This window comes from Gadus chalcogrammus, chromosome 23 (assembly GCF_026213295.1).
Source record: "Gadus chalcogrammus isolate NIFS_2021 chromosome 23, NIFS_Gcha_1.0, whole genome shotgun sequence".
In the NCBI taxonomy this organism is placed as follows: Eukaryota; Metazoa; Chordata; class Actinopteri; order Gadiformes; family Gadidae; genus Gadus; species Gadus chalcogrammus.
The window spans coordinates 2,056,902-2,128,990 of NC_079434.1; the positions used below are offsets into that span (position 1 = coordinate 2,056,902).

The window sequence follows — 72,089 nt, forward strand, 5'->3', positions numbered from 1 at the left end:
AATGATGAGGTTTAGTGATCTATATGTAGGTGGAACCTTTGCTAGTTTCAATGATTTACGATCCAAATATAACCTCCAACAAAAGGACCTACTTTCAAACCCATCAATTTGCTAGGAGCCATAGCCGGCACATTTTACTTCACGGAAGTAATATTACTTTACTTCATTGCAAATCGAATATGCAACCCACTGAAGCACAACGGCTGAAAGATGTAATGCTATTTTTGAATTTGGAGAAGATTAAACTTGCAATAAGATGCTCAGACAAATTCAGTTTGGAAACCTCTTTTGTCATACTTCAGCAATCTTCAAGAACTTCCCAACACATTGAAGGACTAAATTAGAAGATTTCAGGCGTCTAGAGTCTTGCGGCTTGGGCCTAGCCTGGTCCTACCAGGCTCTCATACTTTATTTTATTTGCACAGAGAGTCTGGTCCTACTCAATTGACAAACGTTAACTCACTTGAAGGTGCACGTCTGTTGAAGTTGAAAACGATTGGATCTGCCCAGTACCACTCTGGATCTGCCATAACCAATCGCTTACGTTTGCCCGTGAATCACGTTGAGCGGAAGTACTTAGGCGGTCAGAGCCAGGCTAACTTGGGCCCACACTAAGGCAAACTTCGCCGGTCATACAGAATCATGTTGTACCTCATTGAAATCCTATTTATTTATTTGTTAAAAAATTTATTTCGGTGTATCTATTTATAGACACCTGTAACTAAGCCTTTTCTTTCTCTTTATCTTATTGTTTGGTCCAGTTTTTCAATAAAACAAGTAATTACAGTTGAGATTCTAAACTTTTTATAAAATGGAAATCAACCAGAAAATGTAATGAAATGGCATCATGTAAATCCTTTAGAGCCAGGGTTAGGCTTTTCCTACTAAAAAATAAATATACTATCAAGTATGCTATAAAGCCTATTATAATTTGTTTGTTTTGGTGTCATGTGAACAGAAAATCCTCAATCCCAGAGCACATGTTTTGACAGCACCATTTTGTAACTTAACCACCCTGTGCTATTACCTAACATTATATGTGACCAGGTCCATGCTACTGCAACGCTCCACCTAGGTGACTTTTTCTGGGTTCCTCCAGACAAAAACGCAGAGTGTTGATGTTGGAAAACAAGTTTATTGTATTAGTTAAATGAAATGATATGAGCTGCTCCACCATGTTCTCATGTTCTCATTAGACACTGAAGATCAATATGCAACAGGTTTGCAGCCTCACCCAATCCCAGAGTCAAATCAGTCTGACTCGGGCCAGGGGAGGCTGCTGAAACCAGCCATCATCCAAACACACTCCACAAGAGAGATGACATAAGAGAACTACATTGAGAATTTGTCAAAATAACATGTTGCATTGTATCTCATTTTTTGCAAATATGTAATTTCAGCCTTGTTGGCCAGCCTTATGCAATCACTGAAAGAGCAAAGTTTGACTGGAGTCCCTGCTCCCTGCCATATAGTGTACTTTTCTTTACTATACTTGCTCCATGACCCTTTTTTATTGCAGCTCGTTTTCCATTCTCCCTATAATCACTTATTATCAGAACTCATTAGTTACATCATGCTGACAGCTGGACCTCGTCAAACTACACTTACTTGCAACAGCACACAAAACCACTGCACTACCCACTCTTGTGTTGTGCGCAACACTACAGGACGAAGCGTCCCCTTCTGGGGGACGCTTCGTCAGACAGCTCCGCGGTCTGTCAGCTGCCCCCTAACTTTGGAGTGCGCACGTATTCTGGCCATTATGGCAAATGCATCGAAACGGCATCGAGCGAGCTGACATCGAGAGTTAGCGACTTTTCACATGTGGCTACATCCAGTTCTCTAAATAAGGTGTTTCCCTCAGGATATATACAACAACTGTAGCGCCTACCCACTAAAACAAAATCGAGCATCTTTAATGCTTATTAAGTGGGCGCTGCAAGCAGCGCTCAACTATTGTTGTTCTTAGGCTTTCTTCTTTCTTTCTTTCTTTATTATTCTCTACAAATTTTGGAACCCTACTCCTTCCACAATTTTTCACAGAGACTCCATTCTACTCTACTTAAAATGTTCATATTAGCTTGGTATCACGCACTAGCATTTAATATTCTTTGCTTTTTAAGATATTCTTCTAAAAACATATTTATTTATTATTGAAGTCAATAGGAGGGCGGCGGCTGTCCTGATCTTAAATATACCAGTAATTGTCAGAACTGATGGAGCAATGTGTTTTCAGCAAGGCTCAGAATGAGTCATTTCAAGGTAAAAAGTGAAGTAATTGAACCTCTTGGTTCCCATGGTCAGCGCCAGGAAGCCCGATGACATTGCCGGTGCTAAGAAATATCTCACTTTGTTCCCTCCATCAATCACTACTTGATCACAGCTCATTTTACGTAGCGCACGTTGATACGCACCTAAAGTGAAAATTCTAAATCAATTATGAATCTATACCGAAGTTCCCGGAACGCGTGATCGTGTGGTCCTTGAAGAACGTTTTCCGTTTTATTGTTGTTTCTCTTATCCTTAATGATATTCAGTTATCATTGCAGTTGAAGTTAGTTTATGAACCTTGCAGGTTTTGTTTATTATCTTTGCCTGTTTTCATTTGGGTAATAAAAACTCTTGAAAGACTTTGGACTCTCTCTCTCTCTCTCTCTCTCTCTCTCTCTCTCTCTCTCTCTCTCTCTCTCTCTCTCTCTCTCTCTCTCTCTCTCTCTCTCTCTCTCTCTCTCTCTCTCTCTCTCTCTAAGGCAGAGGAGCTGTGGATAACTAACTCTCCGATAGACAACACTTCCAAGTGCTCTTTAGAAGGCTGCTCATAGGCTTCTAACTCATAAACACAGTCCTCCATCCTGGTACCATTATGAACGAGTTTGGACTTATCCTTGAGGAAATTGGGGGGTTTGGATTCTTCCAGAAACGCTTGTTGATAACATTATTCATTTTGAACACTAATCTTGGATTGGATGTGTTTCTTTCAATTTTTACTGGGATGAACTTCCCCCACCACTGCAACACGGACTGGATAATTGCCATTGGCCCTAACTTGACATCTGAAAAGCAGCTCAACCTCACCGTCCCCACTGGAGAAGATGGGAGGTATGAAAGCTGCACGATGTTCAAACCTGTGGACATGGATTTGGAAACAATTGAAGCATACGGGATTAATAGTACCACAAAATGCCATAACGGATGGGTTTACGATAAACCTGAAAGATCCTCCAGTTATGTAACAGAGGTAGGCCAAAGCAACTGAAAACGACACAATCTATTTTCTGTTTGTTTATAACTAATATGCCTTTGGCGAAAGGTTATTATTATTGCTATTATTTTAGTTTTTATAATCAACAACTATAGGACTTCTCTAGACCAAGAAATAGAGGATACATAATTTGTTTCCTTCTGTTTGGCCCAGTTTAATCTAGTGTGCGACAACAGTCTTTTAAATGAGGCAACACAGACCATCTACATGGCAGGTCTTTTGGTCGGAGCGCTGGTGTTTGGACCAATGGCCGACAGGTAGGTCTACAGAATCTCTTCACATCACGTAAAACAAATACTTAATTAAGGGATTGAAATTAGATTATGTTACAGTTACCTCTGCTCATAATAACAAAATGTGTCAGTAAACAGGGGTGGTTGGGAGTAAGGGAGGAGGCTATGCAGAGTCCTGGTGAACTCTGATCAAGTGAGTCTTGAGTCTTTTGCAGGAGCTGTTGAGTGACTCAGTGCTCCTGACATGGGCAGGGCACTAGTTCCACCACTGTGGTGCCAGATCACTAAACAAATCAAAGTTGTTTTGTTGTTTGACCTTTGCTTGCTCGTAGCGATGGCGGTACCAGACATCCAGCTGAGGTTGTTGAGAGGATTGTTCGAGCTGGGGTGTTTGGTCTAAATAAAGCTTGGATGTAGGCAGCGGCAGTTCCATTGACCGCCTTGTAGGCCAGTACCATCTTCTTGAATCTGATGCGATCTACTACAGGGAGCCAGTGGAGGCTATGCTAAAGGAGGGTTACATTGGAGAATTTTGGTAGGTTGAACACAAGGTGAACTGCACTGTTCTGGATACACTGCAAAGGTTTGATCGCGGAGGCAGTGAGCTCAGCCATGAGTGAGTTGCAGTAGTCTAGGCGGGAGATGTCAAGCACTTGGACCCGGAGCCGAGCTGTTTCTCTCATGAGGAAGGTCTGGATCCTGCAGATGTTGTAGAGAGCAAATCTAAAGGATCAGGCCACCGCTGTGATGTTTGCGTTGCAGCATAACGATTGTCCAGTACCACAGCAAGGTTTCAGCAGTCTGTGCTGGAGATACCGTGATGTCCTCGACAGTGACCAATACGACCATGTGAGGGCAATCTTTCCCTGGCACAAGGAGAAGCTCAGTCTTGCACAAGTAAATCTCCAAGTGATTAACAACTGCTTATGTCAGACAGATATTCTGAGATGCGTGTTGCAATGAGGGGGCTTTCAGAGGAGGAGAAAGAGAGGTATATCTGAGTGGCGTCAGTGTAGCAGTGATGATATTTGTGATGTGATTAGAGTCCAGGGATCTAGTATATAGGGAGAACAGAATGGGTCCCAGCACTGAGTCTTGAGGGACACTGGTGTTAAAAGTGCAGGGCTTGGACACGGAGTAGTGTAGGAGCCAGAATGAAAAGAACATTTTCTTTCATGTGGTATTTTGTGTTTCTCTGAGTCATCTCCCTATAGTAGCTGGACAATGCGTGTGACCTTGACGTCTATATAAGGGCGACGCTACCTGGGGGGCGTGACTGGAGCAGAAAGACAGTCTTTGACCTAGTGCCAGAGATTAGAGCTGAATCCTATGATTATATAATGATTATTATTGGTCGTTTGTTATTGGATTTCTGTGCTAGTCATGGATTATCCATAACAAACACCATGTTCGAACATAAGGGTGCTCATAAGTGTACCTGGTACCAGAGTACCCTAGGCCGAAGATCGATGATCGATTTCGTGATCGTGTCATCTGATCTGAGGCCGCATGTTTTGGACACTCGGGTAAAGAGAGGGGCGGAACTGTCAACCGACCACCATCTGGTTGTGAGTTGGATCAGGGAATGGGGGAAATTTCCGGATAGACCTGGTAAGCCCAAACGAGTAGTGCGGGTGAACTGGGAACGTCTGGAGGAGGCCCCCGTCCTAGGTATCTTCAACTCACACCTCCGGCGGAGCTTTTCTGGCATTCCTGTGGAGGTTGGGGGCATTGAGCCGGAGTGGGCGGTGTTCAAAGCCTCCATTGCTGAAGCTGCGGTGGCAAGCTGTGGCCTCAGGGTCTTAGGCTCCTCAAGGGGCGGTAACCCTCGGACACCGTGGTGGACACCGGTGGTCAGGGAAGCCGTCCGACTGAAGAAGGAGGCCTTCCGGGATATGATATCCTGGAGGACTCCTGACTCGGTTGCAGGGTACCGACAGGCTCGAAGGGCTGCAGCGGCTGCCGTGTCGGAGGCTAAGCAGCGGGTGTGGGAGAAGTTCGGAGAGGCCATGGAGAAGGACTTTCGGTCGGCACCAAAGTGTTTCTGGAAGACTATCCGGCACCTCAGGAGGGGGAAACGGGGAACCATCCAAGCTGTGTACAGTAAGGATGGGACTCTGTTGACCTCAACTGAGGAGGTCGTCGGACGTTGGAAGGAACACTTTGAGGAACTCCTGAATCCGAATAACACGCCCTCTATGTTGGAGGCAGAGCTCGAGGTTGATGGTGTTTCGTCGTCAATTTCCCTGGTGGAGGTCACTGAGGTAGTCAAACATCTCCGCAGTGGCAAAGCCCCAGGGATTGATGAGATCCAGCCAGAAATGCTAAAGGCTCTGGGTGTTGAGGGGCTGTCATGGTTGACACGCCTATTCAACATCGCGTGGGAGTCGGGTACAGTGCCAAAGGAGTGGCAAACCGGGGTGGTGGTTCCCCTGTTCAAAAAGGGGGACCAGAGAGTGTGTGCCAATTACCGGGGTATCACACTTCTCAGCCTCCCTGGTAAAGTCTACTCCAAGGTGCTGGAAAGGAGGGTTCGGCCGATCGTCGAACCTCAGATTGAAGAGGAACAATGCGGTTTTCGCCCCGGACGTGGAACTACGGACCAGCTCTTTACTCTCGCAAGGATCCTGGAGGGGGCCTGGGAGTATGCCCATCCGGTCTACATGTGTTTTGTGGATCTGGAGAAGGCGTATGACCGGGTCCCCCGGGAGAAACTGTGGGAGGTGCTGCGGGAGTATGGGGTAAGGGGGTCTATCCTCAGGGCCATCCAATCTTTGTACTCCCAAAGCGAGAGCTGTGTTCGTGTTCTCGGCAGCCAGTCAGTTTCGTTCTCAGTGGGTGCTGGTCTCCGCCAGGGCTGCGCCTTGTCACCAATCCTGTTTGTGATATACATGGACAGGATATCGAGGCGTAGTCGTGGTGGGGAGGGGTTGCAGTTCGGTGGTCTGAGGATCTCGTCACTGCTTTTTGCAGATGATGTGGTCCTCATTGGATCATCGGCCTGTGACCTTCAGCACTCACTGGATCGGCTGGCGGCCGAGTGTGAGGCGGCTGGGATGAGGATCAGCACCGCTAAATCTGAGGCCATGACTCTTAGCAGGAAACCGGTGGATTGCTTACTCCGGGTAGGAAATGAGTCCTTAGCCCAAGTGAAGGAGTTCAAGTACCTCGGGGTCTTGTTCGCGAGTGAGGGTACTATGGAGCGTGAGATTGGCCGGAGAATCGGAGCAGCGGGGGCGGTATTGCGTTCGCTTTACCGCACCGTTGTAACGAAAAGAGAGCTGAGCCGCAAGGCAAAGCTCTCGATCTACCGGTCGATCTTCGTTCCTATCCTCACCTATGGTCATGAGGGCTGGGTGATGACCGAAAGGACGAGATCGCGGGTACAAGCGGCCGAGATGAGTTTTCTCAGAAGGGTGGCTGGCGTCTCCCTTAGGGATAGGGTGAGAAGCTCAGCCATCCGTGAGGAACTCGGATTAGAGCCGCTGCTCCTTTACTTAGAAAGGAGTCAGCTGAGGTGGTTCGGGCATCTGGTAAGGATGCCCACTGGGCGCCTTCCTTGGGAGGTGTTTCAGGCACGTCCAGTGGGGAGGAAACCTCGGGGAAGACCCAGGACTAGGTGGAGAGATTATATCTCAACACTGGCCTGGGAACGCCTCGGGATCCCCCCGTCAGAGCTGGTCAATGTGGCCCGGGAAAGGGAAGTCTGGGGCCCCCTGCTTGAGCTGCTCCCCCCGCGACCCGACCCCGGATAAGCGGATGACGATGAGGATGAGGAGGATTATATTTGCAATCCTTATTTTGAATTACCTGCAGAACTTTTGAGTTTTGCATTTTCATTTAGTCTTATCTAACCACAGTGGTTAATTTAGGACAGGAGTTAACTGCAACAAATAGTTCCATGTGAACTGATAGGTGTCAGTAATGCCGAGTTCAGCGGGAGTGGTGAGGAGAATCTGGTTTTCCACTGTGTCGAACGACAGGTTAAGGAGAATCAGAACCGAAGAGAGGGACGAGGCTCACCGTGAGGAGGGCAATCTAGAAGCCTGACTGATAAGGGTTAACCACATTGCTTTGTGAGAGATAGTAGGACAGTTGGTTAGAGATGGCAAGTTCCAGTGTTTTAGAAAGGATTGAAGGAAGTTGTGTCATTCCGGATGTCAGTGGCGTCAAGGGTGGGTTTCTTAATGAGCGGCTTGATTCTAGCAGTCTTAAAGGATGCTGAAATAAGGCCTGAAGTGAGGGAGGAGTTATATTAGAGTGGGGAGGAATGGCAAAATGTTGCTTGAGACGGCCTGGATAAGGTAGAAGGGAATCGAGTAAAGGTGGCAGGCTGGGTGGTTAGACGTAACTATTCTGTTGACATCTTCGGAGTAGAGAGCAGAAAGTGGATAAAAATAGAGGTTGGGATAGGGGAAAGGAGGATGCCGGCAGCAGTGAAAGAGGAGCTGATGTCTTTCACCTTCTTGGTAAAGTAGCTAACAAATTCCTCAGCTGTGAGGGAGCAAGGAGGGGTGAGGAGGGAAGAGAATGTCATGTTACTACATTAATCAGAAACTGACTTTAAGAACAGGTGGCTTTATTTAATTAACTCCGTGAGCTAGTGACTCAAGCGTGGCTTTTCATTGTCTTATTCTAATGATACAGGTTGGTTAATATACAATTAGTTACAAGGGGCGCACACCTAGTGGTTGGTGGTAAGATTTAACTTAATATTAATTGTATACTCTTATTACAGAGAATATGGAAAACGGTTTCCTGAGTTTGGAGACAGAGCAGTTTACTTTGGTGCTATAGAAGGCAGATTTGGCTGTTGACTAGGGGTGTAACGGTATGAAAATTTAACCTCATTGTGATCAAATTATCCCGGTTTTTGGTATTATCGCGGTACTTTTAAAAGTGTGTTCAATATGTTCAGAAAGCACTACGGAAACTGAAATAGAGCAACTTTTAACATCGAAGGAACAAGGGTTAAGCGTGAAAACATCTTATTTGTCAGGAAACAGTAGTGCAGGCTTAATCAAAGCTTTTCAAGAAAAATCTAAGAAACACCACTTTTAAAATGTAAAACTGTACACATGAACACTGTACAAGTAAAGTTTAAAAAAATAGTGCATTTAAAATAAATAGCCACTAACAATCTATTAATAGTAATCAAATCCAGATGTTCAAGTATTGATGGCATTAAAATAAAAACAAAAACAATATGTAAACAAATCAATGGAACGGAAACTGATTGTATACTTATTCTCTCCATCATCAACAAATAAGATGCTGGTGATCCAGCATCATGGCTGTCTATATTCACTTGAGATTGAAATGTAAAAATGTCAACATATTTACCTTGTCTGGTTTAAGGGAAACAATGTACCCACTGGCACTGAATAATCTCTCTGATGGAACACTGGTTGCTGGGATACACTAATGTTTTTTTGTAATCCTGGCATGATGAGGCAGCTCTGATTCATGGCCCCTCCACCACAACAGTGGATCATCCTTGGCTGGAATGGATGGCAGAGACATGTAGACCTTGACTTCCTCCTTCACTGAATCTCCTGGGGTGTCTGGAACTGAACCCTCTTCAGATCTCTGCTGCCTTGTTGAGTTGATTTTTTTTAGCAACCCAGCCAGGCCTTTCCCTTCTGATGCTACTGCTGGTGCTTTGTGGATCCTGCCTGACTTGTAAAGGTGTCAGCTTCAAGGCCTAATGGACACAGCTGTCAACTACATCATCCACAGGATCATATAAAAAGTTAGTTTTGTACCTGGGGTCAATGAAACAAGCCATCTTCATGACATCCTTTGCTTTCTCTGTGTACTGCTTATTTAGGTCTTCTCTCATTACCTGTTTCATCTGCTTGGTCAGGGGCCGGCCGGATCCTCAACATTTTCCTCCAGGACATCACCAGTGATGTGGTCAAGAACTGGCTTAATGGCTGATAAAGTGACTCATGTCTCTGAGCCGAGTGCATCTGTAAATTTTCTCAGTGGTTCAAGGAGCTGGCAGAATTGCTCCATAACAACTATGTCACCATCCTTGGGCATCAGATGCCAAACTCCCCTTTCTGCAGCCAGTGATGCACAGACTGCCAGTGTTGCACAGCCTGCTGCTGGCTGAGGAAACGATCAAGCATCTTGTATGTAGATCCCAATCTGGTCACGACATCATGGATGAGAGCCTTCTGTGGCAAGTTGAGGGCAGCTTGCATTTCTGTCAGTCCTCTCTTTCTCTTCCAGCTCCATGAGAAGCCCTGGACCAGGTGACGACAGGCCCTGATTGCTGTTTCAACTCTCAGAATTTTCAGAGCCTTTGAGATGGCCAGATTCAAATTGTGACCAAAGCATCCAAGCCACAGATCTGGAAACTGTTCAAAGGCCTTGATCATAATCGTTGCATTATCTGTCGTTATGGAGACCAGATCTGTCTTGTTTATCTCACACTCTATTTTCAAAAAACTCTGTAATATTTTGAATATCTTCTGGAAAAAATTGGGTTTCTAAGCAGTGTGATTCCAGTTGCCAGTCTGGGGAGAGATAATGAATTGTAAAGCTGATGTATGGTAGACCACCCCCTCTTTCACTGGTCCAGAGGTCAGTAGTTGCAGCAAAGAATTCACCGTGAGCCAAACTTTTATTAAGATCAGCTTTGACTATGTTGTACATCTTTGGTATTTCAGTCTTAGAAAAATAATTGCGTGAAGGCACTTTGTAAAGAGGCACGGCAACCTTCATCATCCTTAGAAAGCCAGGCCTCTCAACCATCTGGAAAGGCTGCAGTCAGATCTTACATTTACATTTACATTTACATTTAGGGAATTTAGCAGACGCTTTTATTCAAAGCGACTTACAATAAGTACATTTGTCATAAGAAGTGCATCAATATATCGCTGTCGGTACAGAAAGGATGTTCATAGAACCAAGTGCAAGTACCACAATCGCTAGGCTAATCAATTCCCGTGTTACAGCCATGATAGCAGCAGTTGCTACACAGTTAAGTGCTTTAATACAATACAGTGCAATACAATACAATGCAATACAATGGTGGCCAGAAGGGGGGGGGGGGTGGCTATGCAGTGTCGAGGTGGACTCTGAACAGGTGAGTCTTGAGTCACCTGTTCAGATCTTCAGATCTTGAGCATTTATGGATGCAGGCGCATAAGCAGACTTTTTTTGTAATCCTTGCTCAAGTGTCTGTGTCACGGATGAACCAGTAGCAGTACTTTGTTGCCTAACTCTCTGTCCTCTCTGTAAAAAAAAAAGAATAAGCATGTCATTATTGTTATTAATTATTATGGGGATCATCATCATTAGGCTACTATTCATGTCAATATGCCGAGTGTGAGGCGGCTGGGATGAGGATCAGCACCGCTAAATCTGAGGCCATGACTCTTAGCAGGAAACCGGTGGATTGCTTACTCCGGGTAGGAAATGAGTCCTTAGCCCAAGTGAAGGAGTTCAAGTACCTCGGGGTCTTGTTCGCGAGTGAGGGTACTATGGAGCGTGAGATTGGCCGGAGAATCGGAGCAGCGGGGGCGGTATTGCGTTCGCTTTACCGCACCGTTGTAACGAAAAGAGAGCTGAGCCGCAAGGCAAAGCTCTCGATCTACCGGTCGATCTTCGTTCCTATCCTCACCTATGGTCATGAGGGCTGGGTGATGACCGAAAGGACGAGATCGCGGGTACAAGCGGCCGAGATGAGTTTTCTCAGAAGGGTGGCTGGCGTCTCCCTTAGGGATAGGGTGAGAAGCTCAGCCATCCGTGAGGAACTCGGATTAGAGCCGCTGCTCCTTTACTTAGAAAGGAGTCAGCTGAGGTGGTTCGGGCATCTGGTAAGGATGCCCACTGGGCGCCTTCCTTGGGAGGTGTTTCAGGCACGTCCAGTGGGGAGGAAACCTCGGGGAAGACCCAGGACTAGGTGGAGAGATTATATCTCAACACTGGCCTGGGAACGCCTCGGGATCCCCCCGTCAGAGCTGGTCAATGTGGCCCGGGAAAGGGAAGTCTGGGGCCCCCTGCTTGAGCTGCTCCCCCCGCGACCCGACCCCGGATAAGCGGATGACGATGAGGATGAGGAGGATTATATTTGCAATCCTTATTTTGAATTACCTGCAGAACTTTTGAGTTTTGCATTTTCATTTAGTCTTATCTAACCACAGTGGTTAATTTAGGACAGGAGTTAACTGCAACAAATAGTTCCATGTGAACTGATAGGTGTCAGTAATGCCGAGTTCAGCGGGAGTGGTGAGGAGAATCTGGTTTTCCACTGTGTCGAACGACAGGTTAAGGAGAATCAGAACCGAAGAGAGGGACGAGGCTCACCGTGAGGAGGGCAATCTAGAAGCCTGACTGATAAGGGTTAACCACATTGCTTTGTGAGAGATAGTAGGACAGTTGGTTAGAGATGGCAAGTTCCAGTGTTTTAGAAAGGATTGAAGGAAGTTGTGTCATTCCGGATGTCAGTGGCGTCAAGGGTGGGTTTCTTAATGAGCGGCTTGATTCTAGCAGTCTTAAAGGATGCTGAAATAAGGCCTGAAGTGAGGGAGGAGTTATATTAGAGTGGGGAGGAATGGCAAAATGTTGCTTGAGACGGCCTGGATAAGGTAGAAGGGAATCGAGTAAAGGTGGCAGGCTGGGTGGTTAGACGTAACTATTCTGTTGACATCTTCGGAGTAGAGAGCAGAAAGTGGATAAAAATAGAGGTTGGGATAGGGGAAAGGAGGATGCCGGCAGCAGTGAAAGAGGAGCTGATGTCTTTCACCTTCTTGGTAAAGTAGCTAACAAATTCCTCAGCTGTGAGGGAGCAAGGAGGGGTGAGGAGGGAAGAGAATGTCATGTTACTACATTAATCAGAAACTGACTTTAAGAACAGGTGGCTTTATTTAATTAACTCCGTGAGCTAGTGACTCAAGCGTGGCTTTTCATTGTCTTATTCTAATGATACAGGTTGGTTAATATACAATTAGTTACAAGGGGCGCACACCTAGTGGTTGGTGGTAAGATTTAACTTAATATTAATTGTATACTCTTATTACAGAGAATATGGAAAACGGTTTCCTGAGTTTGGAGACAGAGCAGTTTACTTTGGTGCTATAGAAGGCAGATTTGGCTGTTGACTAGGGGTGTAACGGTATGAAAATTTAACCTCATTGTGATCAAATTATCCCGGTTTTTGGTATTATCGCGGTACTTTTAAAAGTGTGTTCAATATGTTCAGAAAGCACTACGGAAACTGAAATAGAGCAACTTTTAACATCGAAGGAACAAGGGTTAAGCGTGAAAACATCTTATTTGTCAGGAAACAGTAGTGCAGGCTTAATCAAAGCTTTTCAAGAAAAATCTAAGAAACACCACTTTTAAAATGTAAAACTGTACACATGAACACTGTACAAGTAAAGTTTAAAAAAATAGTGCATTTAAAATAAATAGCCACTAACAATCTATTAATAGTAATCAAATCCAGATGTTCAAGTATTGATGGCATTAAAATAAAAACAAAAACAATATGTAAACAAATCAATGGAACGGAAACTGATTGTATACTTATTCTCTCCATCATCAACAAATAAGATGCTGGTGATCCAGCATCATGGCTGTCTATATTCACTTGAGATTGAAATGTAAAAATGTCAACATATTTACCTTGTCTGGTTTAAGGGAAACAATGTACCCACTGGCACTGAATAATCTCTCTGATGGAACACTGGTTGCTGGGATACACTAATGTTTTTTTGTAATCCTGGCATGATGAGGCAGCTCTGATTCATGGCCCCTCCACCACAACAGTGGATCATCCTTGGCTGGAATGGATGGCAGAGACATGTAGACCTTGACTTCCTCCTTCACTGAATCTCCTGGGGTGTCTGGAACTGAACCCTCTTCAGATCTCTGCTGCCTTGTTGAGTTGATTTTTTTTAGCAACCCAGCCAGGCCTTTCCCTTCTGATGCTACTGCTGGTGCTTTGTGGATCCTGCCTGACTTGTAAAGGTGTCAGCTTCAAGGCCTAATGGACACAGCTGTCAACTACATCATCCACAGGATCATATAAAAAGTTAGTTTTGTACCTGGGGTCAATGAAACAAGCCATCTTCATGACATCCTTTGCTTTCTCTGTGTACTGCTTATTTAGGTCTTCTCTCATTACCTGTTTCATCTGCTTGGTCAGGGGCCGGCCGGATCCTCAACATTTTCCTCCAGGACATCACCAGTGATGTGGTCAAGAACTGGCTTAATGGCTGATAAAGTGACTCATGTCTCTGAGCCGAGTGCATCTGTAAATTTTCTCAGTGGTTCAAGGAGCTGGCAGAATTGCTCCATAACAACTATGTCACCATCCTTGGGCATCAGATGCCAAACTCCCCTTTCTGCAGCCAGTGATGCACAGACTGCCAGTGTTGCACAGCCTGCTGCTGGCTGAGGAAACGATCAAGCATCTTGTATGTAGATCCCAATCTGGTCACGACATCATGGATGAGAGCCTTCTGTGGCAAGTTGAGGGCAGCTTGCATTTCTGTCAGTCCTCTCTTTCTCTTCCAGCTCCATGAGAAGCCCTGGACCAGGTGACGACAGGCCCTGATTGCTGTTTCAACTCTCAGAATTTTCAGAGCCTTTGAGATGGCCAGATTCAAATTGTGACCAAAGCATCCAAGCCACAGATCTGGAAACTGTTCAAAGGCCTTGATCATAATCGTTGCATTATCTGTCGTTATGGAGACCAGATCTGTCTTGTTTATCTCACACTCTATTTTCAAAAAACTCTGTAATATTTTGAATATCTTCTGGAAAAAATTGGGTTTCTAAGCAGTGTGATTCCAGTTGCCAGTCTGGGGAGAGATAATGAATTGTAAAGCTGATGTATGGTAGACCACCCCCTCTTTCACTGGTCCAGAGGTCAGTAGTTGCAGCAAAGAATTCACCGTGAGCCAAACTTTTATTAAGATCAGCTTTGACTATGTTGTACATCTTTGGTATTTCAGTCTTAGAAAAATAATTGCGTGAAGGCACTTTGTAAAGAGGCACGGCAACCTTCATCATCCTTAGAAAGCCAGGCCTCTCAACCATCTGGAAAGGCTGCAGTCAGATCTTACATTTACATTTACATTTACATTTAGGGAATTTAGCAGACGCTTTTATTCAAAGCGACTTACAATAAGTACATTTGTCATAAGAAGTGCATCAATATATCGCTGTCGGTACAGAAAGGATGTTCATAGAACCAAGTGCAAGTACCACAATCGCTAGGCTAATCAATTCCCGTGTTACAGCCATGATAGCAGCAGTTGCTACACAGTTAAGTGCTTTAATACAATACAGTGCAATACAATACAATGCAATACAATGGTGGCCAGAAGGGGGGGGGGGGTGGCTATGCAGTGTCGAGGTGGACTCTGAACAGGTGAGTCTTGAGTCACCTGTTCAGATCTTCAGATCTTGAGCATTTATGGATGCAGGCGCATAAGCAGACTTTTTTTGTAATCCTTGCTCAAGTGTCTGTGTCACGGATGAACCAGTAGCAGTACTTTGTTGCCTAACTCTCTGTCCTCTCTGTAAAAAAAAAAGAATAAGCATGTCATTATTGTTATTAATTATTATGGGGATCATCATCATTAGGCTACTATTCATGTCAATATATATACATTTTGCCTATAGTTTTTTTTATTGCTAAATCAAAAGAAAATGATCGGCTAGAAATTCATCATCTTACAGGGCAAACATGTTCCATGTTTTCAAAGACACGTGGTTCAGAACGCCACCGTGACTTAGTATATTTAAGCTATCCAACTTCGCTAGAATTTAACCATTTACTTAACTTGGACAAATATTAATTAAATGCATGTAATAAAATACTGTAATCTACTACTGTTTAATAAACGTGGGCATCCGTCTAGCTCTTAAGCTAAGGTTAAAAAATAGTGTCCTGATTAGCGCCACACTCCACCAATGAGTTTATTTGAAATGAAAACGGTAATTGTTATCGCCAACATTTGTATCGGGGTATACCGTTACATCGCTACTGTTGACACCTTGGAGGTCAATTCTGAGAGGAGGAGAAGGTAGTGAGAGAGTTCAACACTGGACTCTGATCTCTTCTATTTCCTTTCAGCTGCCCGTAACTCTGCTCTATGATCTGGGTAACTGCAACAGTGTGAGGTTCGAATGCACATCTGGTCAAGTGTTACCGGGGAAGGATCACCTTGGCAAGATTAGGGGTTCAGTCCCTCCCCCTCGCCCTGATGGGTTGTGTGTGTAACAAAAATTTGGGGGTTGAGGGGGCAGCTGGAGTTGCAGTTTCCTCAGGGGTGATCCTAGTCTCTGTAAGGGCTAGGAAGTGGAGAGTCAAGAGGGATGTGTTGGCCGAAATGGAGTCTGCCTTTATAACAGCTGATTGGCAGTTCCAGAGTCCCCCCATCACTTCAATGTCATTGTAGGTAGAGAGCGGTGGGTAGCACAGATTGGATCGATAGCAGCGCCGAGCATAGGGTCCTAGGTGGCGTCTTCTTTGGTTAGATATACTGACGTTGATGAGGTACGGCACATAGCTACAATGGGTGGGAGGAGAAATAGTTGCTGGTTTTCCTCGAGGGATTCCCGCAGAGAGACTCCCTGTGTCTTTGTTTGACCCAGTTTGCCTTGAAGGGGCCTGACATTAGAGCTGACGCAAAAGTGCAAAACCAAGCTAAGGCAGACTTAGCTCTGCCCTACAATCAATTCTATTGTCCACACCTGGTGATCAAAATGAGCTTGAACGACCACTTACTAACAACAGATAGTTAGAATTAGCACTTATAAAAGTATTAAAATATAGTAAAAATCATCCTCCATCAGTTTGAAAATGTATTATAGGCCTCTTATCCAAACGGTTAGTCTGCAGTTAGTTGCAATTTAATGCAGCATATTACATTTGTCCCTTGTTCTATTTTGTTGAAGCGATCTCCATGATGGTCCTCCTGTATTGCAGGCTTGGCCGTCGGTTTGTGGTCCTCCTCTCCATGTGTCTCCAGCTCCTGTTTGGTGTTGGCTCTGCCTTTGCTCCACACATCTATGTGTACATGGCTTTTCGGTTTGTAGTTGCTACCGCAGCATCAGGGATTTTAATTAATGCATTTGTATTAGGTGAGTAACTTTTTACAATTAACTTGTGTTGTCTTGTTAGAAGAAGCTGGTGTAAGTGTTTTCTTTGTTCTCATGCCCTGTGTCTCCCCCTGTTGCATGTGTATTTTATAGGTATTTTCTGCCAGTTACTAAATTACTTAAAGAGGTAGTTCGGAATTTTGGACATAGGGCCTGATTCCGAAGTGAGCATTGGTATTCTATATCACTGGAGACAGTTTCAACACATTTCATTCAGTCCTTCTAGTTGCAGAGTTCGCTCGTGCTAGGCTAGCGCAAGTCAACGGGCAATGCTAGCCTGCTATTAAAAACAGTCTTACCCACTCCACAGTACACCCGAGGTAAATCAATTATAACGCCAGACTATAGATTTAAATGTCTGTGTTGATAGAATAATGTTAGAAATAAAACTAACCATGCATCGCATGAATCATCGAGGGACTATTTTCTCAGCAGAAGCGGAATTCTACTATGCGCTGGTTAGGTTTGTAACTGAATCACGACAGAAGAACGTAAACAGAGAAGCGTGGGACAGAAGCGCAATTGAACGACTAGGCAACATGATGGTTCCATATGCTTTTAGAAATTGTAGAAATAAACGGTACAGATGGGCACCACAAAGTTTCCACCAATTTCCAGTGCGAGATCCAGAAAGGACTCATCTGTGGCTTGTTGCTGCTGGCTTTGACATCAAAACACCGGCTCGTACATGTACGGTTCGTTGGATACAACAAATTCATCATAATCGTCTTCAAAAGCAGATGCATCGCTAACTCCTCCAAACGTGGCCATATCTTGTTAATTTAATACGCTTGTAGAATTCCTTCGTTCACTGTACTCTGCGTTTGTATCAATGACAGCGGCAGGTAACCTAGGTATCAGTCCGCCGCTGCCGTAGCCTACGTACAGGAATATAAACACTGCTGCTGAGACCCCGCAATTCCCTCAAAATGCAATGCAATGCAAGGTTGGTTTTATTTCTAACATTATTCTATAAACAGACATTTAGATGTATAGTCTGTCGTTATAATTGATTTACCTCGGGTGTACTGTGGAGTGGGTACGACTGTTTTTAATAGCAGGCTAGCATTGCCCGTTGACTTGCGCTAGCCTAGCACGAGCGAACTCTGCAACTAGAAGGACTGAATGAAATGTGTTGAAAACTGTCTCCAGTGATATAGAATACCAATGCTCACTTCGGAATCAGGCCCTATGTCCAAAATTCCGAACTACCCCTTTAACTTTCATAAAAATCAAGTGAAAACAATTATTGTTTTCTGATGGGTGATTTTGATCATGTTTCCACTCTAAAGGGGCAGAGTGGACCAGTACCTCTAAAAGGGCCTTCGTCACAATCTCTGCACACACTTTTTTTGCTGTCGGACAGTTGGTGATGGCAGGCGTTGCCTACTTTATCCGTGATTGGAGGATTCTGCACCTAGCGTTCTCAGTCCCTCTGGTCCTGGCACTTCCAGCCGTATACTGGTCTGTTCACTCTTCTGTACTTCAACGTAACCCTAAGCCTTGTGTGCTTTAATGATCGGTCATGTTTGACCTGTGTGACGTTCCAGGCTCCTGCCTGAATCCGCCCGATGGCTCATGACCCAGGGAAGGATGAAGGAGGCATGTAAAGAGGTCCTGGTGGCAGCCAGGGTGAATGGAAGAACAATCTCTGAAGCCATGCTCAGCCAGGTGAGTTACCTATTGAAGGGAAGCCACACTTCTCCCTCCTCCAATAGAAAACACATTCAAAATCCAAAATCACCATGACCTGCAAAACCCTTTTTATTTTTTTTAATCACTTAACTTTTGTTTTATACCTTTTGTCTTAGTTGGAGTCTGAGAACACATCAAAAACTGGAAGCATGCCGGACTTGTTTAGGGTGTCTTATTTAAGGAAACGTGTTCTCATCATGAACTCTTTGTGGTGAGTATTGCTACTGCTTAGTACTGCTCCTTAAGTTTCTTCAAAATGCCATGTACACATTTTAGAACAAATGCTGATTCCAAATGACAACAATGATTAAGATTGCTAACACTTTTACGATGTCCTGTCTTTAGGTTCGCAACAAGTGTGGTTTACTTTGGAGTCAGCCTAAATGTTGAAAATTTTGGCTTGGATATCTACCTCACTCAGTTCATATTTGGCCTTGTAGAAATCCCTGCACGCATGGGCAGTATTTTATTCCTTGAGTACTTTGGGAGGAGAAAAAGTCAAGCAGCTGCCTTGTTCGGGGCCGGCACTGCTTGCCTTGTGATCCTTGCTATTCCAAAGGGTAACTATAATAGTTAGTTATAATAGCCTTTACCTTTTGCAGGATGTCATCCAACTAGAAATACATTTCTATCCCTACTGACTGCCAGAGGCAGTGCCTTACTACTGGATGTATCCCCCACAAGTGCAGGTCGAGAGAAGATGTCCGACCGGGGAAACGGCTGGCTTCGGCATCAGAGTGTTCCCTGCTCGTAGGCCGTAAGGTAGCCCGTTTGGCACAGAGCCGAGGTATTGTTTCGTCCTATGACCGATACGGTGGGCTTGGTAGAGGGTTTCTCTACGGACCGGATAAAAAGCTGGCTTCGGTAAGAGTGTTCCCTGCTTAGATACCATAATGTAGCCGGCTCGGAACAGAGCCAAGAGATGAATGCACTCGTAGACCAATAGTACGGTTAGGGTCAGGAGATTGTTCCTTGAAATTGTATCGAGTGATGTACATGCAGTTCACCTATTAATAAATATGTAAATATAAATAATTTCTTAAATATCTAATAAAATATAATAAAATGGGTTTGAAAGGGTAAGATTTCTGATTAAGAAAGTTATCCTATCCTAAAAATCATATCATATCGTCATATTTGAATTCCTCATAACAAACTTTTAATATTGTGACCCCAATCTTACCCGCCCTACCGATGGAGGCCAAGGGCCTTCGCGTTCTTCCTTATCTTGGCGGCTTGCTTGTCTGTGCCCGGATCAGGGAGAGGGCAGTCCACGATAGAGTAAGTCACGTGGGGTAGTTGACCCCAGCAGTTGACAGGGGTCCCTGTCAACTACAGCAAGAGCTCCCTCTCACCCAACCAGGCCGTGGTGTTCATTTAGATGGGATTCGACTCCCGGCAGATGATTGCCTCCCCGTTGTTGCGCCGGGTAGATGCCGATGCCAATGCCAATCTAGGCCTCACACTGGCGGCATAGGATCCCACACCCCTGCCGGGCGATGGGGATGAAAGGGCAATACTATTCTGACCAGTGCAGGCACTCTGATGGAAAATGGAGGCAATGTCTGGCTTTCGGCAGTCTGAAAGCCTCTGACGGACTCAGGAGGGGCCAGACCTTGTCCAAGCAGGGGCTGGCCAACTGGATTTTGGAAGCCATCCCTGAGACATACAAGACCAAGGGCCTGCCCGTGCCCTTTAAGGTTAAATGCCATTCCACCATCTGTGTCTCCGGGCGGCATTGAGGGGTGTACCCTTAGAGGACATATGAGTGGCGGTGACCTGGGCTTCGCCATGCACCTGCCTGGTTCTACAGGGTCAATGTAGCTGCCCCCACGCTGTTGCGGCAGCTGTCCTGCCTAGGCCAGCAGCCTGCACTCAATGAGATGGGTGCAAGAATCCTCTTGACTTCGTTGGTATATGTCATCCAGTGCTAAAGCACTGCCTCTGACAGTCAGTAGGAATGAAATGGAACGAGAGTTACCCATGTAACTACTGTTCTATGAATTCCGGATGAATGCCAGAGTTTTCTGTCACTGTTCTCTGATAATGTTCAGGATGAATTTTATGCTATTTGGCGGATAGCGCCCTACGTCACTCAGGGTCACAACGTCACTACTTTGGTATACACACTCGAGCTGCACATGCGAAGAGGGAGACATCTATTGCTAAAGCACTGCCTCTGGAACTCAGTAGGAATTCATGGAACTTAGTTACATGCGTGACTCTCAATTTATAAAATTATTCTATGACCCATAGACCTTCCTGTGGTTGTGACGGTCATCGCTGTACTTGGGAAGTATGCTGCTACATCTTCCTTTACTATGCTCTATGTGTTCACTGCAGAGCTGTACCCCACTATCCTCAGGTAAACCGCCTAAAGTCCTCCTAAACTATGAAAAATAAGATATAACTTCCATCACTTTTTTCCACAGGCAGAGAAGAAAACATTAGAAGGATTTTTTGGTTGCATCATTTGAAGTTTAAGACATGCATCTGAGGTCAATTCAGTCCCCAAAGTTGTCTTGATGTCATGAATACCTTTTTATAACAATGTGGATATAAATGGGCATATAGGCATCCCAATTGTGTGATTGGTTGAACATTTTCTAACATAGAGTTGTTGGCGAAGACATGCAGAAAGATTCCCAATCTTTTTAAGATGATAGATGTTTACAGGCGATTTGTTTAATGGTTCTAGGCAGAGTGGGGTAGGGCTGAACTCCACGTGTGCTCGTATCGGGGGCATCCTAGCCCCTCTCATCAGGCTGCTAGATGTGTACCACTCTGCCATCCCTATGGTGTTGTATGGCACCATTCCCCTCATAGGCGGGATCCTCTGCTTTCTACTGCCAGAGACCCTCAACACAGAACTTCAGGACCACACCCAACAAAGGTCAGGACACGGATGGTAGTCTTAAAAAGTGTAGTTTCAATGGATTTATTGACAAAAATGTTTGAATGGTTTGCTTTATGCTTCTGTGTTTTTCATTTTTTTGTAATTTTTTTTACCTTCAGAACCAAAAAGGATGCTGATGCTGAATGTCATGATAACCCATCAACTGGAAGCACAAAGTTCTAAATGATTTCCCAATCTGTTAATCTGTTGTATGATTGTACTTAAATCATACTTAATAAAGGTAATAGTGGCTAATGCCAGCCACCAAGCTAATGCAGTGTTTCCCACACATATACATATACTTGCCGCCAGGGGCGGAAGGTGTATAGGGGCGATTTGGGCGACGCACTACAAACTGGGAGAAAGAGGATTTTTTTTCTAACAAATTCTATCACAGCAAAAGTAGTTTTCAGTGTTCTAGACATATTATCTGTCATTGTCCAATCAGAATCGTCAGATTCAAGTCGCGTTTCAAATGGTCCCGCCTCTCTGGGCAAATTCATGGCCATTTCTCAATTCCTAGTACGCGTACTACGTAGGCTACTCGCGGACTTGGAAGTTCGTACTTGGCAAGTCCGGACTTCAAGTAAACACTTCCGAGGACGGGAGTATGCACCTGCAATTGGAACAGCAGCGGACTGGATGACTTCACCAGCTCAGCTCGTCTGTTAACTGTGCTACGGCCTCATGTAGGCATGTAACTACTGAACAATATCAACAAATTATATAAAACAAAACACCAGCTTCTTTAGTTTTAAAATAGTAGGCTATGTTAATATTTTGAATGAATATAAATGAAAAGTTATGCATATTCACACGGCAAGCCAGCTGTACCCTACATATAAACAATCAGTGGCTTGAAAAAGATTGTATGAGATTGCCGTTTCTCAATTTTCATATATAGCCTATTATTATATTATTGGCGAGTAGGCTATTGATATAGGAATTACGAACGAGCGAGAATAGAGAAAAGTGTTTTTGCAACACAATATTTCGTACAATAGCAAAGTCCAAAGTTTTGATGACTCCAGTAGGAAACTTAAGATACCTAGAGAAATGCGTGAGTGCTCACAAAACATCAACAAGTCAGCAGTGAGGTACAGGGTGATCATTTCTGATATACAGTACAAAAGCTGAAACTATTAGCCAGGAGTGGGAAAGATGCAGACGCAGACGTGGGAAGCAATAAGTTTAATAGAAATAGTTAGGGTTAGCTGGTATGACGTTATCTGGTATGGCTATAGTCTTATGTTAGCTTAGTTCGTGGTGTTTCGTCATGTTAATCGCTAGTAATAGTAAGTCATTTGTAGAAATATAGCCTGTAGTGCAAGGGAGTTCGTGCACAGAGCCCTGAGACAAACGGCTACGCGCACATATGCACACCCATAGCGAGTGACGTAGGACGTAAAGTCCCGCCCAGGTCGAAGTGGCATCGATTTAGGCCCTTCCACACAAAGCCGATTTCATGGCGAAACCACAAAGGTCTTGTACGGTTCGGCCTTCCGTCCACACGAAGCCGGCGAATCCGCTGACCGAAACCGTAAACTTCTGAAACCACCCTCGGAAGTGGTTTCAAATCTACCCGGTTTCTTTTAGATTCGTGTGGACGCCTGAAACCGACTGAAACCGTAAACCATGACGTCATCGCCCCACCCCTCGACCCTCTAGCCAATGACTGTTAAGCCCGCAGAGTCTCAGAACTCACAACAACAAAGATGATGGCGGACTACAGGCTTGTAATCGTTCTGCAGCAGATTATGTCCCTTGTTGGGTTGCTAAGCCATTATTTATTGAGACGGTTGACTGACTGTTTGTTTGTGTTGTTCGTGGTTCGGGGGGCAGCCTTTATGCGCATGCTCGCCTCTTCTTCTGATTTAATTTTCTTCTGGATTTCTGTAGCAGAAGCAGCGGCCCTTATGGGCCTGGCATGTGTACTACAGCGTTTCTACAGATCTACCCGGTTTCGCTTGACTCCGTCTTTACGGAGATACTCCGAAACCGGATAGATCGAAAACGAAACGGTTTCGTGTGGACGGGGCCTTAGAGAGTCCCGAATCCGTTGGCTTGTATGGATGATTTGGTAAAATTGTATTTCAGAATCGGGTTGAACAATAAAGAGATCCTCGCTGTTTTAGCGCAGAGCCACAGTGTATGGACGCTGAAAAGGTTGTATGGAAAAAATCGTTTAGATTAAAGTCGATATTATGTTTCAACTTTATTCTCGACATTTCGAGTTTAAAGTCGACACATCGAGATTAAAGTCGAAATTACATTTCAACTTTATTGTCGACATTTTGAATTTAATGTCGACATGTTGATTTTAAAGTCGAAGTGTCGATTTTGATCTCGTCACGGCAAAAATATTTTTTTTCTTCACGTGTGGCCCTAATACTCTGTCGTAGGTCATATATCTTGCCTGATGGAAATGTTTCAAATAATTTTGTGCCATAGAATTGGGGTCCAAGCAAGCCCTTTGCTATATAGCGAAGGTAATGATTTATGCATGAATGGTACGTTATTATGAGTATGACAAGTAATGTATCATAGCATTTCATATTTGATTAAGGTATTTTTGTCAGTTAGCTGATTTCAATATTTCAACAATAAACTTAGTTAATTAAATTGCATGTTACTGTATGTAAAGGAGACATGCTTCATTAAGTAAGAAGATCACAATGATTATAGTAATTTAAGGTAGTATGTTCAATATTAATTTGTGGTTGGCCCTTAAAAGCCGTTTGTGGTCTTGCGATGAGTTTTGTGTTGGTGCCATCTACTGGGCATGTTTCACCAAATCACCGATTTTTTGTTGATATTGAAGAAAGAAATCCCGAGAAAATCTCACATGATCCCTGGATGGATTTGTGTGATCTTTAGCAAAGGTTATTCAATAACTGCCTACACCATACTGGGAAACACAGGCTTGAATAATTCACTAAATTATTCTGGGATCCATCGCCCAGGGAATTCACACATTAACTTTAATGAATGCATTTTCTGTAGGGCTATTATTCCTTTTTATATAATCTTCATATTCAGGGCAGAGTAGACCAGTAACTTTAAACGGGCCTATGCTTTATCCGTGATTGGAGGATTCTGCACATGGTGTTCTCAAGCCCTCTGGTCCTGGCACTTCCAGCTGTATACTGGTCTGTTCACCCTTCTGTACTTCAACGTAACCCTGAGCCTTGTGTGCTTTAATGTTCGGTCATGTTTGACCTGTGTGACGTTCCAGGCTCCTGCCTGAATCCGCCCGATGGCTCATGACCCAGGGAAGGATGAAGGAGGCACGTAAAGAGGTCCTGAGGGCAGCCAGGGTGAATGGAAGAACAATCTCTGAAGCCATGCTCAGCCAGGTGTGTTAACAATGGTAGGGAAGCCACACTTCTCCCTCCTCCAAAACACTTCCAAAGCTGCTTGGTAGATATCAAAAACAATAGTGATGTTGATGGTCAAGGTATGAGGGATTATTTAAGAAATAGGACACCTTGAACTACTACTACTCTCAGGTAAACCACCTCAAACTCCTCCCATCATTTCAACATTGAAAAATGAAGGCATGTCTTCTTATAACTAATAACTAGAAGGAAACATAATGTGTAATGTGGTCATGACATTGGGAGTTTGAGGCATTGTCGAAGATTAATCGAGATTTAAAACACTTAGACTAATTTAAGAGAGAGAGTAAAAGAAATCGAGGGGTCCGGAGCAAGAATTGAAAAATACTTTATCGTGAAGAAAAACAACAACGACAACAGCCTGAGTGAGTCTGCAGAGCCACTGGCTTGCCAACAGATTCGAGCCTCTTCTTAAACACACAAAAGCACAGTCCTCAGCAGTTTCTTGTTTTTCTAGGTGTCCATACATAATAAAACACAAATACTTCTAAACAGATGGTCACCGAGACAGTCTAGGACCCAGGAAGTGGAGTCAGCATGCATTGTCTCAGTAGACAACTGCTCCTGGGGGGGTTGCGCCCCAACCCCTGCTCTGACCCAAGACTCCCAGGCCTCGTGACCAGCCCTGGATCAAAATCCAAGACGCTTTACATGTTTTCTACCATTAGATATACATGCCTAATTTTAATCATAGTTTACCATAGAATATAATCATTAATTTCTACCACAGCATCTGATTTAAATTCAGTCCCTAAAGTTGCCTTGATGTCATGAATTCCTTTTTATAAGTAAATATGGGAAAGGGCCAATAGGAAATTAAAGGCATGACCCAAGCTAGGGATTGGTTGACCAACTTTTTATGAAAAGCTTAGTGGGCGAAGACATGCAGAAGAGTCCAAGATGATAGATGTTTCCAGGCAATTTGTTTAATGGTTCCAGGCAGAGTGGGGTGGATCTTAACTCGGCGTGTATTCGTATCGGGGGCATCCTGGCCCCTCATCTCACTTCTAGAGGTGTACATACCAATCTGCCATCCCTGTTGTTACGCAGGACGGGCCTGGTCTATTTCTTGTCTTCACGGAGGTCTGTCACCTGTTTGATGAGCGACATGTTGAACTGAATGGTGAGTAAGGCCAACAGAAGACAGGAAGTGTAATTCAGCACAGAAGTTAACTTCCCCGAGACCGTTGGTGAGAGAAGGAAAGTCTTCATTTGACCAACTTCTGTGCAGGTGCGTTTGATTGGACAATGTGTTAGTACATATGTAAGAAAGAATGTATTTATGTATTCAATATATTCATATATGTCATATATGAAATGTCCGATTTTTTTTTTATTTTTTTTTTTAATTAAATGTCAGAATACGTAATTTTTTGGCGGCACCCCTGACACAGTCACGGGGCACCCCAGGGTGCCGCGGCACCCACTTTGAGAAAGGCTGCCATAGACATCTCAAGGCTCGATTCCACCGGAGACGTACGCGCCGCGGTCACCGCTGCTGATAGCTTCCACTCTAATCAATGAGACCATTTCCACCGGGCGCGCCGCGGAACGTTTCAGAAGCGTCCCAGGTGCGGCGTGCCGCGCCGCGGCTCTATCTTTCCGTCCAATTCTATTTTTGCCGCGAGCCGCTGCTAGACCGCGTCAATTTCGACAGAGCAGGTCGAGACGGGCAGGAAGTGAAAAGTAAAAGCCATAGAGCATCCGGTCAATTTTCAAAATAAAACACAATACTCAGCTCATGTAACTTCACATCAACATTATTACGTCATGACCGGTGGCACCAGGTCAGCAGTCAATCAATCAAAGGGTCTCAGAGGGTTGGCAACATGGACGACGAGAGACACATTGTCGAAGATCAGCAACATGAAGTAATTTATGTACCAAATCATCCTTTTTATAAGGAAAATGTCAGAAAGGACAAAGCGTGGCATTTAATTGCAATAGTTTTGGGAGTGGAAGGTGAGTACCTTAGGCTTAGGATTATCGCGTGATCTCGTGTGAATACGGCTGGCTCGCAAGGCAGCGCTACGCTGCCTTTACGCGCCCGGTAGGAATGGACGCAGGGCAGAGGACGCGGCCCGGCGGCCGTTCCGCGGCGCAGCCGTTCCGCGGCGCGTACGCGTCCGGTGGAATCCCGGTGTTATAGATAGACGGAGCATTGGCTGCTGGGACGCGAGAAATACGGCGGCCATCTTGGAGTGGTCAACCGGGAGCAGCAACAGCAGCAGAAACAGGATGCCGGGCTGTTGTTCAGCGTATTCCTGCTGAAATCGGCGGACAATCCATAATAGGAATCGGGGGATTACTTTTCACAAGCAAGATTTAACATTACCGTACTATTGGTATAATTAGTATTGAATAATAAAACACGCCAAACCATGTGGCCTTTATCATAGCTACACGTATGACAAAAAACCGCATGAAAATCAGTGGTATTCAGTGAGGTATGATTAATTAAATGGGCTGACAGTTCATTGCTCTAGCCAAACGGATTACACTGAGTGGAGCGGATGACCACTCCAAGATGGCGGCCCCGCGTCTCGTCAGCGCCAGTAGGCGGTAGCTTTCGATGCTCCGTCTATCATATAAGATGTCTATGGTTCGTACCAGCCTACCATCAAAATGGATAGCAGCAATCACAGGAGGGCAGTGTCATGACGGTTGCCTCACCTGATTGGTTAATCCTTCTTTTTTCTCACCAAGGGATGCCATGTTAGCGGTTAGCTGATAGAGACTAGGGCGTCCCGCCAGAAATAGCTCAACCCTTGAGTCTGTGGGTGTCCACTAATCCATTATCTTGGCAAAAGCCAAAAAACTGATAAACAAACAAAACATTTTCCCAGTTTTAACCCCAAACACGAGAAAATGTGATATACCAGAGGAGTCTGGACACAATGGAGAGGGAGCAGAATTAAAACCTTCTAAATAGAGGTTAAAGATCTTTACGGTCAGAAGAACAAGGCATGTTCCGAATGATTTGGTTGCCTGTAGCTTTAGATGATGCTAAAGTTCCCTAGTATGTGTGTTATAAAGTGATATTATTCTAGTGTCATTAATTAATAGTAATTTTGGAAACTGTTACCTCTATTCCATATCTCCTACCTAAATAAACAACATGTATAGCTAGGGTTGCCAACTTTCAGAAATTAAAATAAGGGACGCCCACCACGGGCCGACTCCTGTGGGGCGGGGCGCCCGCATTAGTGGTATGTTTTATTTTGTGCTGGTGTTTTTAGTAAAGGGTTGATCAAGAAAGCAATTAGTCATACTTAAAGCTTGAAATGCTTTATTACCACATAACATTCTCTTATAAAGTGCAGTCAATTAAATCTTGAATGAAATCTCTTTGTGTGGCGTGTGCAGCAATGAACTTTTAAAATATAAACTAAATAAACTGAGAACTTCATGTTACTTTTTAAGTGCATAACTATAGGGACTCTCTTTGAAAAATTTTACAAAAAAAACCAGTACAAATAAACAACAAAAACACTTATAAACTTATGTAAAAAAAGAAAGTGCCAATCATTACTCCTTCCCTCAACATTACTCCTCCCCTCAAAACTGTTACTTCTTTTTCCAGGTGTACTTCTTGTTACTCCTTGCAGCACTGAGTAACTCTTTGTCTTTCAAAGCGCTGTTGTAAAACTCTGAACAGGACTGCTCAAAGTTGAGAGTGATCAGGAGCTCACTTCTCATGAGCTCTGTGGAGCACCTGTTCCTGCATTCACTCCATTTGTTGGCCATTCTGGAGAAGATCCTTTCCACACATCCAGTGGATGCTGGGATGATCTAGGAAATGTATGTATATTAAAGAATAAAGGTTTTCTTTTAACAAATGTATTTATTTATTTATTAACTGTTAATCCATTAGTATGATTTGTTCTTTAAGTGGCCATATATAATATTTATATACTTCTGTATATTAAATAAATGGTCGTTCATTCAACTTTTGAAACTCAACATCCTAAACATCAATCAAACCACAACAGTTTACTAAAATAGGCTCTGCCCATGCACTGCGATGTTCTGGCAAAAGCACAACCAGATAGGAAATCAATCACAACATAATGTCTCATACCGTATCAACCTCAGGAGATGATTGGGGTATGAAGAACTGTGACACTGACGCTTGGGTCTTCTGTGATCTTTCGTGTCTGCAGTGTTGCTCTCCTGTTGCATGCTGTCTGATGTCAGACAGACCACCGTGCGCCACTGAAAACACTCGCCGACATATTTTACAACTTGCCTTGTAAACATCTCCACTGACGCTGTCCAGCCAAGGATGTGCGTCTTCCCACTCACGTCCGTATTTCTGCAAGCGTTTACGCTTTTGAGGACGTGGTGGAGTACCGGGTGTAGTGGGCATTTTTAAAAGGCGCGGGTTTTGTGAGCAGCGCCGGTGTGTGGTGTCTGTCGCTAGGCAACCGTGACCACCACACGCATGCGCATACACACAGATGACCGGAGCCGGTCTTGCGTAGATCCCGCCGCGACAATTTTGCTGACCGTAGTACCGTATTCCCTGTGTTTTGTTTTGATCATTGTTAGATTTAGTATTTGTGTGTGTGACAGACATGTGTATTGGAGATTTATGGAAATACGGAACAAATTACGTCCCGTATTGGTTCAATACGGGACGCAACATTTAATTGCCAAATAAGGGACGATTCCGTATTTTACGGGACGGTTGGCAACCCTATGTATAGCCATCACCTAAGGTGTAAGTTTTAACGTTTAACGTGGTTTGAAATAAGTGTTAAACTACAATAAAATCGACATTCCTACATCAGTAAATGTAAAATCTATCAAATCGTACTCTGGTGTATTTTACCTTTCGGCAACGGAACCAAGCAGTATTTCAAAGACGGTGTTTATATAAGCAAACCTTGAGATATCAATATACTTTTGGACAAGATATTTAGGTGTGTCATGGATACTTTGGTGTGATATGTTATTTATTTTATTTATTTTAAATCCTTTTGTCAATCACAAACGGCGAAAGAAACTGAATTATACAAATTGGTTTGGTGTTTCTACAACGTTTAACATAACACACCTCCTTGTGTTTGGTTTACCTCAGAGAGATCTGCCAAATGGTCCCACATGAGGAACAGAGAGATTTTAGATTCCTTTGAAACTTTTATCATTTAGAATAAAGGTCAGAGGGGGTCGGACCTCCTCCAGCTCTGCGTGGAGTTATATCAATGTGTTCCAACACAGACCAGGTGAAACAGAGGCATCGCAGAGAGACAACACATGTGTGTTGAATCCAGTCCAGTTGAATCCAGATCATTTCATCTCTTGTCCACAAAGTTTGATATGAGATGTGCTCCAAGCTACATCATGGTCTAGTACAGTCTGTAGTGCACATCTCCTCTCATTCAGGCAGTAGCAGCTTTCATCAGGGATTGCTCTCCAAACAGCTGCTTGAAGTGGACCACGTGTTCCTCACAGTGTTCTCCTAGGACGGACACACACACACACACACACACACACACACACACACACACACACACACACACACACACACACACACACACACACACACACACACACACACACACACACACACACACACACACACACACACACGTTAGACCACTACACTACATTCAGGTGAGATATGAGTGTGCACTTATGCCAGCCTGTATGTGGTATTTGTGTGTATGTGTAGGTCAGTGTGTATGTGTTATTAGTGTGTGTGTGTGTGTGGGTTTGTGTGTATGAAGTTGTAGGCGTCTCACCAGGGTTGAAGGCGGGGTTTCCTCTGAGCCGCTGGTTCCTCTGCTGGAAGGACCTGAAGACGGTGTAGAACAGCATCTGGTCACTGGTCTGCTGCGCCGCGTCCAGGAACTTCCTGGCCGACACGTTGTCATGACTACCTGTGGAGGTGGTCCGTTTGGATTCAAACAAGATGCCGGGAAAACAACCACGTGAACAAAACACACACACACAAACACACACACACACACACACACACAGGATCTGAAGACGGTGTAGAACAGGGATGGGCAACTGACGGCCCGCGGGCCGCATGCGTCCTCACTCAGTCAGGCCCGCACATAATAAAAAATAATAATAATAATAATAAAAAATAATAATAATAATGAATAATAATAATTGATCGAGTTACAGAAAACTCGGTCAAGAAAGATGAGAAGAATTCATAGAATTCGAAGGCAAACCCATGCGTCTAGTTTGCTTAGAAGCGATATCAGTCATTAAAGATATCCACTTAAGTCGCCACTACAACTACTACAACTGCTTGTTGGGTTTGAGTTCATTGAGTTGTTGCACTTAATGTTGGGCCACTGTTTTTCAGTTTTTTGACTTCATTGAATGATGATGTATGTGAGCCCTTTGCACTGATAAAAATACTGACCATTCATGTGGCTGTTTGAGCGTGGAAAACATGAAATGATTGTATGTTGGTTCAATTAACATACCGTACATAGGTTATGATTCTGGATGATTTTTTAGGTAGTGGCCATCCCCAAAATGCACCAGAATACAGGAAATCATATCTACCAAATTCAAAATTGTGTAGCTTCTCTCAGCTCACGTTTAGTTGAAGTGTGCAGTCATGTGGCCCTCCGATGGTTATGATGAAAAATGTGGCCCTCTTTATTATGAAAGTTGCCCATCCCTGGCGTAGAACATCTATATCTATGTAAAGTACGTTCTTTAATAAGAATGTGGGTTCATTCCACTTATACTACAGCTGCCAACAATCATTTGATATAAATTACTTTAATCGATAACGTTGTTGGATTGTTTTCAACCTGATGGCTGATATTTCAATATTCTTATGGAAACGATATAGTTAAGGAAACTTGTAGTGCATCGTTTCGGTGTTAAAAAGGCAGAGGTGTCCCGTCATTGGTCAATAAGGCATGACACGTTATTGACCAATCCCAATGAAGTATTGAACAATGCTGCAGTCCATAAGGTATATCCTGAGAGGAGCTTTAGGAAGAGACTGACCCACGCTGCGGATGAACCTCAGGGCTCCCAGCACCTGCTGCTTAGACAACAGCACCTCCACGATCTCATCGTTAGCTGTGGACAACCGCTACACACACACACACACACACACACACACACACACACACACACACACACACACACACACACACACACACACACACACACACACACACACACACACACACACACACACACACACACACACACACACGTACGTACATTAGAGGAGACTGAAATGTCTGGTAGAACAAAGTTACTACTATGGCGATGTGAGTGTACCTTCAGCATGTCCAGGGAGAGCTGGTGGGCGGGGGGGTAGGTACTCTCCAATGACAGAAGTAAACAAGCCTACGATGGAAGCAGTGGATACAAAAGGTTTTAATGTTTCACCACTCAAACCACGTCAGGCCTGGGTTCAACTCTTTTTACTGTTGGACCCAAACGTCTTCGGGTACAGATTCTAGAGCCACTATTGGAGAGTCGATTCCCACTGCTTTCCGACGAGTTTGGAACAAGAATCAGACTCCTATTTGATAGAACAGAACCAGATTTAGACCTTGAATTGGATTCTTACTGAATTAGAAATGGAGGCAGATTGCTTAATGTAAAGCTCTTTTCACACATGCAGTATTCCCTTTATCTCAGACCATCTTTACCCTTTATTATAATAAACCATTTGCATTGTCAATACAGTTCACAGTATTTCAACCAGTCCCCCTGACTGTTTGTCGAGCCCGTGCTTTTAGTGATGCTGGAGCATACGCTGATGTTCCCTTATCGCCGAGTCGGCCACAAGACAGGAACGTTCTTGAACGGAGCTCCATGTTGGAACAGTGGAAATTCCCAGGGGTCTGCAATGTTATCCCTGTCCTCCATGAAACTGGTTTTAGACCAGTAAAGAACAAGTTTCAGACTGCTTTTAGGACTGTTTAGAGGAAGTTTTGACAAGTTTTAGATACAATTTCAGATCTGACCCCCACTTGAGGGACTCACCAGTGGTTTGGAGTCGCTGAGGACGTGGTACTGGAGGAACTGATGCAGCATGTAGAAGCGGTTGTGTTGAACCAACGTCTTGATCACCAGCTCATACAGGTAGTGCTACAGGAAACACCTCATCTTAATAAACACATAGAGGGGCCGCAGGACACAATGAAGTATGACATGATGAGGTACCTGCACGGTGATCTGGGACTGGTTCAGGGACCGGATGTACTCCATCAGCACCGCAATGATGAACTTATGGCAAACGCCCTGCAACCAACACGCAGAGAGAGGGACCTTTTTAAGGGATTAATGCGTGCGTAATCTCTCTGTGAAAGCCGGAAGGGCACGTACGTGTACGTGTGCGTGTACCCCGTGTACATACCTGTCTCTCTGTGAACGAAGACAGGACGTGTGTGTACATGTCTGACTGATCGATGACCGCCTGGGTTCTGACAGGTCTCTTCTGGGCGGCGCTGTTCCGACTCGGCCCAGACTCCATGGCCTGGGACACACATCAGTGTAGCTCATTGTAAACCAGTGGAGAAGGGCTCTTCACAGACAGCGTATCCTTCCTAGTCTTGATGGAGGCCTCACTCACCAGCGTGTACATCTGCTCCGCCTCCAGGTACTCCTTGTACACCTGGTTGAGCTTGTCAAAGACCGTGGCCACGACGGGGAGACTGCCTCTTTCTCCTCCTTCCAGGACTGACACACACACACACACACACACACACACACACACACACACACACACACACACACACACACACACACACACACACACACACACACACACACACACACACACACACACACACACACACACCTTTATTAGTCCCTGAGGAGCAAATTCGGTTTTACAGGCAACCCATCCATTTTATCCAAGGATAAAAAAAGTGCATTAGTATACAATTTTAAAAATAAGTAAGCATCAGTCATACAACACCCTGTATACAGATGTCTATCTATCTCATAACATACACACACACACACACTGTGGCATCCCGCCCCGTAAACCTCGGCCCGGACCAGCCCGTGGGTTGGTCCTGGATGGCCAATACCACCGTCACCCACCAGCCGGTGACGGAGAGCACCGACCGAACCCCAATCAGCTTGATTGGGGGACACCTGGCCGAAAGCCGAGGAGCCATTATAAAAGGAGCACGAGGACTGACATTTGGGGAGACCAGGTACTGGTACCGCGTTTACTTTGTTTGTTTAAGTTGTATGCAATAAATCCCGTGATCGGCTTTAACCCTCACTGCCAAGCGTGATTCGTACGTGGAACCCGGCGAAAACAAGGACCGGGTTACCACACACACACACACACACACACACACACACACACACACACACACACACACACACACACACACACACACACACACACACACACACACACACACACACACACACACACACACACACACACACACACACACACACACAATAAGCGCACTGAGGTGAGGTCAGGATTTATAATGTAAGAAGCAGGGGGACACAACACGAGAGAAGAAATGTGCTCTGCAGCATCAACCCGACCATTGTGGGAGCCTTGAAGACGTGGTACGGAGCAGTACTCCCTGATAGTAGAAGATAGCGTAAACACAAGCAGACCGTGACAAAGGAAGACTAAGAGGACGACAGACGGGCGAACAGAGGGGGACGTACTCTGGGAGCAGACGGAGAGGATGACCATTTTGCAGTCTCGCCGGCGCAACAGGAAGTCCATGAGCTTGCCTTTGTCCTGCTGCAGGTTGACTGTGGGGGGCAGCTTCACCTGCAGGTACCACAGGTAGCCTGCACACACACACATTGAGAGGGAGCCTGGGGGCACCGTCTCCGAGACTGATGGGGAACTGGGAATAGTGGTGTGTCTGTGTTGAGTATGTGCCTCTGTGTTATAGTTTGTGCTCCTTTTTATAGTGTGTGTCTGTTTGGAGTGTGTGACTCTGTGTTATAGAGGTTGTGTCTCCTTATAGTGAGTGTCTCTATATTATAAAGTGTCTCTGTGTTATAGTGTGTGTGTTGTGTGTCTCCATGTTACAGAGTTGGTGTGTTGAGTGTGTGCTCATCACACTCACCTTCACTTGCACTGATGATGATATCTGGTTGAAACACACTCCAGGAGGAAGAGTCTGGGACAGCCGGTGAAGGTTGTCATGACGGCACTGGTTGGCAATATGACAACATATTGTAGTGTATAATGTGCAGTACTTCAAAACATACTATTTCTAGTACAGTGGAAAACCATCCAGCCATATCCAGACGCTGCATTTTGTGGACAACCATGGATTAGTGCACACGGTGTAAGGGCTGGTGAAGGATACAGAGTTGGCAAGGGACCGGAGGCTGAGAGGGAACTACCACTGGACCTGGAGACGGAGAAAGAGAAAGACAGACAGACATAGCGAGAGAGAGATACACAGACAGAAAGACAAGGATAGATAGATCGATGATCACTATTTCACTTGGTTTCAAACTTTTTAACTAATTTGCCAATGTAAATGTTTATTTTCCATGCCAATACATCTTGTTTGACGTCAAAAATGAAAGAAAGACAAGAAGCTCAGTTTGAATATATTTTCAAATGTCCCCCAAGAGAAAGAATCGAATGAGAGAAGAAGATGTTGTCTGTCTGTATACCTGTCAGTGGTATCCGGTAGGGGTGTATGGACCGGGCAGGAAGGACAGGTTGGTGTGTGTTGAGGGCACAGTCTGGCTCTCTGAGGTGGATATCGTAGATTAAAGAGGTCTGGAACACACGCACACTAATTAAATACAGAAAGGCTCACATCCATCTCCACCCACACCCACACCCAACTGACCTGTGTGCTCTGGTGGTGCACAACCACCAAGTTGTCCACGATATTCAGAGCAAACTTCCCGGTGGTGTTGAGCTTCAACACATGGCTCTTCTTACACAGCCCTTCTCTAGAAACACACCTCAGTATTACCATGGCCCATCTCTAAAAACACACCTCAGTATTAACATGGCTCTTCTCTAGAAACACACCTCAGTATTAACATGGCCCATCTCTAAAAACACACCTCAGTATTAACATGGCTCTTCTCTAGAAACACACCTCAGTATTAACATGGCCCATCTCTAAAAACACACCTCAGTATTACCATGGCTCTTCTCTAGAAACACCTCAGTATTAACATGGCTCTTCTCTAGAAACATCTCAGTATTAACATGGTGGGTACAGTGCGTGTGTGTGTGTGCGTGTGTGCATGTGTGTGCGTGCGTGTGTGTTACCGTGGTAGATGGTATAGCACCACCTCAGCGCTGGGACTGTTGGCGGTCCTGGAGTGGTGCTTGAGGTACATCACGTAGAGCTGCCCATAACTATGAGAGGGGCAGAGAGGGATTTGGAAAGCCAGTTATGTTAGGTCATGTCTTTTTGAAGAATTTACAATGATAAACATTTTTTACAGCTACTTCCAAAAGCAGGGAAGACGGTGGAGAAAGTATCTATCCCCACAACCCTGCCCCAATGACAATCTCAGACTCACATGGTTGCCATAGCGATGTCTCTCTCCGACAGACTGAGTTTTGCGGGCTTTGGGACGACCGGCAGCTCGATCTCAAACTTGGTCATTTTGGACAATGTCCCATTCTGGGAACAAGGGAAGAACATCTTGCTTAACGATATCGGTTTACTTCTATTATTTGACCAGTCAACAGAAAGTAAACAACATAACATAAAAAAACTAAACACCACCATAAGAAAAAAACATTTGCAAACTGTTATTACAACCCAACTGAGATCATTATCAAGATTTCAGCTTAAAGCCAACTACACCTAAACCCCACCCACTACACACAGACCCAACCCACTATACCTATACCCCATCCACTACACACAGACCCAACCCACTACACCTAGACCCCACCCACTACACACAGACCCAACCCACTATACCTATACCCCATCCACTACACACAAACCCAACCCACTAGACCCCACCAACTACACCTAGACCCCACCCACTACACACAGACCCAACCCACTATACCTATACCCCATCCACTACACACAGACCCAACCCACTAGACCCCACCAACTACACCTAGACCCCACCCACTACACACAGACCCAACCCACTATACCTATACCCCATCCACTACACACAGACCCAACCCACTATACCTAGACCCCACCAACTACACCTAGACCCCACCCACTACACACAGACCCCACCCACCCTGAAGACGAAGGGCTGCAGCACGTTGCCCTGCCCGGAGGTGGAAAGCAGCAGCACGGCCGTCTCGGGGCAGTACTGGTACCAGTTCACACTGAGGCTCTGGCTCTTTATTAGCTTCACGCTGCGCTTGTCTGGGAACACCTGCAGGGGGCCGGGGGAGGGAGGGAGAGAGGTAGGGACAAGGGACGATAACAAGGATGTTACTGATATTTATAATGCTTGTATGTGACGCATAAGCCCTAGAGACCAGCGACAGAGACTTGGCGGTACGGTATGTTGTTTACCGTATGCAACCTATAGTGAAGTGTAGTGTATGGCTTTTGAATAATGTGAATTGATACAAATCCACCAGTGGCCGCATTGTACTTTGAAAGCTGGTGGGCAGCATGTCTTCGACTACAAGGGCAGAAGGAAAGGATGCCAAGCCAATTAGTCAAATCAGGCCTACTCTTAATTTGTAAAACTAAATAAAATAATCTGGGCCTATCATTTAGCCTATTTTTTCCCTCAATGACTGAAGCTATTGGTAAATTGGCCATGTTTATTTTCAGCTACAAAAAAAAAAAAAAAAGACCAAAAGTGATGCCATTTAAAATGCATCATGCTCTGAATCATTCACTAACATCCTTTCCACAATATCAAACTATTTACATGGGCTGTAAGCCTAACATTGTTTGAGGCAAATGTGGATGTTAATGGATGTTTCAGAATGTTGGTCCAGACGCTGGACCAACATTAAGGTCCAGCGTTAAGCCAATTAACATTGAGGGACATTTTTAGAACATGTCAATCCTCCTCGCGGGCTCCGCAGCTCGGCCGCGGGCAGCCCGGCCGCAGGTTCCGCAGCCCGGCAGCGGGCTACGGAGACGTCATTCTAAGCGAACAGAGCTGCAACGAAGGCAAACAACTGAGCGGGTTCGTTGGTTCTCGTAGGATAGACTTGACGGGATAACCCCTCCCTCCGGGCTGCTCCACAGCCAGGACTCCTGCTTATTGGTTCATAGCGCAACCAGGGCTCCAGCCAATTCGTGAATAGACGTAGGCGGGATCCAGATCCCTTAGCTGGTCACACTCACTCAGAGGAGGACTTTCCTACTCTCTCCCATTGAACTCCATGTTATTCACCGGCCGCCAACACTTTCGGAGTAATAAATGGAGCCAATGGATGCTAAGGGAGGCGTATCCTCCCTGAAATAATTGGCAATAGGCGATAGGTGGTGCCAATGTCCCTTTACCCAGGGAAACGAACATAACACATACTAAGGCATTAAAGTAGTCATATTTAAGGGCATTAATTCATTACAGTAGTCTGGACAACCTACATTTTTTGAGAGTTCTAATGCATGTACTATGTGTTTTTGGTGGTTCTGAGAGGCTCTTCATGTGGTGTTACCTGGTACAGCTCAATGCCCTGGTCTTAAGGCTCTTCATGTGGTGTTACCTGGTACGGCTCAATGCCCTGCTCTAGAGGCTCTTCATGTGGTGTTACCTGGTACAGCTCAATGCCCTGCTCTAGAGGCTCTTCATGTGGTGTTACCTGGTACAGCTCAATGCCCTGGTCTTAAGGCTCTTCATGTGGTGTTAACTGGTACGGCTCAATGCCCTGCTCTAGAGGCTCTTCATGTGGTGTTACCTGGTACAGCTCAATGCCCTGCTCTAGAGGCTCTTCGTGTGGTGTTACCTGGTACAGCTCAATGCCCTGCTCTAGAGGCTCTTAGTGTGGTGTTACCTGGTACAGCTCAATGCCCTGCTCTAGAGGCTCTTCATGTGGTGTTACCTGGTACAGCTCAATGCCCTGCTCTAGAGGCTCTTCATGTGATGTTACCTGGTACAGCTCAATGCCCTGCTCTAGAGGCTCTCCGTGTGGTGTTACCTGGTACAGCTCAATGCCCTGGTCTGTGATGAAGACGATCTCGTTCCAGTTGGTCCAACAGAAGCCCAGAACACTGGCGTTCTTCATCTACCGGTACGACAACGACATATGAAAGATGAAAGATAAATCCAAATGTGCTTTGAAAAACAAGTATGTGAGATAATTATAAATACTAGGCCACGACAGTTCATCCACTCTTAATCCAAAGTGTCAAATGGAAGTGAACAATATCTAAAATCTTTGAAAGTATCATCAGATTTATCTTTTATATATTTAAACAAAAGGCCCAATTTCAGAAACTGAGACTTTACAAAACTCTATATATTATAACAGCCTAAAACAAAAGGAAAAGGTAAAAAAAAATAGGGAAAGGTTTGATCACACACAATAACAAGGAGGTTCCTTCAGTACCTTGCATTCCTGAGAGAATTCAGTGTGTGGATAATCTGGGATGAAGTTGATGAAGTCCTACACGGGGAAATCAGCGATCAATGACTTTAAACTAAGCAGCTATCAGGGAGTTGGGCAACTTCATAGTAACATCTTGAAATATTTCATACAATAATGTTTAATTTCTTGCACTTTTTTCTCTTCATGAATGTGTAGCCTGGCTTCATTTGTAGGGTTTTAAAATACATATACTTCACAAAATACTCTATATAATATTCTCTAGTCGAATGAAAGCAGAGCTTCAGTAACAATGAGAAGGGATCACACATCAACAAAATAAACACATTTAACATGCTGTCTGAGCAACGCTCCCGAGTCCTTTCTGGGAGCTGGACAAGAAGGTATGAATCTTAACTCTACGTTGTTAGCGCCTTACGCCATAGCAACATAACTCACTTACCACAGATTTGGAGGTTCTTTGAACAGCCAGTATTTTATTTCCAATGGAGAACTTAATGCACTTGACCTCCCCTTTGTCATCCATTCTGTGGATGAGACCAGCAAATATTGTGAGTGACGGCATTTTGGCAAGAGAAAGTTAGCAACCAGCCTACTAACCAGGCACACTGATACAGGGTTAGAGAGATGTAATCCATGCCCACGATCCAATCATGGTTGGAACACAGAAAGGTACCTGAAGGCGATGGAGTTCTTGTCATCTGGGCCTTTAACCACAACCCCGGTTGCACCCCCAGAACGCACTGCAAACACCTGGAGACACATTAACACAGGACCCACCGAGATGAGCGTTAAGCTAGGGTAGACATCTAGAGAAATCAGCCAGAGGCGGCTAGATTTTGAAAGCATCTAACCGGAATATCCCAACCCTTCCTCCAGGCCTCACCAGTCACTTAAAACACACAACTAGCTGGGTAGCTTTGGCAAAAGGTCAGCCTAGCCTTCTGGAGGACAGTAGTCCTGCTCTGAGGGCACCAGGGAGCCTAGCCTTCTGGAGGACAGTAGTCCTGCTCTGAGGGCACCAGGGAGCCTTCTGGAGGACAGTAGTCCTGCTCTGAGGGCACCAGGGAGCCTTCCGGAGGACAGTAGTCCTGCTCTGAGGGCACCAGGGCGCCTAGCCTTCTAGAGAACAGTAGTCCTGCTCTGAGGGCACCAGGGTGCCTAGCCTTCTGGAGGACAGTAGTCCTGCTCTGAGGGCACCAGGGAGCCTTCTGGAGGACAGTAGTCCTGCTCTGAGGGCACCAGGGAGCCTTCTGGAGGACAGTAGTCCTGCTCTGAGGGCACCAGGGAGCCTTCTGGAGGACAGTAGTCCTGCTCTGAGGGCACCAGGGAGCCTAGCCTTCTGGAGGACAGTAGTCCTGCTCTGAGGGCACCAGGGAGCCTAGCCTTCTGGAGGACAGTAGTCCTGCTCTGAGGGCACCAGGGAGCCTTCTGGGGGACAGTAGTCCTGCTCTGAGGGCACCAGGGAGCCGTGGAGGTGGAGACAGAGAGGGAGGACATACAATGGGATGATCGGACGGGCTTGTTACAGCCTGTGACAGCCACAGACACAGTGGCGGCTCACCTATAGAGGGCGCTGGGGCGCCGCCCTCCCTCCGACCTGCCTAGATAAATATTTTTTCATTTATATATTTTTTAATAATCATTCTAATTTTGAGAAATAATCTATGTTAATTGCATTCGAATAATGCATTTACTTTAGAATATCTTTAGAATCCTCCATAATTATATCTTAATTCCCTTTCATGTTCAACTTATCATTTTGGTGAAATAGGTGTCTTCCCTGGGGCTACAGTTCGCACAGCACAACAAGCCTGAATTTTTAGCCAGTGGTTCCCTGGTTGCTAAGCAGAAAAGTACATAATTTCACCAATCAGCAACGTCGAATTGAATGGCTTGTGGGCTATAAAAATATAGCCCACAAAACAGTGCACCATCCACTGCACGTGACTGCACATTTGCCATTACCTCAGATGAGCAACATGAAGACTTTGAGTACTGCTACCAGTGTTTCCCTGTGAGTTCAGCTAGCCCCAAATTCAGTTAAGTCTTTGCGTATGAATCCCTTCGAAAGAAGAACATTTGCAGAAAAATTGCAAGTAAAAGAACTCTATGGGGTCAGAACAGTCTCATTAATAATGAATGCACAGACAAGGATTCACAAATTTATTTTGTGATTTATATATGAATTACTCTTCTCACAAATACAGTTCAATGCACACACAAATGGATATCGGTATGTATAAATGTAAAATGTATCCATAAAAAAACATAAGTTTCACAAGCACATTTCTGATCCACACACAAATGTACCTTGTTTTAAATAAATGTAATATAAATCCATAAATATAGAATTTTCATCAAAATGTATTTGAATGTTGTTGCATTTTTATACAAACTGTTAAACTGGAATTTACAAGACGCTTTTCATTTGTGAACTTGTTTGCATTTGTGTGTGAATTGGTCTGTATTTATATGTAGATTTTGGAGACTCCTGACGTGGATGGATTCACAAATGCATTTATTTCAACAAGGAACTCTCTGTAGCCAATCAGATGCCTTCCTCGTTTTCAGCCAATCACATGACTGCAGTGACTGGGTTTTTACATTGTCTGTGCCGTTTACTACTTTAACGGCACCGATAATAAAATGTGTAGTGTAAAACGTGACGCAGCTTTTTCTTCTTCGCCACCTAGAGATTGTTATGTACGATCATTCAAAAAACCCATGTTATTCCCATATAGACATTTGACCGAGGGAACCGGGAGGCTCGGAGGCTGGACTCAAGGGTCGGAACTGCAGTCATGTGATTGGCTGAAAACGAGGATTGGCTACAGAGAGTTCCTTGTTGAAAAAAATGCATTTGTGAATCCAGCCAGTCAGGAGAGTCTCAAAAATCCACATAAATACAGACCAGTTCACACACAAATGCAAACAAGTCCACCTTGAAAAGCATCTTGTAAATTCAAGTTTAACAGTTTGTATATAAATGTATCATCCAAATATTTTGATGAAAATTGCAAATATTTTTTTAATTCATATATTTATAGATTTATATTACATTTATTTAAAACAAGGCACATTTGTGTGTGGATCAGAAATGTGTTTGTGAAACTTATTTTTGTTTGGATAAATTTTACATTTACACATTCCGATATCCATGTGTGTGTATTGAAATGTATTTGTGAGAAGAGTAATTTATATATAAATCACATAATACATTTGTGAATCCTTCTCCGTGCATTCATTATTTATGAGACTGTTCTGACCCCATAGAACTCGGACCAGACAAGCCAGAAGTGAACATAACCCAACAAGCGGTTGGTTTGATCGAAAGGCTTGGCTAACTAGCTAGTCCAATGCAATTTTTTGCTTTCCTTGTATACTTTTTAAACAAGTGTGTGTGATAGTTCGTGGACACAGACAGGGGTGACAGACCTGAAGAAAAAACCTGAGCGAGCAAGAGTGCATATGAAAAACTGTGAGAAGCTCACCATGCTAGAGGTAAGAGGTATGTATTTGTGTTTGTTTGCACATTTTTGTACCCTCACAACCCCCCCACCACCCTCCTTCCCGTGAGGTGGAAACTGGTTGCAGACCCTCACAACCTCCCCCCACCCCTTTCAAGTGTACTACATACTGTATATAGTCCTCTGCAAACCTATGGTGGGATCAGGCCTTCAGTGTGCATATTGTATATAGTCCTCTGCAAACCTATTCAGTGTACATACTGTATATAGTTCTCTGCAAACCTATGGTGGCATCAGGCTTTCAGTGTGCATATTGTATATAGTCCTCTGCAAACCTATTCAGTGTACATACTGTATATAGTTCTCTGCAAACCTATGGTGGCATCAGGCCTTCAAGTTCAGTGTGCATATTGCACTGTATGTAGTCCTCTGCAAACCTATATTGGTATCATGCCTTAAGTGTGTCATGAACAACCACACACAAAAGTTTGCACATTTACATGAATTTAGTGGAATTCATATTTCATTGTATTTGTATAAATGCATACTAACGCAGACTGTAGATATATTTGAGTTACCAACACAATGGCTTGGCCGTAACAGACTCACCCATTCCCTCTATCTCTCTCACTCACACAGAGAGAGAGAGAGAGAGAGAGAGAGAGAGAATGTTACCTTGTGTGTAATTCACAGTTTCTGTTGATGTATCTGCACTCTTAATGTTGCTGAATTCTACAAGGCAAATAAATTAACTTAAAACTTAGTTCCCTGGCCCCATTCGACTTTGTAAGTAAATGTTCAATTTTGCCTTTATTATTTTGTCAGAATGCACCAGAATGCTCCGTTTGTTTGTGAAAATCACAAAAAAGTATTCTGGGGGAGGATTTTTATTGAACGAGACTTCAACACGGAACAGCTGCGCGAAACGATGGTCACGTCACTCTCGGTGACGGTTGTCGACAATAATGAACACACGGACAATGTTAATAGAACAACACACAACCACATAACATCCCGAACCCATAACCCCACTTAATCCTAACAACAAAACAAGTTAACAAAAGCCCCATTTGTCAACTGAGAAACCCCAATTCCCAGAATCCCCCGCGGCTCCGGAACACGGCGTAGCTTATATTAATCTTTATTATCTGAATGGGAAATGCAATATTTTAGGACAGATACACCATTAAACGCGTTTCTAATGACATTTCTAGCGAGAAATGTACATTTTCCTTACATAATCTTCAGTCAGTGAATGTGTATGATCTTTATTAATCTTTATTATCTGAATGGGAAATGCAATATTTTAGGACCGATTCACCGTTAAACGTGTTTCTAATAACATTTCTAGCGAGAAATATACTTTTTAATTGCATAATCTTCAGTCAGTGATTGTGTCTGATCTTTAGTTTTATAGTTATTAGGAGTTGATCGGCTCGCTCGCATGTTTCAACGACGTCAGGTTGCTTTCGCTAAACTAGCAGCTCACGTGCTTCCTGCGTTTGTGTTATTAAACTGTTACTTTATGTAACTTTTAATGATATCATCTTGTTAGAAACACGTATATCTGAGAGCCAACCCAGTCGCCAAAACATACCTACGTTGACAGTGTACGTTTCGTGAACACTGGATTACGTCACATTTCAACATAAAATAGCGTGTTATACACACACACACACGCACGCACATGCACAGACACACACACACAAGCACACACAAGCACACACACACAGACACAGACACAGACACAGACACAGACACAGACACAGACACAGACACAGACACAGACACAGACACAGACACAGACACACACACACACACACACGCACACGGTGCATTTCACTGCTAAAACAACAACAAAAAAATATTCCCTCAAATATTATTACTTTCAAAACGTTGGCCAAAATGGCCAATAATATCTTTTTTTTGGGATGCTTCTAGGACATTTTGGGTGGATTTTGAACGGTATGTGGGGGCACGTTTTTTGCAGGACCTGGCAACCCTGCGCTGTTGCCCGAGATCTGGCTCCACCCCGGCGTGGTGCTGTCTCCTGTTGACCTTTTGACCCCAGACTCTGGGGGAATAGCTGAATCAATTCATTAGTCAATCAGAAGCATGTAAATATCTTTCCGGTGGGGTAAGAGGACGAACAAGGTGTCCTTCAACATCTACGCTTCCAGGCGATTGCAACGGTGCCAACACATGAGCATATTCGAACATGTTTAATGGTAGTAATTAGCTGTCGAAATTGGAGGCCTAATCAATACTGAGCAGCTATTGATTTGCTTCCCGATAAAGATTTGTCACAAATGACATGTATTTAGCATCTACACGTTGAGCTGAGTCCAACTGACACCAAGAACGGACACTCTAGCTAATGGTAACATGTATTTTACATGGTACACCTAGGTCTAGGACATGATCTCGGTGTAGCAAGAGGCCGAGCTTGATCTCATTGGACTCAGCTTAACGTGTAGATGCTAATTAACATGTAATTTGTCAAAATTCTCCATCGGGAAGCAATCTATAGCTGGTCATTATTGATAAAGGCCTCCAAAATCGACAGCTAATTACTACCCCGAAACATATTCAAATATGATCATGTGTGGCACTGTTGCAATCGTCTCGAACGTAGATGTCAAAGGACACCTTGTTTGCTCTGTTGCACCACCCGGGAACATATTTCATACTTCTAATGGATTGATTCATATTTTAGGTTTTCGGAGTGAGACTTTAAGTGGCTGCAGCAGAAGTGTGAGACGAAAGATGATACAAGAGATTTATAGACTATTCCCATTTCACATTATGATTCTTCGTCGTAACATCCGACCCAACATCCTTTACATTCACAGAGCGAAGATTATGAAAGTCCAGGCTCAGCAAGTGCTCCATCTCGTTGCCACCTGCACCCAGGGCTCGCTTGCAAGATTTGGCCTGAAGTTCTTCCCAGACCTCTACCCTAACCAGTCCAATATGCATATCTGAGTAATCAGGCCCTCTCTTCAATAATGACAAATGTAATGAGAGAAATACAGATTCACTTTTTGTTATCTCATAAGCGGCGCTGGTGCCGGCTCCTTTTGACCTTTTGACCCCAGACTTTCAAAGACGTGGCCACAGGCCAGCGTTGTCTACACACATTAAGCCACCAATGTACACTCCATCCGCCAAAAATGGGGCCTAGAAACTAACCTCTGTCTTATATACATTGACTGTACTGTTGGAGGGTCACGCCCCTTTTCCAGCCTTTTCGAGATAGCTAGGGATGCTAAAATGTTGACACACATTTCCCGGGGCCCCGAGAACGACATATGCAAGATTTGTAGTTCTAGCCCATAGAGAAAAAAGGTTTTCCCAAATGGACTGTCATTTGGACCACAGCACCTTCAGAAGGTTGACTGCGCAGACCTAATGGTTCAGAATGTGGTGGAAAAAAAGTTTTTGAGATAGGAAGGTCCCTACCGCCCTGAAATTTGAATACCATATTCTAGGGCCTAACTGGGACCCCCGCACCGAAACTTGGCCCGGTCGGACCCCCGAGGGCAGGAAGGGGGTGGCCTGCCCTCGGGGTCTGACGGGCAAGTCTCGGGCAGAAGGGCCCCCCTTCCTCCCCTCGGGGTCCGACCGGGCCAAGTTTCGGTGCGGAGGTCCCAGTTAGGCCCTAGAATAAGGTATTAAAATTTCAGGGCGGTAGGACCTTCCTATCTCAAAAACTGTTTTTCCACCACATTCTGAACCATTAGGTCTTGCAGGCTACACTTCTGAGGGGCTTTGTCCAAATGACACTCCATTTGGGAAAACTTTTTTTCTCTAAGGGCTAGAACTCCAAATCTCGGATATGTCGTACACAGGGCCCCGGGAAATGTGTGTAAACATTTAGCATCCCTAGCTATCTCGAAAGGTCGGCAAAGGGGCGTGACCTCCAACAGTACAGTAATGTACATAAGACAGAGGTTAGTTTCTAGTCCCCATTTTTTGTGGGATGGAGGTGTACATTGTGGCTAAAGGTGTGTAGACACAGCTGGCCTGTGGCCACGTTTTTGAAGTCGGGGGTCAAAAGGTCAAAAGGAGCCGGCACCACGCCGCTTATGAGATAACAAAAGTTAATGTGTGTTTCTCTCATAACTTTATGTCATTATTAAAGAGAGGCCTGATTCTCAGATATGCATGTTGGATGGCTAGGGTGTTGGTCTGGGAAGAACTTCAGGCCAAAATCTTGCAAGCGAGCCGCTGGGTGCAGGTGCAACGAGATGGAGCACTTGCTGAGCCTGGACTTTCATAATCTTCGCTCTGTGAATGTGAAGGATGTTTGGTCGGATGTTACGACGAAGAATCATAATGTGAATGGGAATATTCTATAAATCTCTTGATATCATCTTTCGTCTCAACACTTCTGCTGCAGCCACTTACAGTCTCACTCCGAGAACCTTAAAATATGAATCAATCCATTAGAAGTATGAAAATATGTTCCCGGTGGTGCAACAGAGCAAACAAGGGTCCTTTGACATCTACGTTTCGAGACGATTGCAACAGTGCCACACATGATCATATTTGAATATGTTTCGGGGTAGTAATTAGCTGTCGATTTTGGAGGCCTTATCAATAATGACCAGCTATAGATTTGCTTCCCGATGGAGATTTTTGACAAATTACATGTTAATTAGCATCTACACGTTTAAGCTGAGTCCAATGAGATCAAGCTCGGCCTCTTGCTACACCGAGAATTATGTCCTAGACCTAGGTGTACCATGTAAAATACATGTTACCATTAGCTAGAGTGTCGTTCTTGGTGTCATTGGACTCAGCTCAACGTGTAGATGCTAAATAACATGTCCTTTGTGACAATCTTTATCGGAAGCAAATCAATAGCTGCTCAGTATTGATTAAGGCCTCCAATTTCGACAGCTAATTACTACCATTAAACATGTTCGAATATGCTCAGTGTGGCACCGTTGCAATCGCCTGGAAGCGTAGATGTTGAAGGACACCTTGTTTCGTCCTCTTACCCCACCGGAAAGATATTTACATGCTTCTGATTGACTAATGAATTGATTCAGCTATTCCCCCAGAAGTCTGGGGTCAAAAGGTCAACAGGAGACAGCACCACGCCGGGGTGGAGCCAGATCTCGGGCAACAGCGCAGGGTTGCCAGGTCCTGCAAAAACGTGCCCCCACATACCGTTCAAAATCCACCCAAAATGTCCTAGATAGCATCCCAAAAAAAAAAGATATTATTGGCCATTTTGGCCCAACGTTTTGAAAGTATAATATTTGACGGGAATATTTTTTTTGTTGTTGTTTTAGCAGCGAATGCACCGTGTGCGTGTGTGTGTGTGTGGGTGTCTGTGTCTGTGTGCCTGTGCGTGCGTGTGTGTGCTTGTGTGTGCTTGTGTGTGGTGTCTGTGCATGTGCGTGCGTGTGTGTGTGTGTATAACACGCTATTTTATGTTTGAAATGTGACGTAATCCAGTGTTCACGAAACGTACACTGTCAACGTAGGTATGTTTTTGGCGACTGGGTTGGCTCTAGATATACGTGTTTCTAACAAGATGATATCATTAAAAGTACATAAAGTAACAGTTTAATAACACAAACGCAGGAAGCACGTGAGCTGCTAGTTTAGCGAAAGCAACCTGACGTCGTTTGAAACATGCGAGCGAGCCGATCAACTCCTAATAACTATAAAACTAAGATCAGACACAATCACTGACTGAAGATTATGCAATTAAAAAGTATATTTCTCGCTAGAAATGTTATTAGAGAACACGTTTAACGGTGAATCGGTCCTAAAATATTGCATTTCCCATTCAGATAATAAAGATTACTAACGATCATACACATTCACTGACTGAGATTACTGTAAGGAAAATGTACATTTCTCGCTAGAAATGTCATTAGAAACGCTGTTTAATGGTGTATCTGGTCCTAAAATATGGCATTTCCCATTCAGATAATAAAGATTAATATAAGCTACGCGTGTTCCGGAGCCGCGGGGGATTCTGGGAATTGGGGTTCTCAGTTGACAAATGGGGCTTTTGTCATGTTTTTGTTGTTCGATTAAGTGGGGTTAAGGGGTTCGGGATGTTATGTGGTTGGTGTGTTCTATTCACATTGTCCGTTGTTCATTATTGTCGACACCGTCACCGAGGAGTGACGTGACCATCGTTTCGCGCAGCTGTTCCGTGTTGAAGTCTCGTTCAATAAAAACCAACTCTCGTTGTCGAGCGTTAAATAAAAACCAACTCTCGTTGTCGAGCGTGCCCCCCCCCTACAAACGTGTCTCCCCCCCCCTCAACAAACGTGTCCCCCCCCCCCCCCCTTCAACTACCGTGTCGTCGTCGTCGTCGTCCCCCCCCTCAACAAACGTGTCTCCCCCCCCCCCCCTCCCCGGTCAACAACAGTCTCCCCCCCCCCCCCCTAAACAATCGTGTCCACAATTTGCCGCGAAAGCCGTGAAACCCAAACCCCGAAACCCGCCTCCACAGCGGCACACGTGGATACTGTAGGTATAACACGCTATTTTTTACGTTGAAATGCTGCGTATCCAGTGTTCATGGAAACGTACACCACTGACGTTTTTTCTTGGCGACTGGGTTGTTTGGAATACAAACGTTCAGCCCCACCTCAAATAAATTCAACAAGCCGCCACTGGACAGTTACCTGTTTTTTCTTTTTTGTCTTAACAATTGATTTATTGATTGCTATAGTAGGGATGCAAAGCAAAAATGCTTCCGAAATGAATTGCCTAGCTTTTAAACCAAACAGGGCAATCACAAGTCACTGTCAGCTGTCCAGCAGGCACAGAGAGACATCAACTCTGCTCGCTTTGGTCCGTAAACCAGCAATGCGTCGATATATTCAATCATGTCCTCAGCCTAGGATCTGATCGATATATTCACGGCCACAGTATCTGACCGACCATTACTAGCTCAGCGTTAGCCAACCTGCTTGTTTGCTTCGTCGAAGAAGACGTTGTTGACGCTGGACGCATGCTCGAACTGGACTGGGCTCTCGCACAGCTCTAGGTAATGCTCCTCACTCATCGTCCTCTTCAATGTGTTCGTCGTGCTGCTTCAGGACCGTTATAACATCTGTACTGACAGGTAGTGGCTCACTGACACTGTGCTCTAGTGTCAGCCTGTCTTCCGGGTGTACGTCGGGTGTCATGTGATGCAAATCACATGATCAATGGCCAGATTGAGTACTGGCGTCCAGCGACAGCGCCAGCACCCGGCCCCGGCTTCCGTACGTTGCCAATGAATTATGTTGCGCATCGCGCTTATCGTTAAGACATAGCCCTAGTGTATTAAATGTACCAGTGGCAAGCCAGCATAAATAACCAATTATACTGAAATGGACTAAGTACTTAAAAATGTCCCCATAATCTCAACAGGAAGGTAGGCCTATATATGAGCTTATAAAATGACACTATATGATATTGTGGCGAGCAGCGAGAAGGGAGGACTAGAAGGGTTAGGCAACTCTCGCGCCCCCGCACGACTATGAGAGTTGCCTTTAAACACACACACGTCACACCAAAAACACACTCAACATAAATAATTAACATAAACGTCTTGGTGACTGTGTCGGGAACAATAACTCTGTAACAGAGAGACTACAGATGTCTGTCTTAGAGTTTTGATCTTCTGATAATTTCTTCACCTGTAACTCTTGCAAACTGGTGATTTCGTTCTGCGAATGCAGTAGATTAACAATTTGAATAAAACACATTTAAACAAAACAAAGGAAGCCTTGTTTTTCATTCCTGTTCACGCTCCTCTCACAACATCTCAGAGGTAGTCTCATGTCTTTATGATTCAGATGCCTGGTCGCTTTCGAAGCACGGATGATTTTTTGTTTATGATAGAATTTCTTGTCACAGGATTGAAAAAGTGGCTCACTGTGCTCTAGTGTCAGCCCGTCTTCCGGGTGTACGTCGGGTGTCATGTGATGCAAATCACATGATCAATGGCCAGATTGAGTACTGGCGTCCAGCGACAGCGCCAGGCTGATCATATATATGTAACCGGCCTCATTCAAGCAGCCTCCATTAGGTGACGACGGAGAAGTAGGACACAGGGTTGATCTCCACACGAACACTTTTATTTTCTCTGTGTCACACAGAAACAGTAGGGGGCGCAACCGCCGTCAGATTAGCTTGTGGAAACCAATTATTCGGTTGACGTCAGACCACCGCAAGCATTTATAATATAAACGTTTACAAAATCTCAATAAAAAACACAGAAATAAAACATACAAAGGAACCCCTAATGGGAAATGTACATACAGTGACCCACCTGTGTCACACAGAAACAGTAGGGGGCGCAACCGCCGTCAGATTAGCTTGTGGAAACCTGAACACAACGTGGTCGGATGAAATATATCAACGGGCATCCCACATCAGCTGACACTACCCCCCACCCTCGCAATGTACATTGTCATCCATCGTATAAAACACATTTCAATGACAGTATGGCGGCAATATGTACAATTAAACAGAATAATATCAACATATGAAACAGGAGCCACGAGGAGCGCGACTTACCAATTATTCGGTTGACGTCAGACAACCGGACGTTGCGTCAACCGGCGTTACAGACACAGCGCGAAGTTCGAAGACTTTTCAAAATAAAAACACAAACACCACAACGGGTGATACAATAAAACTAAACCAATAAATGAATTGGGGCGGAATCTATAACACAACATACAACACTTGTTACATTCACCCCTCCTAGATTTCGCCAAAATCACATCACACCACAGCAGACTCACGGACACCCGCACCCACCCGGCAAGGACATAAGGCGGAAGCATTGGTCCCACCCTCAAGCCCGAGGCCGCCTACACCAGTAGACCAGGGGAAGACCATAGCCAGTCACTACCCCACCTGTGAAATAATGTGCTGCCTGTTACACACAAAATGTCCCACCCTGCCTAGGTGCTGTATCCCATGTCAAGCCCACTGCCTGTGAGTGGATCACACCAACATCAAAAAGGAGATGTTGCTCTGCCTGTTGCGACTCTGACACTTCATCACTACTCATGTCCGACGTGTGCAAGCGACCACCAACCACCCCCACCAGCGCCTCAGACATGATAGATGACTCTGAGTCAGTTTCCACAGAGGAGTCCTCAACCTGACTCTCTTGGCTCACTGTCAAATCCACATCATTTACACTAGAGGAATAACTGTGTCCCTGATCTAATGGTCCGGACTCTGATTCGTCCCCACCCAGATCGACACTTGTGTCGCCTTGCTCCTGTTACGTATTTTAAGAATCTAAGCTACCCACACATAGACCTAATGAAGACCAAACATATTAGCCGTAAATACCATACATAGCCACAAGGGGAGCCATACTGAAGGCTGCAATAGATACTTTATCCACAGAGGGCAGCACCACAGACCAAGCGAGGAAAACCGAGGATTACGTCCCACCGGTTTTCTGCAAGTCTTCCGGTCCTCCGAGTCGATAAGAAAGCCTCCACATCGTGGAGACAGGTAGAACTCTCCAGGCAGCGCTAGGATACCGGTGGGTTAGTGTCTTGGACCAGCTAGGAGAACACTCTCGCACGTGGCTAATGCACATCTTCAATCTCTCTTAACTTCAGAGCATCAGTTTTCCATACCGAAATACTTTTACAAATCAGTATCTTTAAAGGCTATTCCTTTGGATTCGACCCCTCTTTCCTTGAAGAACATAATAATTGGTTGACCCCGACGTTCGTGGAAAGTCCGGACCGATACTGGCGACCGCGAGCCGTTCGGAAAAGCAGTACAAGCTACTACAGGCGCCACACAAAGGTAAACAGAACCTGTTGTCAATGACTAAACTCTGTATATTTAGATTAGTAACATTAGGTGAATAGCTTGTAACTGCTACTTCAGGCTGCGGGGACGTGTATATCTCGGACTGGTTTAAATTCTACAGCCGGTTACAAACGGCCTAGAATAAACTAACAGATTGAAATTAATAACGAGCTCACGAAGTATAAGGGCTAGGAGTGTGTTTTATATGGGTTTGTAGTAGACAAATGCAATCCTGATTAGATCTAATGTTCGTACCAACGTGGGAGACGTATTATTCCTGTGGTTAAGTGTTATTATTTGGTGAAGCGCCGAAGTTAAACCGGGCCACCATAAGGTATATTTATTACCGACCATAAACTTCTGAACTCTTACGGCGGGGTGAGGAAGGTCAGGTTTTTAACGTTAACCTAGCTTAGTTGCATATTAAACCGGAAGCTTGGCCGTAGTTAGCCAAGGAATTCAAATCGAATTGAGTCCTCACAGCCCGGTTCATGTAACATCTAAATGTGCAATTTTGGTTAGTATAGAACGCAGCCGTAGAGGTGGACTTACGCAGGAATAACCCATCTGCTATCAAGCGCCTCGCTAACCCGCCGTGGGGACAAACTTGCAGGAATCTCTTAACTTCTTATAGAGATCCAATACATGCTTTTGACTAGAGCTACCTGGGTCACAACTAGTTTGTCTCTACAGCCCTTTGGATGTACCACGTGGTGTACGATTTAAGGGAACCACGCGTCTTTGAAAACGTGTACGGTTCCTTGTGTCATACCATCAGTCGTTATAGTCGAACTCCTTTTTTGAAATAGACGCCATTTCTCTAAAGCAACGGGGGCTCAACTTAAGTGTTACATCCTATCTCTCTCTCCCCCTCTCCCCCCCCCCTCCCCCTCCCCCCTCTCTCTCTCTCCCCCCCCCCCTCCCTCTCCCTCTCTCTCTCTCTCTCTCTCTCTCTCTCTCTCTCTCTCTCTCCTCTCATCTCTCTCTCCTCTCTCTCTCTCTCTCTCTCTCTTGCAAGTCGTAGGGGATGAATGGTCAGTCTTTGTTAAGACTGCATAAACCTCTGACCTAGGCAAAAGCACATCTCTCTCTCGGTGCCGGTGCTATCTTGTGGCCTGGTTGCGCAGTCCGGTAGGACTGGAACAACTCGATAGTTGTTGTACTTTTTCTCCCATACCCTAGAAAACCCCTTTGATAACCCCAAACCCTTCTGTCCCTGTCTCTAAAGATCCGGTCGTCAGACCACCCTCCCCTCCCCATCCTTTTATCCCAATATCCCATATCCTATCGTAACTCACCCCCCCTCGCCCCATCCCTTTGTCTTAATATCCCATATCCTATCGTAAACTCACCCCCCCCTCCCCACCCTTCTGTCCTTGTCCCCACATCCTATTGTAAACCCCCTTCACACCCCCTTCATCTCTCTCCGCAGGTCCTGGAGTAAAAGCCCCCACCCCCCTTTATTTTTTCACTTCTCCACCTTATCTCCACCCTCCTCCGCAGGTCCTGTTGCAGATCCCTGTCCCCATCCCATTGAATACTGTTTATTGACGGGTACACTCACAGGCACGACGTGCGAATAGTGTGTGCTTGGTCATTTAAGTGTTGGATATAGTAATAGATTATCACAGCCTTGGTCGTTCAGATAGAAATCAAGAAAAGTTTCTTATATCGATAATAAGTTGTGAATTCCAAAAAAACCCAAACACTCTTAGTACTTCGCAGCCCCTGTGCCGCGACCCCCACCCCCACCTAACCTCCCCCTCTCTCTCTCCTCTCACTCACTGTCTCTCTCGCTCTCTCTCCCCCGCTCCCTCTTCCTCTTCCCCTCTCTCTCTCACTCACTCACTCACTCACTCACTCACTCACTCACTTTGATACTCACTCACTCACTCACTCTCTCTCCACTTGTTTTGTACAGACATATTGCTTTTGGGCAACCAGGAGGGTTGTTCCACAGATTCAATACGGAATATTGAAGAGTAATTAACGTTGTACAATCTTGTAACTCCCAATTCCTCGCTCTTTCTCTCTGTCTGGCCTGCCTGTCTAAGGTAGGCCCTCCCTCACCCTTAAATTCCTTCCCCATCCTTTAGTCCCTATCTCCCACCCCCCCTCATAAAGACCCCCCCCCCCCCCCACAGAATAGCTTTGTCTTTAATGCCCCACTGGCGTCGTTTTGAGTACTTGTAGTTAACGATTGTTCATGGTTATGGGTGCGAGGTAAGGTCCTCCACTATCGGTCTCTGTGAAGATCGAGCCACAAAAGAACATTAACGAGAGTTCCAATCTCCTCCTCCACTGTCTTATGAACCCCATCCCCCACCACCAATCTTCCTCCCTCTAAACCCTCATCATAAAGACCACCCCCCCAGCCTCTCCCACGACACATCTCTCTCTGTGTCGCTATTTTTAACAACGATAACTTTTATATATACATGTACACACAGCGCGGAGAAAGTGTACTGAGAGCGCAAAATGCGGTTAAGTGGTAGCCTTATGCCATAAGGTACCACAGTGTTCAGCCGGACAGATAGAACTCAGAAGTTTCTGTAGTCGGCTGATACGTATGTAGTATGCACCGCAGCCATATTTGTAGTTCTTGGTAGTGCCGCCTACTCGTTAACACGAGATTATTCCCAATTACATCTCAACAACTCCAAATGTACCACAAGTATATAACTATTATTAGTCCCAACTAGACGTCCCCCCAACTTTCCAAGTAGCCGATCTCTTGCATTTGTAATAAATTTGTTCTCTTTTCTCGTCAGGCCTTGGCAACCCGAGCAGTAATGGATGCCCGACATTCATCATTTTAATCGTTAACATTACTACAAATATTCTCTTTTCTAATCAGGAGTGGCAACACAACGATCAGTTGCCCATCATCATCATTTTACTTCTGTGCATAAAATATTAATTCTCTTTTCTCTTTAGGAGGTGGCAACACAAGCATTATAGTTGCCAAACACTCATCTTTTTACTTCTCTGCATTGATCTTAATTCTTTCTCTCTCCAGGAAATGGCAGTATAAGAACGAATGCCAAACACTGACAGTAATTATTTTTTCAGGTTGCTGAGCCCTTCTGTCTATTCAACATGTGTTTTGTGTAGCAAGACAGGTAGAGAACCAGGCTGGTTCAAATAGACACGGGGTTCAACTGCTAGAATAATATGTTGAAGTAATAAATGGTGCACATGGTTTTAAACGGTGCCCAAGGAGGGAGTTAGCCCAACTGCGGTAGACACAATTACAATACGTTTTTTGCGAATATTAAATCTACATGGCTTAAATTCTGCTATAATCAGCTACTACATACGAATAAACACTGCGTGAAATGTTCAAAGGTCAACTATTGCCTCCGTTGGAGCAATTGCAATAGATATAATATCGTACCACAATATGAATGCATTATCTTGTATTCGACAATTAGGAAAGCCGGATTCCAGAAACTAGAAGCCTACAAAAGGGCACCAACCCAGAGGTCTTGCATCAACCAGATCCCTGTACGGCAGTTACACAGTGATCTTAAAATAGCTAGACTCCACATCATGAACGGTTAGCCTTTAAAGTTGTCCATAGCGTGCATACCGCTCGTCCACAGAAATCCGGGGTTATCCAGGCCTGGGGATTCTTATTAGAAGAGTTCTGGGATAACCTCCAATAGAGGAGTCCCCCCCAATAGAGGATCCTGAGGACAAGCGGTAGAAATGCATAGTTCAACAGACCTGACGAGGTCCAAAATACCAAAATAAGAAATGGTTAGGATTGGTTAATTTGAATGCGCATGGCTGAAGCAATGCGCAAGGAGGGATGTAGTGACAATATTAATTCAAGGATTGAAAGTTGTGTAGCAAGACAGACCAGAAGCCGTCCGATCCAGAGGATCCTACACCAACGTCGGTGACACCTGGCGAGTGGATCTGGGTAAAAAAAAAAAAAAAAAAAAAAACACACCATCGAAAGACCTAGAAGACCGGTGGAAGGGGCCATACAAGGTACTCTTGGCCACACCCTTTTCTGTTTCTGTAGAGGACCGACGCGGAGCCCAGTGGCACCACCTGAGCCGGTGCCGCAAAGCAGATACTCCTGGCAGATCGTGGACTGAGACCCTGACCGACCTAGCTGCACTCCAAGCCAAGGACAAACACACCTCATCCCAAGACGATGGGCCACAGCGTGCCCTTGGTAAAGTACCTGGTAGGATTCCTTCTGGTAGTCCTGTTCCAAGAAGGAGCGGGAGACAACATCGCCAGGTACCCACCGTCAAAACCAGATATAGAATAAAATGCCACCATTTGTAGCACCTGTGTCTAAGATAATCAATATCCTGGATTTACTTGAATAATTAATTATTGAACCACCAAGACGAGTTGTGCTTGTTATTATATAGTATTGTTTGGTTGTGAGTACAACTCGTTATTTCTGAATCGCTGCATTAATAATGGTACAGTTGATCTTCCTTGAGGCGATTGTTTTACAGGCCACCTGTTACTGACACGACGACGACGGAGAACCTGTTTGAAGGCTCCCATGATGTAGGAGTAACCTCTCTGAGTTGAGCCCTTGACAAGGAGGGACGAGTCTTGGGTTCATGAATTACAGGCCAGACGGCGACAGAAAAAACAATGACTGCAATAATAACAAGCCCAAAACCACCCACATGAACCGGCGCACCAATACACGAAGATCACCTGAACCCCCCAAATCTATGCCCAAACCACCCACATGAACCGGCGCACCAATACACGAAGATCACCTGAACCCCCCAAATCCATGATAGCTTATCAATTATTTTGAAATTTTAAAATTGTATTATGTCTACCAATTTTTACTTTACTTTTGCACATGATGAAAATTGTATGGCCTTGTAGCACATAACCAAAAGTATTAGCTCAGGATTTCTATGAATAGTTTTGTTTGTGTGATATTTGGCCATGTGATTGTATGATAACAAGATTTATGTTCATTGTTGTATTGTTAAATAATGACCTGTATTCCCAATGAGACCCACAAGGTGGATGCCATTTCAGTATTATGAGCCCGTTGTGGTTTTTCCCTCTATTCAAGAGTTTTCCACAACGGTAGATGGTGTTGATCCTAATTTGACTATGTTTTCGGTGTGGTAAATGGTTTTTATGGTTTAAAATATTATTGTATGGTCATCTGAGATGACCAAGGAGGGACTGTTACGTATTTTAAGAATCTAAGCTACCCACACATAGACCTAATGAAGACCAAACATATTAGCCGTAAATACCATACATAGCCACAAGGGGAGCCTTACTGAAGGCTGCAATAGATACTTTATCCACAGAGGGCAGCACCACAGACCAAGCGAGGAAAACCGAGGATTACGTCCCACCGGTTTTCTGCAAGTCTTCCGGTCCTCCGAGTCGATAAGAAAGCCTCCACATCGTGGAGACAGGTAGAACTCTCCAGGCAGCGCTAGGATACCGGTGGGTTAGTGTCTTGGACCAGCTAGGAGAACACTCTCGCACGTGCTAAGGCACATCTTCAATCTCTCTTAACTTCAGAGCATCAGTTTACCATACCGAAAATACTTTATACAAATAAAGTATCTTTAAAGCTATTCCTTTGGATTCGACCCCTCTTTCCTTGAAGAACATAATACTCCACATCTTCCCCCACAGGGAGAAAACTGATGTCCAAAATCAAATTGCGATGCACTACTCTGACAACGCCTTCGTCATTTTCCACCCGGTACGTGTGAGTATGCAAATTCCTGTCCCTGACCGTGTACACCCTGGGGCTCCACTTATCAGCCAATTTCCTCTTTCCCAACACTCCCTTATTGGCAATAAGCACCCTAGCGCCCACGTCAATACAAGTTCCCTTGACTTTCCTATTGTAGCCCGTGGCCTGTCTGTCCTGTTCTTTCACTGCATGTTCTTGTGCAATACCAGCCGCCTCATGAAGATGTGAAACTAGAGTACGCACATAGTTCTTGTAGTCTACAACTACTGGGTCATGCAGTACTCGTTTGAACATGACATCCACAGGGAGCCTTGGGACTCGGCCAAACATAAGCTGAAATGGGGCATACCCTGTCGTTTCGTGCACCGTGGCGTTATACGCAAACGTAAGTGTTTGTATCTGCTGTGGCCACTTGTCCTTCTCCCTCAAGGGAAGAGACCGCAACATTGAGCCCAACGTGCGGTTGAAGCGTTCTGTCCCCCCGTTACCCATGGGATGGTAAGCAGTAGTACGAGACTTTGTGACCCCTGCAAGCCTAAGTAGCTCTGCGATAAGTTCGCTTTCAAAATTAGCCCCTTGGTCAGTATGTATACGCTCAGGAAACCCATACACACAGAAGACATGGTCCCACAGTTTCTTAGCCACTTGCTTTGCTGTCTGATTCATGCATGGAAATGCGTGCGCCAACTTAGTAAAATGATCCGTGACTACCAGAACATCTACTGATCGCTGTTTGTTGTCCTCCGCACTCCAGAAATCTAAACAGACTAGCTCCATAGGGGCAGAAGTCCTGATACTTTCAAGCGGGGCGCGAGCCGAAGGCTCAGGGGTCTTAGCTAGGATACACCTTGGGCAACACTTAACGATTCTTTAACATCCTGCTCCATTTTGGGCCAAAAGAAACATTGCCTGGCCAGGTGTAACGTTCTAGCCTGTCCCTGATGCCCTGCCGTGTTGTGCAAACCATGCAACGCCTTTTCTTTCAAACTCTCAGGTAGAACAAACTGTTGCCTTCTTTGCTTGGTAAACTGGTCCTTAATGACCCGGTACAGAGCACCATCGTGCACTTTGAGCCTTTCCCACTGCTTCACTAGCGCTAGATCCCTAGCACTAAACCTGGCCCTCTCTCGCCTCGATGGGCGCCTCCTGCGGATGACAAACGGCACAATCCTAGAGATCGTATCGTCATGCTCCTGGCAACGCTGGAGCTCATCGAGTGTGAATACTGGCAGTGAGTCCTGTCCTGGCGGTACTAGTCCTTGTACCGACTGTGCCAACTCCACCGCCCTTGACCCCACAGCCACATCCCATTGATCATGACACTCTAAGACCGCCCTAACGGCGCCGCTGTCCCAACTCCCAGGTGACCCATGCCGGCTAGACACTTCACTACACTCTGGTTCCCCCACCTGCTGGCACAGGGCTTTCAACCGGAAAGTATCTTGGATGCCATCATAATCGACATTCTCTGACTCTGTCAGTAAATGGTGATACTGTTCGTTGATGAGCCTATGACTCACTGGCCTAGTGAAAGGGTCCCTGCTGAGCGTGTCCGCGACAACATTTTTCGTGCCCGCAATGTGTTTCAAGTCGAATGTGTACGGTGCTAGTTTGGACACCCACCGTTGCTCGCATGCGTCCAGTTTGGGTTTGGTCAAGATATAGGTGAGGGGGTTGTTGTCCGTCCATACTGTAAAATGGGTTCCCCTCAACCAGTGACTAAACTTGTCACACACGCTCCACTTGAGTGCCAAGAATTCGAGCCGATGGGCCGGGTAATTATTTTGCGAACTACTGAGGGTTTTACTTGCGAACGCAATGGGGCGTGCTTTCTCCTCGCCTTCTGGCACCTGTGACAACACGGCTCCTAGGCCATCTAATGACGCGTCAATCGACAAAATAAGGGGTCGGGTGAAATTTGGGTGCGACAGAACAACACAGTTTAGCAAACTGTCCTTCAAATTCTCCACTGCCCTGTCGCACTCATCAGTCCAATCAGCTGGGACCAGCCGGCGATATGACCCCACCTTCGAGTTCTTTTTCGTCCTCCCCCGCCGCTTTTGTCCACCCGTAAGTGCGAAGAGTGGTTTGGCTACAGCCGAGCAATTTGGGATGAAATGTTGGTAGTAAAATACCATGCCTAGAAATGACTTTATTCTCTTCACCGAGGGTGTGCAACCGTCATTCTCCATCAAATGTGCCTTGTTCATTTTTTGAATGGCCTCCACCTTTGCTGGGTCTACGGACACTCCATTTCCATCTACAATATGTCCTAGGAACTTGATGGAAGACCGCAGTAAATAGCACTTTTTGGGGCTCAACTTCAAATGGTACTGCCTCAGTCGTTGAAAAACCACTTCCAGTCTGTCTAATGCTTCCTTCTCTGTCGGGGCAAACACAAGCAGGTCATCGAGGTAACACAACAGACTGCTGAAGTTCAAATCCCAAAAGATGCTAAGCATCATGCGCATAAATGATGCAGGGCTGTTGCAAAGCCCCATGGGCATCCTGTTGTACTCATAGAGCCCCATTGGAGTCGTGAATGCTGTGTACTTTTTGTCACTCTCCTCAACGGGAATATTGTAAAACCCGGAGGTCAGGTCCATTGTGCTAAAGTAGGCATTGCCGCCCAGCGCAGCTAAACAGTCGGCTTGATGCGGGAGCGGATGTGCATCCTTAAGGGTGCGCGCGTTTAGCCACCTAAAATCTGTGCACAACCTCAAACTCCCATCTTTTTTCCAAACCAACACTAGCGGAGACGCATACTCACTAGTAGACTTTTGGATAATCTCCTGCTCCTCCATCTCCGAGAGTACCTGCCGCAGCTTTTGGTACTGGGCCGGTGGCACCCGACAGTACGGCAATCGGAACGGCCTGTCATCTGTCAGCCGTATTCGGTGGGTAAAATCCTTGGCCTGGCCACAATCCAAAGTGTGTTTTGAAAAGACATCATTGTATTGTTCGAGCAGTTCAACTAACTTCTCCCTGCCTTCTGGACTTGCGTCACATCCGTCTATATCAACACCAGTGAGTCCGGCCTGCTGCAGACGCTCCTTGAGTTCCCCAACCTGGCTCTCAACGACTCCACCCTCGGAACTCCCTCTTTCAACCCTGCCAATGCCCTGGACAACATCAAAATCTTCCACTGCTAAGCAGGGGGACACATCTGCTAATTTGCAGTTCCTTCTCAGCACCATGGGTTTGTCAGCTAAGTTGGTAACCTTCATAGCCACCCATCCATCCCCCCACATGGACGCGAGAACGCGGGCAACCAGAATGTTACGAGGCATAGACTTGGACGTGGTCGGCTCCACAATAACTGCGCTACCCGGCGACATCGGAACATTTTTGGGTAACCTCCCCCAAACCAAATGTTCGGTCCTAGCCAATAACGTGACTGCCTGTCCCAACTTTGCGGTCCCTATTTTCTCCGGAGCATTCCCACCCCTCCAACGACAAGAGCTAGTCAGTAGGTCGAGGAACTGCTCACACTGCTTGGGTACACCGCCTTGGGACACCACGCGCCAGTAGTCATCGGTCGACTTCAGCTGGTGGGTAAGGTACCGGATAACGTTCGATCCGATTATCAACTCGTCACGCTGGCCTGGTACTACAAGAATGGGCACTATGCATTTTACACCGTAGAGTTCCATCTCTACCTCATACATGCGCTTCGCCGTAGTCTTTACTCCCCCACAGCCTACCAGTACTACCTCCTCTTTCATTGCATATTAGACATTCTCTGATAATATCAACATATGAAACAGGAGCCACGAGGAGCGCGACTTACCAATTATTCGGTTGACGTCAGACAACCGGACGTTGCGTCAACCGGCGTTACAGACACAGCGCGAAGTTCGAAGACTTTTCAAAATAAAAACACAAACACCACAACGGGTGATACAATAAAACTAAACCAATAAATAAATTGGGGCGGAATCTATAACACAACATACAACACTTGTTACATATATATATATATATATATATATATATATATATATATATATATGATCAGCCCGCAGTTAACGCATGGGCGAAACTATGGGAAGAATTCACGTCAAACACATGAATTCTATTCGACGTTTTCGTTCAATCATTGATTAGGCCTACATATGAAACTACCCGAGTGGCCTGCAAGAATTTTGATTTCAAATGTCTCTCTCAAAGGGTTAGAAAGCGGTTTGGAAACATGTAAATGTTCAGCCTATACATGTAGGCCAACATTTGTTCAGAACACAATGCAGTAATCAAAGTACTGCTGGTTGGTGCAACTCTGCTGCCATCTAATGGAGCAAAATCACGGCCCATTCTGTCGAGTCACATTCAATATAATTAATTTAAATAACATATATTAAAACGGTTGTACCAATATATAAAGCCTTCGATTCATTTATCGTTAGATCTCACGGTCTGTATGTCTGTCTGTTTGTCCTTTCCGCCCACGATTGTGAGTCACGTTATCAGCTGACGCGGATGCGCGGATGCACACACACACACACACACACACACACACACACACACACACACACACACACACACACACACACACACACACACACACACACACACACACACACACACACACACACACACACACACACAGAGAGAGATCACGCAGCGAATTTCGTTTTTTCATTAAAGCATAATCCAGAATGATTCGAGACATTTAATAAGGAACGAACAATAAAGAATCAGCCGGTTGTGAACTCTTGCCATACTCCTCGTGCACGGCGATGCATCTCATATACAAGAACACACCGATCACTAACGCAACTCATCACACAAATGTTGCCATAATTTTTTTATCATTAGGTCATTAGGAAATACATTAATTGATGAAGTGATTATGAAAGTCACTGAATACATGAAAACTATGATCGGGCATCGTCTGTGAAACTTTCCTTATCAAGAGCACAATGTTCTCCTTATCTTTTACAAAACAATGTTTGGAGATTCTCATTTTACCAATGCATTGTATTGTAATTGTATCAGTACAAAACAGGTCGAGCCATCCACAGAGGGAGAAGTGAACAAGACTCAAACTGTTCCTTGTCATACAAACCCAGGTTGGGTGTGTCCATTCATTCACCAAATACAAAACACATATTTTCACTTTTGAAATTCTACTTTGAGGAATAATGTTGCAACACTCAGCGATTAAACCGCTCCTCCACCCCGTGGTTGCCTTTCTGGCCAGAGACTAAGCCTGGCTCAGTGGGCTGGCAATCTTTGCAGTTCAACTGCTTTGTAATGAGAAGACGATTGCAGCAGAAGTCAGAACAAGTAGCCGATCTTTAAAAGATTCAGTAGCAAAAGCATTACACTAGTATAATCTGCTGCGACAATAAAGTATAGGCCATCTCATATTTTAACAGAAGGGCAAACACATTTTGGTGGTTATTCAGTAATGGTGAGTCTATAGGCTACGACTAGTGACGAGATACTAATGAATGGTGATTTAATACGTCTAAGCAAAGATCGATCCTACAAGTGAGGTGATACAAGGCACCGAATCAGCAGAACCGGTTTCCATACCATGCATCATAACCATTGCCCAGCCAGGCTGGTTGCAGCACGCTGTAGCCAAGGTTGCCAGATTGGGCGTGAAATCTGGCCCAATCTGGCAAAACTGCCAACACCATTTAAGCCCTACCGATTCTGGGCCCTATTCGGAAAGTAACATTTCATTAACCTTTGTGGAAAACGTCGTCGGGTCAAGGAGAGATGAAAAGGTGCTTCCTTTCAAACATAGGAAAAGACACATGCATCGAGGCAAAACAGGCCTAAAACAGAATCCGTATACAGGCCCCTGTTTGTTGCATGGACCTATTAAAGGCCCACTATGCAACTTTTTTAGCCAAAATTACAGGTTGAGAGGTTGAGAGTTATGCTGATGGTTCTGCATCCATTTCTGGGTCGATTGGTGGGTGTGTAATTTACCCATCTCGCCTCTCCAGTGAAAAAGCGCATATGCAACTTGCTCTGTTTGGACCGACACAATCCGGATGTGACGCAACGGAAGTATCCTCGAAAATGTAGTCAGATTGTAGTTTCGAAAATGCTTTACGGCACAGACACACACCCAAACATGGCACCGGCTAGATATAAACAGCCAGTTGCGAGGCAATTGTTGCATTCATCATGGATCAATCGGCTAATGGTACGGCCACACCAACCGCGTTACTCGCGTTGGATAACGCGAGTAACGCGCCTAACCTGACGCTTGATCATTGTGTGTCACAAAAATGGTTCAACGCGCCCAACGCGCCTGTGGCTGCGCTAGAGTCCGAGGTAGGAAACCCAAACGCCGCCGTGTTTGGGTGCATGATAGAGTTTAGATCGGGTTAGATTAAATAATCTCGGATATAAATAACGATCTCATCTCATCGTCATCCGTTTATCCGGGGTCGGGTCGCGGGGGGAGCAGCTCAAGCAGGGGGCTCCAGACTTCCCTTTCCCGGGCCACATTGACCAGTTCTGACGGGGGGATCCCGAGGCATTCCCAGGCCAGTGTTGAGATATAATCTATCCACCTAGTCCAGGGTCTTCCCCGAGGTCTCCACCTAGTCCAGGGTCTTCCCCGAGGTCTCCTCCCCACTGGACGTCCCTGAAACACCTCCCAATAGAGGCGCCCAGTGGGCATCCTTGCCAGATGCCCGAACCACCTCAGCTGACTCCTTTCTAAGTAAAGGAGCAGCGGCTCTAATCCGAGTTCCTCACGGATGACTGAGCTTCTCACCCTATCCCGAGACGCCAGCCACCCTTCTGAGAAAACTCATCTCGGCCGCTTGTACCCGCGATCTCGTCCTTTCGGCCATCACCCAACCCTCATGACCATAGGTGAGGATAGGAACGAAGATCGACCGGTAGATCGAGAGCTTTGCCTTGCGGCTCAGCTCTCTTTTCATAACAACGGTGCGGTAAAGCGAACGCAATACCGCCCCCGCTGCTCCGATTCTCCGGCCAATCTCACGCTCCATAGTACCCTCACTCGAGAACAAGACCCCGAGGTACTTGAACTCCTTCACTTGGGCTAAGGACTCATAAATAACGATAATCGGGTTAAATAACTTCACATGGTGTGTCTGATGTGTTTCCAGCATTCGTAGTGTTGATCAGCAGAGAAATAGTCCACCAAGACGTTGAGGTTGCTTAGCAACCAGAGACTCTGTCCATGCAAGTGAACGGAGCGTTCACTCTTCGTCATAACTATCAAACCAAACATCCTTCACATTCACCGAGCGAACATTATGAAAGTAAAATGCACATTTCTCGCTAAAAATGTTTCCATAAACGCATTTAATGGCGTAACTATGTTACTATTTCCACCCCCAGAATAAAGAAAGATGTCGGCCGTATGCTTCTGTGCAAGGGTCACTACTCTCTGTCGGTGACGTCGGGTCAAGCTCCACGCTGATTGGCTATCGTGGCTAAGCGTCACGCGTTGGAGCGTTGAAAGTTCTGAACTCCGGGCGTTGGTGCTTTACGGCACAGATCCCCAAACGCGGAACCGGCTCGATATAAACACAAGTAACTAAGGGATTGTTATATTTATCATAGATCAGCCGACTAAAAAGAGACAGAGAAACCCAATGTCGGAGGAACAGAAGAGAAAAGGGAGACTGACCGACAGAGAGGCCAGACACGAGTAAACGTTGAGCAAGCTTTTCAGGAACAGCGTGAACTGAAAGAAAAAGAAGACTGCAAATCAGACGCCGACTCGGCCGTGTTGCTTTTGAAATTGAAAGTACCTTTGGGTGAACTTTGTCTTCGTGGTATTCTTGATGTTGATAGTCTCTGTACAAATGTGTTTGCTCAACCATTTTGTTGTGAGCCCTGTAAAAATTGTTTTCTCGACCGTTTTGTTGTGAGCCCTGTATGTTTCTAGCTTGCTTGGTTGCAACCATATAAACACCTTTGTTTCCATGGGTGTTTTGCTGTTCGTCCGTCTCGTCCCCCAGATACAGACTGAATCCCCGAATCCAGGTTCTTGTTTATTTAGATTATTATGTTGGCCAAACCTCTTACACTGATTGTTCTGTTCAACCTAAGATATAACAATTATAATCTAGGATATACATTCTCCCCGTCAACTATAAAAAATGATGGATTTATGTTTATTGCAATACAAATACACCTTTTTAAAAATGTATAACCTTGCCTACACTTTATGAACATCTACTTCGGACATGGCTCCACGCATTCGCCGGCTTCTTTGAAAACAAATGCACATGGCTCGCGTAGAAGTGCATGGGGAAGGGTCGTCAACGAGTTGTTACGACAGTGTTGTGAAATATCTACTACGAAGCTGTAGGGGGCGCTGTGTAGAGAAATGTGCGTGCCAAAACCAAGAAAACAGCCAAGAAATGCCCGAAGTTGCATAGTGGACCGAATAGAATGGAAATATTTATTTCCTTACGAGACCCGGAAATACTTAGCATAGGTTACTCCTGACCAACCTTTACGAATGGAAAGGAGATGTTTCTAACCCATAAACGCCGCTTTACGGCGGCAAATTCTTATTTGCCGCCGTAACTTTATCTCCTTAATATTAATTTAATATTCATATGGGGCAGATTTTCGAAACGGCTTGTAAGGCTTATCACACTCACACCTGGTGTTATAATATGTCTCCTTAAAACAACAGGCCACCGACGAAGTTTACCGACTCTATGCGAAGACGCATGAGAACTGCGGTAAAGCAGAAGAAGAGAAAAGAAGAAAGGAACATTTATAATAATGATTCAAGTGGCCTAAGTATTCCCGTTGACAAAGTCCGACCTAAGTGACTCCGACTGTCACTGTTTGCGTAAACCTGGACAGGACAAGAAAAGCATGGATCGAAGGAACGCTTGTTGTAGTCCATCTTCAGAAAATTGTAGTTTCACAACGCAAGATATCAGCAATGCTCTCCGTCGCGCAATGACGTCGGTTAGGAAAAGTGGAGTCGAATTCATTTAAACAGCCTTTTGCTATGTTAGAATGGAATCACATTTTAATATCTCCTTGACCCGATGACGTTTTCCACAAAGGTTAAGGAAAGGAGGCATAAAGGTTAGGAGATTTGACTTTCCGAATTGGTGGATTGGAATCCCTCTGCGAAGCACCATGGACCTATGACATGACATGGCTGAATGGACAGCGGATTCCAAAATGGCGCCCATTCATTCCTATGAAAACTGCTCAATGTCGCAGGGCAACATCAGGCCCCGAGGAACCGTGCATACTTCCGCAATCCACCAGTGCTCAGCGGCCAAGCCTGGTATTGCAGCTGTTTAGCGGGCTGTGGACGGGTCCCTCAATTCATGGAGGTCCGGAAGTAGATATCGCCGTTCACTCCAATAGAGTGGCGAAGTCACGCCCCTTCCGGTAGAGCTCATGGGACCTATGAGATCGAAAAATATGAATGGGTGTCAATGGAGAGAAAATAATTATTTTCTGGTCCCGGTCTTTATATGCCCTGGATTACACATATGTTGTTTGTGGATTTAAATGATAATTTTTCATGGGCAGCCGAAAGGAGTCGTAGTGAAACAAATGCTGTTTCTTTAATAGGTCCATGTTTCGGCCCGGCATCCAAGAGGGCTCAGTGCCATGGACCTATTAAAGATTAAGGTGTGTTAACACCAAAAGACACATTTATCGCCCGTTCGGGTTGTCGCACAAATATTGTCACGTGACAAATCATCAAGTTTTTTCAGGCGAATTTGCTGCGGTTCACCCCGGCCTGCACTGCAGGGAACGGTTGACCGGTTGAACGCTGATTGGCTGTTACGTTACACATGTCACTCAGTGGCCACGCTGTTGAACGCTGATTGGCTGTCATCACGCGAATGTCGCGGCAAAGTTGAAATATTTCAACTCAAGCGAATTTGTCGCGCTACCAATCCTCGTAAACGCGCTAACCTGTGCAGGGCGAAAGTGTGGCGTGACAAATCAAAACTTGTCGCCGGTTTTCTCTAGCGAATAATTCGCCCGATTCGCGTCTCTACGTTCACTTTGTATGGGATCTTGTCGCCCCTTCGCGTTTGGTGTGAACGATGTTTTTTAGGCACTGCGGTGACTTTTTTCGCCGAGGGATTTGTAGACTGGTTCAGCTGTTGGTTCACCATTTATTGATCCATTCATTCAAAAGGTCTAAAGACAAAGACTGGCATAAACTATATAATTCTTAGTATTTTAGTCTGTTGTGACTGTTAACCTAAGATGTTATCATTCTCTCTCTCTCTCTCTCTCTCTCTCTCTCTCTCTCTCTCTCTCTCTCTCTCTCTCTCTCTCTCCCCCCTCCAGCAAAAAATAATTAGAGAAAACGGCAAATAATAACACTTGAGGTGGCGTTTTGAAAAAAGAAATGTGCTCGTGTGCTCGTGGACTCGTGAAACGTCATCAGTCGTTGCCCGAGCACTGTTCCAATTCGAAGCACGCATCAAGCGAGTACTGTCAGAGAATGTCTAATATGAGGAGAACTGGCACTCGCGGGTTAGTTCCGGTTTTCTGGACTGGTTGCAGTAATAATCTTTGACCACGCGGGGCGCTCGTAGGCGAGTCCAGAATGAATGGGAGCCAACGGGGTTTTATCCTCAGAATCCACTTTTCTCACGATGTAATTTTTTGTCAAGTAATTTGAAAGTTTCTATCAAAGGGTGGGGCTAAGATAATAAACTCAGCTGAATATTGCATTTTTTAAGGTCACGTATCTGTTCTAAAAAGGCGTTAAAAACATGCGATGACGTCACACACTGTAATACTGTCAGAGGTACTGCTTTACGGTAGTTTCTAAAGCACTTCCCTTTTCCCGCAACGATTATGAGCCATTTCTTTCTCCTAAAATATAAACCTGGATTAGAATCATAATTTTAAGACTGCATCAATTTAGTTTACATCAGTAAACAATCTGTTAGAGAGCAGTGTTCTGTTGTTCTCCTCATGCCTCTTCCTTTCTTGATCTCTACAGTCGGACCTTGATGCTGTGACAACGGACAAGTCTTCTTCCTCTGTCCTTTCCCCCTGCCTCTGTTCAGTGTTGTTAAATCATTTCTCTTTTTTTTTTATTAGTTACTGTTCTTATTGTGTTCTTGTTAGTGTGATGTTTGAATAAACTTGCCTGTTGCAATGTTGGTATGTTTGTATAATTACTGTTATACAACTGTTACTGTTTCAATGTGACCCAGACCATATTTCTCAGTTAACAAACATGTGTAGCTTATAATGTGTTGCATGGCAGAGCAATTATATTCAATGGCTTAAAACAAACCCATCTGTAAAGATCAGTGAATGCATAGAAATCAATGACAAGTGGTGTAGATGGTTTTCCCTCTGTGCAAGGTCATTAGCCTAGCGCGCAACTTGAATAAGCCACGATATTACCCGGGCTCCAGCGCCACTTTCCTTACCAGGTGAAGCCTCAGGTAGCCTAGGACCATTCATACAGGAGCAAGCAAGAACGTTACCTTTTTCTGTCCTTGGGAAACGAAAAGACGGACAATCCGTTTCCACTGTAAGTGCAGTTTATCATTGCACATTTACGAGGCATTTCTTTTTTAAACTATCTTTATTTTCGAAAAATAGACAATGACGGATTAAATGATATTGACTATTATTTAAGGTGGTCATAACCGTACCTACCATGTATATAACACATTGAACATTGAACACAAGAAATTGAAGAAATTCCATTTATGCCCATGTACTTTCACCATACCTTTTTTGACTAATGTACGGCCAACAATGTTTCTAATGTGAAGCTTCAGCTTGACGCTCCGTTTTCCCTTCTTCGCATACCTCATCCACTATCCACGATAATAATCCACCGGACCACGACGTGATGTTTTTAAAGGGTTTACTTGTCCAACGCAAAATACAAAAAACAATCCTTTTCCACAATGAGGTTCTTATTAGAGGTACGAAACGAGAGAGAAATTGAGAGAGGTTATCTAAAAAATAAAAGGGCCTGCAGGAAAATATAAATACAGTACGCAAAAATTGAGTTAACACGTTTCAGAATGCTCTTCAGCTTCAGATGCCGTCAAGAGGGTTCTCTGGTCGTAATCAGTCGCAAGTCCGTCCCTGACCAATCAGCGTTCATTAGCAGAATGCTAGCGTGTATGGCCAACAACGGCCCAAACTGTAAGAAATCGAAAGGACATAAGTACTCACTCATTTGACTTTTGAACCATAATCTATATTGAACTTGCGGAATCTGCAATAAAATTTGCGATATTTCAACGACAAGCAGGTGAAAGAGGCATAATTAGCCGTTTAGCCCCATAGACTCCCATTCAATCTGGACTCGCCCGCGATCACCCCCAGTGGATGTCTCATGGAACTACAACCAAAATCGGTACAATGGGGCGTATAGGGAGTGCCCAGGCTCTTCGTAGACGGGCTCTGGTACTGTCGTAAAACCCGGAAGTGTTCTTGATGCGTGCTCGATATCGCCGTTTCACCGAGCATGCATCGGAGGTGGCTCGTGTGTGCTTGCAATCGCTATAAATCCCAGGATGCATTTCGCACTGGCACCAGTACGATGGCGGACAATATGGAGAAGATGTACAACTGTAGCTTAAGTTACTCTTAACTTATATATATATTTATATAATATACTAATAATAATATAAGATAATATATAAATATATATATATATAAAGTCGTGTGTGTATAGCTTATACACATGAAAGGACACGCATATCTTTTCAATTTTTATTCATTCAGAATATTTACATACTAGGCTATTTGAAAATGAAAGAGGCTGGGATTTTGTTTTATATCATTTGTTTATATTGTTCAGTAGTATATGCCTAAATGAGGCCGTAGCGCAGTTAACGGACGAGCAGAGGTGGTGACGTCATCGAGTCTGCTGCTGTTCCAATTGCAGGTACGTACTCGCATGCTCGCAAGTATGTGCTTGAGGTACAGACTTGCCAAGTACGTGCTTGCAAGTCATCGAGTCCGTAGTACGCGTGCTACGAATTGAGAAACGGCCATAGACATCTGGAAGCGGACTGGAAGCACCCACATGGATGAGTCACATGACCTGGATCACGTGGTCCGACGTGACCACATGGATGAGTCACATCACATGACTTGCGAGTCACCATGTCCACAACACCCCTTTAAGAGGCACTGCATAGTCTTCCTGGTAGCTGACACTTCTGTCTCCAACTCAAGTTCGTAGCCACCATGTCTCCCCAGCCTATGATGTGCGGAGGAACCACCCCAGACAAGCCCGCGACCCAGGAGGTGCAGGACCTCTGCGACACGGTGAGTGAGGAGCGTTTCTGAGGCTACAGATGTAGCCTCATACTTGTAGCCCCACTACAGTAATAACCAGGAGGGTGATGTCCGGACTCGGAGGATCGATTTTGTTCTTAGAATATGAAATGTTTGGATGTAATTGTCTAAATGTTATTATCTACTGAACAGGTGAAGGCGTCCGTTGAGGGTAAAGCGAACAAGTCTTATGAGGTCTTCATGGCCAAGACCTACAAAACCCAGGTGGTGGCTGGAACCAACTTCTTCATTAAGGTGGTCCCCTGGCCGTGAAACGATAACCCTATGAATGGCATTGTTAATGTGTTTATGTTCTAATGATTGATTGAATGTTTGTTTTAATTGGTAACATTATCTGACGCTTCCTCTTTATGAACGTCGTTCTTTCCCATGAAGGTCCATGTGGGAGGAGAGGACCACGTCCACCTCCGGGTCTTCAGAGAGCTGCCGTGCAACGGGGGGAACGTGAAGCTGTCCGACATGCAGGAGTCCAAGTCCCACCAGGACCCCCTCGAGCATTTCTGATCCAACACTAAAAAATAATAAAAAAGGGATAAAGTGCCTAAATGATATTTTAAACATCTTTCTTTTTTTTTTAACACGACCAGTGTTTATTTTTTTGGTCCGATTTGAGTATTAAATGTCCCTTGTCATGACTTGTTAGAGCCTCAGTCAATGCATACTCGCCATACAATCCAAATAAAATAAACAATTTCCTAGGATGGCTGCTTTTTTC

General features: G+C 44.9%; 3 protein-coding genes across 4 annotated transcripts; 2 read left to right on the plus strand and 1 right to left on the minus strand.

Moving 5' to 3' along the window:
- The first annotated feature begins 2,863 nt into the window (after nt 1-2,863).
- On the plus strand, nt 2,864-21,460 carry LOC130377271 (solute carrier family 22 member 13-like). Its single transcript, XM_056584312.1, has 10 exons — nt 2,864-3,238; nt 3,416-3,519; nt 16,451-16,605; nt 17,916-18,087; nt 18,174-18,294; nt 18,435-18,529; nt 18,664-18,878; nt 20,575-20,683; nt 21,017-21,211; nt 21,334-21,460. The coding sequence occupies exons 1-10, from the start codon at nt 2,864-2,866 to the stop codon at nt 21,395-21,397; spliced, it is 1,605 nt and encodes a 534-aa protein (XP_056440287.1). The 3' UTR covers nt 21,398-21,460.
- A 3,413-nt stretch (nt 21,461-24,873) lies between these two features.
- On the minus strand, nt 24,874-49,767 carry rmc1 (regulator of MON1-CCZ1). Of its 2 annotated transcripts, XR_008894134.1 has the most exons (22): nt 49,493-49,767; nt 39,756-39,832; nt 39,522-39,606; nt 39,083-39,139; nt 38,672-38,758; nt 36,799-36,939; nt 36,106-36,209; nt 35,849-35,938; nt 35,415-35,520; nt 35,233-35,341; nt 34,917-34,961; nt 34,671-34,724; nt 34,258-34,386; nt 33,185-33,291; nt 32,969-33,088; nt 32,776-32,853; nt 32,596-32,700; nt 31,882-31,950; nt 31,600-31,687; nt 30,360-30,497; nt 28,694-30,076; nt 24,877-28,404 (listed from the first exon to the last, which is right to left on the minus strand). XR_008894134.1 is itself a non-coding variant. In XM_056584246.1 (21 exons), exons 1-21 carry the CDS (start codon nt 49,589-49,591, stop codon nt 29,997-29,999), a joined length of 1,968 nt encoding a protein of 655 aa, XP_056440221.1. In that variant the 5' UTR covers nt 49,592-49,767; the 3' UTR covers nt 24,874-29,996. The 2 variants fall into 2 exon arrangements, 1 of the variants encoding a protein (XP_056440221.1); XM_056584246.1 differs by having other exon boundaries at nt 24,874-30,076.
- A 21,391-nt stretch (nt 49,768-71,158) lies between these two features.
- LOC130377236 (cystatin-B-like) lies at nt 71,159-72,048 on the plus strand. Its single transcript, XM_056584270.1, has 3 exons — nt 71,159-71,344; nt 71,507-71,608; nt 71,750-72,048. The coding sequence occupies exons 1-3, from the start codon at nt 71,264-71,266 to the stop codon at nt 71,876-71,878; spliced, it is 312 nt and encodes a 103-aa protein (XP_056440245.1). The 5' UTR covers nt 71,159-71,263; the 3' UTR covers nt 71,879-72,048.
- Nucleotides 72,049-72,089: the final 41 nt, after the last annotated feature.

Coding starts and splice junctions, on each gene's coding strand:
- LOC130377271 (XM_056584312.1), top strand. CDS start 2,864: ATGAACGAGTTTGGACTTATCCTTGAGGAAATTGGGGGGTTTGGATTC. Junction 3,239..3,415: donor CCTCCAGTTATGTAACAGAG/GTAGGCCAAAGC, acceptor TGTTTGGCCCAG/TTTAATCTAGTGTGCGACAA. Junction 3,520..16,450: donor TTTGGACCAATGGCCGACAG/GTAGGTCTACAG, acceptor CCTGTATTGCAG/GCTTGGCCGTCGGTTTGTGG.
- rmc1 (XM_056584246.1), bottom strand. CDS start 49,591: ATGAGTGAGGAGCATTACCTAGAGCTGTGCGAGAGCCCAGTCCAGTTC. Junction 39,833..49,492: donor TCGACGAAGCAAACAAGCAG/GTTGGCTAACGC, acceptor ATGTGTCTCCAG/GTGTTTGCAGTGCGTTCTGG. Junction 39,140..39,521: donor AAAGAACCTCCAAATCTGTG/GTAAGTGAGTTA, acceptor TTCCCCGTGTAG/GACTTCATCAACTTCATCCC.
- LOC130377236 (XM_056584270.1), top strand. CDS start 71,264: ATGTCTCCCCAGCCTATGATGTGCGGAGGAACCACCCCAGACAAGCCC. Junction 71,345..71,506: donor TGCAGGACCTCTGCGACACG/GTGAGTGAGGAG, acceptor TCTACTGAACAG/GTGAAGGCGTCCGTTGAGGG. Junction 71,609..71,749: donor GAACCAACTTCTTCATTAAG/GTGGTCCCCTGG, acceptor TTTCCCATGAAG/GTCCATGTGGGAGGAGAGGA.